General features: G+C 45.5%; 3 protein-coding genes across 18 annotated transcripts in view; all 3 read right to left on the bottom strand.

Annotated features, from left to right (window-relative positions):
* Positions 1-1,867: 1,867 nt before the first annotated feature.
* POMT1 (protein O-mannosyltransferase 1) lies at positions 1,868-10,712 on the bottom strand. 10 transcript variants are annotated; one of them, XM_081967386.1, is made up of 8 exons: positions 7,207-7,400; positions 6,864-6,989; positions 6,550-6,659; positions 5,343-5,680; positions 5,136-5,242; positions 3,963-4,013; positions 3,097-3,243; positions 1,868-3,000 (listed from the first exon to the last, which is right to left on the bottom strand). In XM_081967386.1, the coding sequence occupies exons 4-8, from the start codon at positions 5,675-5,677 to the stop codon at positions 2,903-2,905; spliced, it is 738 nt and encodes a 245-aa protein (XP_081823512.1). In that variant the 5' UTR covers positions 5,678-5,680; positions 6,550-6,659; positions 6,864-6,989; positions 7,207-7,400; the 3' UTR covers positions 1,868-2,902. The 10 variants fall into 10 exon arrangements, with proteins under 10 accessions (XP_081823512.1, XP_081823514.1, XP_081823511.1 ...); XM_081967388.1 differs by lacking the exons at positions 6,864-6,989; positions 7,207-7,400 and adding an exon at positions 10,257-10,712; XM_081967385.1 differs by lacking the exon at positions 6,864-6,989.
* A 708-nt stretch (positions 10,713-11,420) lies between these two features.
* Positions 11,421-53,558, bottom strand: PRRC2B (proline rich coiled-coil 2B). 6 transcript variants are annotated; one of them, XM_081967181.1, is made up of 32 exons: positions 53,275-53,558; positions 46,447-46,614; positions 45,519-45,696; positions 44,270-44,372; positions 43,887-43,959; positions 43,485-43,628; positions 41,996-42,237; positions 41,164-41,285; positions 39,753-39,895; positions 38,584-38,674; positions 37,514-37,700; positions 36,317-36,629; positions 35,931-36,115; positions 34,549-34,750; positions 33,772-33,985; positions 30,691-32,781; positions 29,836-30,014; positions 29,308-29,453; positions 27,438-27,579; positions 26,368-26,450; positions 24,913-25,101; positions 23,933-24,148; positions 22,895-22,981; positions 22,011-22,115; positions 21,497-21,689; positions 20,561-20,662; positions 19,971-20,094; positions 19,246-19,471; positions 18,727-18,903; positions 17,911-18,002; positions 17,118-17,199; positions 11,421-16,528 (listed from the first exon to the last, which is right to left on the bottom strand). In XM_081967181.1, exons 2-32 carry the CDS (start codon positions 46,559-46,561, stop codon positions 16,391-16,393), a joined length of 6,684 nt encoding a protein of 2,227 aa, XP_081823307.1. In that variant the 5' UTR covers positions 46,562-46,614; positions 53,275-53,558; the 3' UTR covers positions 11,421-16,390. The 6 variants fall into 6 exon arrangements, with proteins under 6 accessions (XP_081823307.1, XP_081823305.1, XP_081823309.1 ...); XM_081967179.1 differs by having other exon boundaries at positions 19,971-20,098; positions 20,565-20,662; positions 22,011-22,166; XM_081967183.1 differs by having other exon boundaries at positions 11,421-12,992; positions 22,011-22,166.
* Positions 53,559-58,549: 4,991 nt separating this feature from the next.
* The window catches only part of PLPP7 (phospholipid phosphatase 7 (inactive)), a 15,278-nt gene continuing 4,348 nt past the window's right edge, over positions 58,550-69,479 (bottom strand). The window contains exons 1-3 of one of the 2 annotated variants that reach the window (XM_081967587.1): positions 67,703-68,737; positions 65,207-65,675; positions 58,550-61,775 (exon numbers count right to left, since the gene is read on the bottom strand). In XM_081967587.1, the coding sequence (XP_081823713.1) occupies positions 61,411-61,775; positions 65,207-65,675; positions 67,703-67,705 (837 nt within the window). In that variant the 5' untranslated portion in view covers positions 67,706-68,737 and the 3' untranslated portion in view covers positions 58,550-61,410. Of the gene's footprint in view, positions 61,776-65,206; positions 65,676-67,702; positions 68,738-69,479 lie in introns of those variants that run through there. The other variant, XM_081967588.1, reaches the window with a different exon arrangement.

Raw genomic sequence — 69,479 nt, forward strand, 5'->3', positions numbered from 1 at the left:
AAATGAACTTCTTCCCCTCTAGACCGCCAGGCCGCTACGTAAAGGTCCCCTCCGTAATGTCTCTTAAAGCAAAAATACGCACTCTGTAATGTGGAAAGAAATTTTTTTAAAGGGCTGCTGTCTATGAAATCGCCTTCCATAACGGCAAACTGTTTTAACGCCCGAATTGAAAAACCAGTGAGGATTTTCGGCGCGAAATTTCTTGCTTAACATTTTGTTCTTAAAAATCGTATTCTTTGCTATTTTAAAAATTAAACTTTTCACACACGGAGGAGAGGAGGAAAACTCCTCCCTCTGACATCGTAAAAATGCGTGCTTTGGAGCCGAAAGGTTTTCTGAGCCCCCCCAAAAAAATACCCTAAGTGGGATTGAACCCTCGACCTTCTGAATACAAAGCTGGTGTCTTCCCCGCCACGTCACCCTGTCGCTCCTTACCGTGACGCCGATAATGGCACTTAAAGCGACAAGGACTCTGTAATGTTGAAATTTAATTTTTTTAAAGGCTGCTGTTCCTTTACTTACATGCGCTAAGTAAACGCTCCGATTCTCCCAGCCGATAAACCTCTTCCGATTCTTTCTACCTTTTTTTCTTTCTTCTTATATTAGCAGAAAGCCTGCGGGTCTTGTAACTCTTCCTCTTTTTAAAACAAAAACCTTTGGGGGGGAGGCCCGAATTTAAAAAACCGTGACGTTTTTCGGAGGGAAATTTCTTCCTTAAAATTTCGTTGTTAAAAATGACACTCTTTGCTTTTTTACAAATAAGGCTTTTTGCACCCGGGGGAGAGGAGCAAAACTCATGACGCTATGGTCTGAAAAATGAGTCATTTGGAAGCCAAAAGTTTTGCACTCCCAAAAAATATTTCCTACGTAGTATCGAACTCGCAACCTTCGGAATGCAAAATGAGAGTCTTCACCACTAGACCGCCAGGGCGCTACTTGATGGCTTCCTCCATAATGTCTCTTAAAGGAACAATCCGCACCCTGTAACTCACTGCGCATGCTTCGCTTCCCTGCTCTGCCTGAAAAATATTTCTTTAAACGACTGCTGTCCCTTCCTTAGCCACGGCACGGCGCTGCTGTCTGTAAAATCGCCTGCCATAGACAAATTACTCTGGAAGGGTCCAAAACGATACGGCTCTTCCGTTGCTTTCTAACTTTTTTTAATTTGTTTTATTATCTGAAACACTGCGGATTTATGTGTAGCGTCTTGTATTTGTTGCTCTTTTTAAAAAATCGAGCTTTGGGCGCTTTGGGCGCCAAATTTTTTTTGCGGACCGAATTGAAAAACCCGTGAGGATTTTCGGGATTAAATTTCGTGCTTAAAATTTCGTTCTTATACATTGTATTCTTTGCTATTTTAAAAATCAAACTTTTCCCGCCCGGAGGAGAGGAGGAAAACTCCTCTCTCTGCGATCGGAAAAAAGGGTGATTTGGAGGCGAAAGGTTTTCGGAGCCCAAAAAAGGATACCCTAGGTAGGATTGAACCCGGGACCTTAGGAATACGAAGCCGGTGTCTTCCCCGCTACGCCACCTTATCTCTCCTTATCGAGAGTTCAATAATAATATCACTTAAAACAAGAACAACGACCCTGTAATGTGGAAAGGTAACATTTTTAAAAACTGCTGTTCCTTCTTTGTCTTGTCTTGGTGAAGTTCCCTTCCTACGCTTAAAAATGGTTGTTACTTCTTGCTGTTATTATAAATCAATGGTTTTGCACCCAGAGGAGGAAAAGACGACCTGGTACCCTGCTTCTGCGTGCCCTCCGACCTTCCCGGGGGCTGCACGTTGGTCCGAAACGCCCGGTCCGCTTCTTCTTCCCTTGACCCCTGTGTCAACGCTCCAATTAATGCACCGTGTAAATCAGAATTCAAAGACAGGTCGAAAGCTTTATTTGATACTTGAAATTGGTATGAGTTGTGAAAACCGGCTCTGAAAGTTCCTGCCGTTTTCAGCTAATGTCGAGTGAAACTTCCCCGCTTTTCCCCCATGGTCAGATCCAAGTGCCGGGTGTCTGCTTGGTTGCTCCGCTCCGCTTTTTTACTCCGCTTTTGACTATAAAAACGCAGCTATGTATTTCCCACCCCTCCCCGCCCGTTCTTCTGCCCTGTAGCCACCCTGAAGCCTGCTAGGTGGTCTCGGCCAGAATCGCTTCAGGGTTGACGCCGAGTGAGTCCGGTGTAGCCTGCCCACTGCCTGGCTTCCCGGCCTTCCCGGGACTCCCTGCTGGTCGGATGGATGCGTCCTACCGTACCTGAAGCTGGTGCTTCTAACCCTCGCAAGCGGGTCGGGTGGAATTTGACAGGTTCTAGCCGTGACCTACCCCTCACCTCCGCCTACATGTATTTTCTCAACTGAGTCACGCGGCACGGTGGATTGCCGTGCCTCCGCTGTTTTCCTTCCCAAGCAGCGTTCCGAAAGGTAAGTATTCTCTAAATTGTGCAAGCGGTTGTTAAACCGATCCCACCCCTGCTCGGCTATTCTTCCATGGGAAGCCCTCGGCTCCGAGAAGGTTATGCGCAAATACAATACAATCCTATACCCGTAGAAGGAGTCTCTGTCCGGCCAGGCCTCTGCGCTCTTTCCACGCCCTTTTTCTCTGTCCTGAGTGAGCAAAAGGGTCTCTTATTTCCCTTGTCCGACTACATTGCTATCCTTTGGAATAAATTTTACATGTGCAAGAAAAACGGGGGTGGGGGGGGAAGCATTTCAAATTGGACAATACGGTTTTCTGGTCAAAAATGGAATAAATCTTTCGTATGAATTCTTTTCTATTTTTCTTGGTCATCCGATCCCAGATGTCGTCTCCGCCGTCCGTTTCTCTCAGGCTTGGTCGGCGTTTGCGGATCAGCTATCCTTCCGACACGGAGCCTGCGACTCGGATTTCGAGAGTGCCGTTTCTCCTTAGGTGAGCGGGCGGAAGGTGTGGTACGTCAGGTAGACGGAAGACGTCCGGGCCGCTACCAAAGCGCTGTGCGTGCTCTTGTAAAGCCTGGATCTGTCTGACAAAGAGACAAGCGTAAAAAAAGGAGGATGAGACTCTACAAATGACAAGGATGGCATCAACAGAGGATTGAAAGGAACGAGATCTTATTTACCAAGTAAAATCAGGACTGCAGCACCCAGGGCGAAGAAATGGGTGAAATGCAACTCGACCAGGATTTGGTATGCCAAGGGGATGCTTAAGCCACCGGCTGTGGCTGGTAGCAGCCGCAAAGCCCAGATGGGCACATTGGAGCTGTATTCTAGGATAGAATCGTGGAAAATCAATACCAACCAAAAATACAGGCGTAGCAATAGCACTTAGCCTTATATGCCGCTCCACGGTGCTTAACAACACTCTCTAACCAGTTTACAGAGTGAGACTTTTGCCCCCAACGATCTGGTCCTCGTTTTACCGAGCTCGGAAGGATGGAAGGCAGAGTCAGCCTTGAGCCTGGTGAGATTCGACCTGCCAAATTGCAGGCAGATGACAGCCAGCAGAAGTAGACTGCAGTACCGCCCTCTGACCGTTTCGCCTTTAGCATTATAAAGGTAAAGATTCCCCTCACGTATATGTGCTGGCTGTTCCCACCTCTAGGGGGCGATGCTTATGTCCGTTCCAAAGCCAAAGAGCCGGCGCTGTCCGAAGACGTCTCTGTGGTCATGTGGCCGGCATGACTCAACACCAAAGGCGCATGGAACCTTCCCACCAAACGTGATTCCTATTTTTCAACTTGCATTTCTTCACGTGCTTTCGAACTGCTAGGTTGGCAGAAGCTGGGAGCAGGGACAAGTCACGGGAGCTCACTCTGTTACGTGGCACTAGGGATTTGAGCCGCCAAACGGCCAACATTTATGATCAACGAGTTCAGCATCTTTGCCGCTGAGCCGCCGGGTCCCTAGCATTATAGTTTCCTTTATTTCCCCCCACGCTCTAGTTTGAAAACAGTTTAGCTGGAGGGTGAATCATAAACCGCTTTACCTGCTCCTATCCTGTTCCGCAGAAAATTTCCATGAAATCCCCCTAAATAACCTGAAAAAGAAAGAGAAAAATAAATTGTCCATGGTCAAAACTTAAATTAAAGATCTGACTGCATCCGTATTTTTTTCCAGCGATACATCGATTCCCGCCCCCTCCCCCTTCTCCATCTAGATACTACACACATATTGTAAACTTTGACAAACGCAGTAATCGGTTCAAATTTGAATTGACATATAGCCCCGATGTTCCACTGCCGTGGATTTTGGGTGGCGCGCAACAAAAATAAAAAAAAATAGAAAATAGATAATACGTAAAACTGCACAAACGCTTCATAATAAAAATGTTTGAACCGAGGGTCCTAAAATATTAGAATACCTTAAACTCCTGCCCGGGAACAAAGCTGGATGCATAAATTATGAAATTCAGGTATTATGACTATCAAAAAAGGGGAAGAGGAAGATATCCCCGAAGGAAACAACGGGAGTTCCATTATATAAAACCCTTAATAAGGGCAGGAATGTCATGGCCTCGGGGCTCAAGTTTTGACTGCCGTATTTTTCGGAGTATAAGATGCACCTTTCTCCCTCAAAAAAGAGGCTGAAAATCTGACAGGGGACAGTACGCAAGATGTGAAGGAGGGACGGGCCGTGGCTCTGCCAGAAGACAGCGGGGAGGAAGCGATATTGAAAAGACTCGGGTCACAAAAATAAGTATATTTCAAACATTATTGCAATTGTTGATATAATTTAATTGTTGGAAGTGACATGAGATGATTGAATATATGGTTGATGCAATGTAAAACAAAATGCTGCCAATGTTGATCTCTTACTTTTTGGTTTTTTCTTCTGTAAAAGTTGAGAGATTTGGGGGGATTTCTACCTTTCGCACGATGTAACTGTCAAAAATTTTTGTATACCTATTTACCCCTTCCCGTAAATGTTTGTAAGAACTAATAAAATTCTTTAAAAAAAAAAAAAAGAGGCTGAAAATACGGGTGTGTCTTATACACACCGAATACAGCGTTTTTGGCCTCCTGAAACCCAGCCCCCTTCGCCAAAATGGCCGGGCGTAGGTTGTAGGTGGCCTAATATTACTCCAATTCCCGACAGTAGAGAGTAGGGAGAAGTGCCTTTGTTTGTTATTGCGGGATGAATTATTTGAAAATTCCCATACCTCCGAGAGCGAAAAGCATGTGGCTGAATGGCGGTCCGCTATCATCTATGAAAAATATCCGCTTCGTGTACAAGGAGAGGAACTGGCCGTAGTAAACTTCATCGAAACTGGAATAATGCAATAAAATAAAATTTTTTAAAAGAGATATATATTTCTCATCAAACCCTTCAAACAATTGGATGTGTCACCCCAACAGATAAAACTCACCGGATTTCAATTCCAAAACAAGAAGCGTTGTAGTTACAGAGAGTTATTGACGTACGACCACAATTGAGTATGTTGCCAAGTGAGAAATTTGCTAAGTGAGCTTTGCCCCCTTTTACGACTCTTCTTGCCACGGCCGTTAAGTGAATCGCTGCAGTTTTTAAATTGGGAACTCGGGTTGTTAACTGAATCTGGTTTTCCCAATGGACTTTGCTTGTCGTAATGTCATAAAAGGGGAATATGTGATCACGGGAGCCACTGCGACCGTCATAAATTTGAGTCAGCGCCCAATCCTCTGGATTTTGATCACGACCGGGTCGGAGTGCTGCAACGGTCATTTACTGTGAAAAATGGTGATAATTGAATTACTGCTGTTGTTACATTAGTAACGTGGTTTATTAAGTGATTTTCATTTAACCTCTGAGATTCACTTACCATCTGTGCCAAGCGAGGTCACAAAAGGAGGCAAAACTGACTTTTAGCAACTGGCACCTAAAGTTTTGGGCTGAATTAGGGCTGTAAGTAGCAAACTATCTTTTGTAACAGAAGAACGATGTAGCACGAAGCCAAATTTAGTGGTTTACTTCTATTCGTCCGTTCAGCCACGATTCCGTCTGAGCTCCATTGTCCGCCGTGACAACTCGATTAATGTTAATCTCAATTTATTTTCAAGGGCTTTTTCACATGCCAAAAGGTGGAGTGAATAATAAATACTTTTATGTGTTTAGATTAAAAGCTTTTAAAAACGCAACGGTGAGGTTTTCCGCAGACGGTCTTTATAAACAGACGGAAAGAAAAGTTTTGTTTTAATTCCCGGAAAAGCCATTGTTGATACCGACATTTTTAGTCTACTAAATGTATGGCATCCACATATATTGGAACATGGTTTGTTTTTTACTCCAGACTTTTTTTTTTCTTACATAAAATTATAGGCATACCTTCACATAGTTATTCTTCTTTTTTACATTCATCGTTCTTATGCATTTGACGTTCTGTTTACAGGATTAAAACATACTGTTTGGGTTGCTTTGTTTACCATCCCTCGCCTGTTTTAAAACCACCTTATTTTTGCCTTTCTTTTCTCCCTCTCTTCCTTCTCTACTTCCTCCCTTCCTCCTCTCCTTTACATTCCTTCTTCTCTTACCACTCCCCTGCTTCTCCCTTCCTACCCTTTCTCCTTCTCTCTCTCTTACTTCCATCTTGCTCTCACCTCTATCTTCCTTCCTTTCCTCCTCTCCTCTCCTCCTCTCTTCCTTTCTTTTTCGGTTGTTGTAGGTATCTCTTCCAGCTGTTAATTGTTATTTTCTTGGGGTGGCATTTCTGCAAAGACAAAAATAACTTGGTATCGTTCATGGTGCCCTTTCCTTCTCAAATCTATCCTGATAATGCCCCGCCCCCCGCTTTGTATCTTACTTTTGAATGTATACTTATATGCTATTATTTTCTTTTCTACTCCCCCCCCCTCTTCTGCCCCTTTTCTACTTAATGCCGTATCGTCTAGGTTCCAGGAATATGTTTACTTACAATACAGCTCTTCCAACTCTGTTATTCTATCTCTTCTGTTCTATCTAGCTGACTGAACGACCAACCACAATATGAAGCATCAGCGTTCGCAAAATACCCATCAATCCTTATATCGTGCGACAATGCCTGTTAAAACACCACAAACCAGCATTGGAGCGTGCAAAGTAGCAAACTCTCTCCAGCAATTAATTCTCTCTGCGTCCATCTTTTGCACCAACCCGTTCTTCTTTTACGCTCCGGCTGGCTATGCACGCCTGGTAAAAATATTTGTGTATAAATCTTATCGATATTAATACCCGGGGGTTTGCTTTCACTGTCTGCCCGATTATTTCCAGAAACTTACCCGATCCCTTCTGCTTCTGGCTCGCCTGCTTGGTTCAACTGCCTTAATTTCTCACCGTCCTTCTCCCCCTTTTCAAGGAATGCGCTCGCTTTCGTGCCTGTGTCCAGGCGGCGGAGATGGGACATACCAATGATATGGGGGGGGGGTGAAAAAGGAGGCGAACATGTAGTCCGCTTTACTCCTCTACCGTGCAGAAGGCAGGAAGACAGGACCGGAGGTGACATCACGGACCCGGACAGTTGCCATAGGAACAAGAAACCATAGAGCAGCCCATGGGCTCTCGCTCACCCCACCCCGTCTAACCATTTGCAACCGGGTCGGATACCAGATAAACTACAGGCCCCAGAATTCCTGGTTTTACACATCTGCCTCTGCAAATCTATTTCCATTACCCAATTACTGCCGTTATTTACAGCGGAGCAAATGATTCTCTCAATAATGTCGCTTAAAAAAACTATCGCGACCCTGTAATGTGGAAAATAAAATGTTTAAGTCCGGACACGGACAGTTGCCATAGGAACAAGAAACCATAGAGCAGCCCATGGGCTCTCGCTCACCCTACCCCGTCTAACAATCTGCAACCGGGTCGGTTTCCAGGGAAACTACAGGCCCCAGAATTCCTAGTTTTACACATCTCCCACTGCAAATCTATTTCCATTACCCAATTTCTGCCGTTTTTTACAGCGGAGCAAATGATTCTCTCAATAATGTCGCTTAAAGAAACTATCGCGACCCTGTAATGTGGAAAATAAATTTTTAAGGGCTGCTGTTCCTTCATTCGCCACGGCACGGCGCTGTGCTCTTTGAACTCAGTGCGCATGCTTCGCTTCCCTGCTCTGCCTGAAAATATTTTTTTTAAAGGGTGCTGTTCATTCATTCGCCACGGGACGGCGCTGTGCTCTATAAAGTGAGTGCGCATGCTTCGCTTCCCTGCTCTGGCTGAAAAATATTTTTTTAAAGGGTGCTGTTCATTCATTCGCCACGGGACGGCGCTGTGCTCTAGAAACTCAGTGCGCATGCTTCGCTTCCCTGCTCTGCCTGAAAATATTTTTTTTAAAGGGTGCTGTTCATTCATTCGCCACGGGACGGCGCTGTGCTCTATAAAGTGAGTGCGCATGCTTCCCTTCCCTGCTCTGGCTGAAAAATATTTTTTTTAAAGGCTGCTGTTCATTCATTCGCCACGGGACGGCGCTGTGCTCTAGAAACTCAGTGCGCATGCTTCCCTTCCCTGCTCTGGCTGAAAAATATTTTTTTTAAAGGGTGCTGTTCATTCATTCGCCACGGGACGGCGCTGTGCTCTATAAAGTGAGCGCGCATGCTTCGCTTCCCTGCTCTGGCTGAAAAATATTTTTTTTAAAGGCTGCTGTTCATTCATTCGCCACGGGACGGCGCTGTGCTCTATAAAGTGAGTGCGCATGCTTCCCTTCCCTGCTCTGGCTGAAAAATATTTTTTTTAAAGGGTGCTGTTCATTCATTCGCCACGGGACGGCGCTGTGCTCTATAAAGTGAGTGCGCATGCTTCGCTTCCCTGCTCTGGCTGAAAAATATTTTTTTTAAAGGGTGCTGTTCATTCATTCGCCACGGCACGGCGCTGTGCTCTAGAAACTCAGTGCGCATGCTTCGCTTCCCTGCTCTGGCTGAAAAATATTTTTTTTAAAGGCTGCTGTTCATTCATTCGCCACGGGACGGCGCTGTGCTCTCTAAAGTGAGCGCGCATGCTTCGCTTCCCTGCTCTGGCTGAAAAATATTTTTTTTAAAGGCTGCTGTTCATTCATTCGCCACGGGACGGCGCTGTGCTCTATAAAGTGAGTGCGCATGCTTCCCTTCCCTGCTCTGGCTGAAAAATATTTTTTTTAAAGGGTGCTGTTCATTCATTCGCCACGGGACGGCGCTGTGCTCTAGAAACTCAGTGCGCATGCTTCGCTTCCCTGCTCTGGCTGAAAAATTTTTTTTTTAAAGGCTGCTGTTCATTCATTCGCCACGGGACGGCGCTGTGCTCTATAAAGTGAGTGCGCATGCTTCGCTTCCCTGCTCTGGCTGAAAAATATTTTTTTTAAAGGCTGCTGTTCATTCATTCGCCACGGGACGGCGCTGTGCTCTATAAAGTGAGTGCGCATGCTTCCCTTCCCTGCTCTGGCTGAAAAATATTTTTTTTAAAGGGTGCTGTTCATTCATTCGCCACGGGACGGCGCTGTGCTCTATAAAGTGAGTGCGCATGCTTCGCTTCCCTGCTCTGGCTGAAAAATATTTTTTTTAAAGGGTGCTGTTCATTCATTCGCCACGGCACGGCGCTGTGCTCTAGAAACTCAGTGCGCATGCTTCGCTTCCCTGCTCTGGCTGAAAAATATTTTTTTTAAAGGCTGCTGTTCATTCATTCGCCACGGGACGGCGCTGTGCTCTCTAAAGTGAGCGCGCATGCTTCGCTTCCCTGCTCTGGCTGAAAAATATTTTTTTTAAAGGGTGCTGTTCATTCATTCGCCACGGGACGGCGCTGTGCTCTATAAAGTGAGTGCGCATGCTTCCCTTCCCTGCTCTGGCTGAAAAATATTTTTTTTTAAGGGTGCTGTTCATTCATTCGCCACGGGACGGCGCTGTGCTCTATAAAGTGAGCGCGCATGCTTCGCTTCCCTGCTCTGGCTGAAAAATATTTTTTTTAAAGGCTGCTGTTCATTCATTCGCCACGGGACGGCGCTGTGCTCTATAAAGTGAGCGCGCATGCTTCGCTTCCCTGCTCTGGCTGAAAAATATTTTTTTTAAAGGCTGCTGTTCATTCATTCGCCACGGGACGGCGCTGTGCTCTATAAAGTGAGTGCGCATGCTTCCCTTCCCTGCTCTGGCTGAAAAATATTTTTTTTAAACGGCTGCTGTTCCATAGCAAACTCTCTCCAGCAATTAATTCTCTCTGCGTCCATCTTTTGCACCAACCCGTTCTTCTTTTACACTCCGGCTGGCTATGCACGCCTGGTAAAAATATTTGTGTATAAATCTTATCGATATTAATACCCGGGGGTTTGCTTTCACTGTCTGCCCGATTATTTCGAGAAACTTACCCGATCCCTTCTGCTTCTGGCTCGCCTGCTTGGTTCAACCGCCTTAATTTCTCACCGCCCTTCTCCCCCTTTTCCAGGAATGCGCTCGCTTTCGTGCCTGTGTTCAGGCGGCGGAGATGGGACATACCAATGATAAAGGGGGGTGATAAAGGACGCGAACATGTAGTCCGCTCTACTCCTCTACCGTGCAGAAGGCAGGAAGACAGGACCGGAGGTGACATCACGGACCCGGACGGTTGCCATAGGAACAAGAAACCATAGAGCAGCCCATGGGCTCTCGCTCACCCCACCCCGTCTAACCATTTGCAACCGGGTCGGTTTCCAGGGAAACTACAGGCCCCAGAATTCCTGGTTTTACACATCTCCCACTGCAAATCTATTTCCATTACCCAATTTCTGCCGTTATTTAAAGCGGAGCAAATGACCGCCTAATAAAGTGGGCCTCCTTAAATTTATTTTAAAATTATTTTTCTATTCTGGAAGTATCACATTCGCCATAGTGAAATCTGGCTTTGCACTATGCTGATTGCATTCCTTGCAATGATGTATGGCAACGGGATAAACAGAATGCAAATTGTTGAATTTAAGAGGGGCAGTTGAATAGATGTCCCAAAGGTGCTTTTTCAGGAGGCAACTGGACTTTGTTTTTCTTTGGAAGACGTTTCACTTCTCATTTGAGAAGCTTCATTCAGTTCTGACTGGATGGTGGGGAATGGAAGGATCTATATTACTTGCAGACAGCTTGGTCATTGGCATCCTTTTTAGAGGGTAGTTGAAGCCCTTGGAGTTTTGTCTGTGTCCTCAGGGTCACCTGAGTGATGCTCCTGTTTCCTGTAGTCTGCAATTTTTCCCCTCTGGAAATCCATTCCTGCTCCCACACCATTCAAAAGTGTTTGTCCCAAAATATATAGCTAAAAGTCTGTAGAGATTCTCAGTCATTCAGGTCATGGTTGTCCCAAAAGTGCTTTTTCAGGAGACAAAAACAATAAAAGTCCACTTTCTTGGATTACTGAGAATCTCTACAGACTTTTAGCTACACAACACGATCTTATGTGTGTGTTTTTTCCGCAACAAAAATGGCGTTTTGCACCTACATCTCTTCAAACTGCATTCTTCACTCCCGCCTCTGCAAAACTGGACAATCAAGCACGACACGAAATGGTCTCTCTTTTCTTTATTTCTTTATTTTTTTTTAAATTTAAATAAGGATAATCTTTCGTATGGAAAGAGCTAATACAATCACATATTTGAAAGGAGAAACAATACAAACGGGGCAAAAAAATAAACCAAAAAAAAAAAAACCCAAAAAAGAAAAACAACCCCATAAAAGGGCAAACGAGAACTGTCTTTTTAACAGGTTCGGCAGTTCTCCGAAATATTTTAAAATGTTTTTGTGTGTCTACAATTGTATTTCACCGTTTGCCCTTTGAAAAATACCTGCTCTACATGAGAAGACAAAACACAGAAGCACACCCCCCCAACAAAACAAAAGAACAAAAAAAAAAGTTTTACTGTACAGGTTTGCAAGATTAAAACATGAACAGGTACGATACCATCTTTAAAATAAAATTTAAAAAGATGTGATTTATACAGGACGAGAGAAGAAAATTTTGCTATGAACACCATCTTATTCAGCTTCTTTTGATCATCCTTGACGGACTTTAAGCAGTTCAGCCTTGTGTCGATGACCAAGTGTTGTATTAGCGCTTACGAAAACCCACAATTTTCAGTCCAACATTTCTGCCGAAAAATGCTCATAAAAAGCCACAGGACAAATTAAAGCCAAGCGCTTTGAATCAGCTAGCGATTGGAGGAAGGCTAATTAAAATTAAATCTGCCTGCCATATTTTGATTGTGACATGGAAAGAGTATTTCTGCATCACACTGAAGGCTAAAGGACACAAAGGAAGGGGGGAGGGGGAGGAATTAAAATAGCATGCAAAGATCTTGTGGCTAACAATAAACTTTTAAGCTGATGGGTCTTTTCCATCTAAAATTCTCTGAAAAAAATAAGAGGAGCCAGGAATATGGAGGGACTTTTTGCAGAAGGCAAGGAAAAAGCCCTATGTTAACTATGACCTATAAATATGTCTCAGTTTATTTTTAAAACTTTACTCTCCCCCTTTTTCTCTCTTTCACACTTCAGTTTAAAGAACAATTTTCAGAGTTTTTACAGGGGGAAGAAAAATAATTAAGCCAGCCTCGAAATGCAAGAGAGGAAGTGGTGAGATGCAGAATTAAAATTCTATTTACAGACATATGTAGACAGACATATGTAGCAGAACGAAAACACAACTTCAGCTGAAAACTGGTGCTTTAAAAAAAATTATGATCAAAAGAAGCGATTATTAGTTTGTTTCTGGTTTATAAACGGACTGTTCTTTCGTTCTGATTTCCCCCTCCCCCCCCCCCGAATATCATTTTGCAGAGCTGAAATTTGACAGGAGCAATCTTGGGATGCGATCCAATCTCAATATCCAACCTTTGGTGTTTATGCAGGAGAAAATTGCTTGTGCAAAATTGTTTCCCTCTTTTTCTTACCGGCATGTCGGTTGGACGCCAAAATCACAGTGGCTGCATCCTGAAATAAGGTAGGGAAAACATTTTGCTTGCCGCTTAGGGTTCACACGTGTTCCTTCCCCAAAACGCACCCAAAATTGTTGTTGAATTTGTGAAGGAAACAGTGATGGGTTTACTTTTCTTTCAAGAACGTCACAATATTGTGAGCCAACGAGTCTGGGGTTCCAGCAGACAAAAATAAAGCAAGAAGATTGAGCCAAAATTTAAACGCCTACAATTAAAAAGCTTTAGAATCGAAAGTGACTTTTGATAAAATAGAAAAAAATCTACACACTCTTTTTCAGCCTGACCTGCGTAGAATAAATCCAGACATTATATAAATAGATCAGAAAAGTATTTAATTCTTGTCACCTACATCAAATACGTATAAATAAATTCTAGTGTTTTAAATTTTTGCTGGAGTGGAAGAAAACAGCTGAAAGGCAGATAGAAGGAATCTCTTGATAATGTCTATGCTAAGAGTTTATGATGCTCTTTTACATCTAACAATCAATCTAGCTGCCTCGCAACTTGAAAGACCAACAGCCAAAAAATTTGGCCAGACAAAATATATATATATAAAAATAACAACTCACCCGGGGCACAAAGCAGTTACACCATTAAAAGAACAGGATTGCAATTTGCTAAATCTTTGCATAGAGGGAGGGAAAAATTAAAAGGAAAAGCAAAGCAATTATGCCACAATCGCAATTTGTTTAATTTTTGCACGGAGCTTGGCCGGGACAAATCCAAATGTTTTTCGAGGCGTTTTGTGTGAGAAATTCTGCACCTTTCAATATTTTTCAAGCAGAAGCATAGAAGGAAGCAAAAAAGAAAAAGGAAAAAGAAAGAGAGGGTTGGGAATTACAGGGAGTAAAACCAGGGTTCAAAATGCACGGAAATTTTGGCAGACTTCCAAAGGCAAATATCGAAAAATTACTAAACTCCAAATGACTACAAGCAGTAGAGTTCTGTCCCACCCCAAATTTCAATCACATTTTTTTAATTTAAAAAATGTCCCCTCTCCCCAGCAATGCTCTTTATTTTATTGAAGGTAAAGGTTCCCCTCGCTCATAAGTGCTAGTTGTTACCGACTCTAGGGGGCGCTGCTCATCTCTGTTTCAAAGCTGAAAAGCCAGAGCTGTCTGAAGACATCTGAGTGGTCATGTGGCTGGCATGACTAGGCGCCGAAGGTGCACGGTACGCTCTTACCTTCCCACCAAAGGTGGTTCTTTTTTTTTTCTACTTGCGTTTTTTACGTGCTTTCGAAATGCTAGTTGGCAGAAGCTGGGACAAGTTCACGAGAGCTCACTCTGTTACGTGGCGCTAGGGATTTGAACCGCCGACATTTCGGCTTGACAAGCTCAGTGTCTCAGCCACTGAGACACCGTGTCCCTCTATTTTATTGAAAAGCCCGATTTTTAAACCCCTGGAGATGGTTGGGAAGGGATCTCAAACGCACACTGACAATGCCAACTTTACTGAAAAAGCTCTCGCCGAATTACAAATACTAAAAAGGCCATTTTGACGGCTACCGGAATTCGAAATTCAAAAACACCTCTTTTGGACAGCAAGCCAGTCCAAACCTGTCTGCTTCTGAATTTTTGCCTTGTGTTCTTTTCTTTTCTTCCAGAATGTGGTGTTTGGAATTGCCAAAACATCTTAGCTAAAGCAGCAGGCTACATTTTTTTTTTTAAAAAAAAAAGGAAGAATTGCTCGGACTCCCAGCCACTTGCGATGGTTGTGGCCAAACCTGTCTAGCCAGGACAACATTTGGAAGATTACCGATGACTTCCTGCATTTTTTCTACCTCTTAAAAACAAACAAACACCCATATGCAAAACTCCCCTACTCATCTATGTTTCAAACAACGATCATGCAACAAGGTGTTTTGTAATTTTTCAATATTGGGTTTGGAAGGGGAGAGAAGAAAAATTGTCAAAAATAAAAATAAAAACCCTGCATGTTATAGTTGTTTATTTTTTTAAATTTTTTTAAATGATCTTTGCAGGGGTTTTTTTTTAAAAAAGCCTCTATTTTTACCTGTCCTGGTTTGTTTACCAATAGATACTTTTTGCTCTTTTTCTGCAGACGCGGACTGCTGGATGTGAGATAGGATGGAAGGGGTGAAAGAGAGCTTAGAAAGAAAAAAAAAAAGAATTAGCTAAAGCAAAGGAAGGAACACAGAGTAAGGATGAACAGAGGAGGGTACAGGGGAGAGCGAAAGGAAAACCACTATCAAGTAAGAGTATGCCTGGAAGTCAAATGTTTTTCAACCTCAGCAACGTTAAAATGTGTGGATTTCAACTCCCAGAATTTAAGCTGGAAAATGGAAGAGAAGTACTCTGGGAGTTGAAGTCCACACATCTCTTCCAGATTGAAAAATGACTTCTCCAGAAAAGCAGCTGATTTAGTTGAACACTGGAGAAGCTTACGTTCCCATGCTCCTTGTCTAAAAAATGTCACGAAAATAAATTGCATACAAAATAGCCGTGAACACATGGTTTGGGGAGGGTGGGGAAAATTAGGGAAGATCTCAAAATGACTTCCACATGTTGGAGATTTGGGAACAGGGCAATAGGGAAATAGCATTTTCTGTCTTGGTTGATTTATAAAGCTTTAGTGCAAAAGGAGGAGGAGGAGGGAGAATGTATGGTTGAAAAGGACCTTCAGGTACAGAGCGGAGGTCCAAGCTGGATGGAATGCCATGGTAGATCACCAACTTGCATGGAGGAATTACCTAGCAGAGGAGGAAGTCCATCTAAACACATGATTGGGGATTTGGCAAATGTTTCCTTTCCAGGTGAGTCAATCAGAAGGAGGAAGAAGTTGCTTCCGATTGACTCGGGGGTGGGGGGTGGGGGGGGTGGAATCTAAGGGAACATGGAGAAGTTCAGCTACAAAGTGAAGGATACAGAAGGTCCTGGGGGGCTTGGAGATAAAAACCCTGAAGGGCTTAGAGGATCGAGGAGGAAGTTAGGGAAGGAGAGGGAAAAGGAAGGACAGCAGAGGAGGAGGAGGAGGAGGAGGAGGAGGAAAGGGGAGGAAGGAAGGAGGAAATGAAGAGAATGGAGGAAGGAAAAGAAAGGAAAAAGGAAAGGAAAAAGGAAGAAAACACAGGAGGCGAACAAGAGATAATTTAGGATTTCCACTATGCTACGGGAAAAGCTTAACTCCTTAATGCTTTCTGCTACCTTCAGGTGGAGAAAACAAAAACAAAGAATGGCTGGAGCCACTCCAGAACCCACACATTCAAAAGGAGACTTTGGATGCTGCTGAATTTTGATGGAGCCGTCGTCGTTGTTTTTAAAAAAACAAGCAGACCAAGGACGAAAAGGAAAGGACAGAAAGAAAGAAAAAGAACCCATGGCGCTGCAAGAAAACATCTCGGCTTAAAGCATCTGGGAGCATCGAACCCCCCCCTCCCCGCAGGGAGGCTGCCTAAGGGAAGGAAGTGGGTTGTGAAGCCTCTCTCTCCCTCCATCTCTTCTCTCTCTCTCTCTCTCTCTCTCTCTCGTTCTCTTGAGCAGGAGGACTTGCGGGCAATCTTCGGGGAAGGTGGGGGGGGGCAGAGTTTAGGCCTTGCTCTCCTCCACTTTGACAGCTTGAGGCTTGATGGCGCCTGTACGGACTGGCTTCATCTGACCAGCGGAAGGAGCATCCTGAAGTTTCACGGCTCCCAGTCCTTTGTTCTCATCCACTCGCTGTTTTGCCTGTCAGTCAAAGGAGGAGGAGGAAGGGAGAATAAGAAGGGGAAGGAAAGAAGGAAGAGTAGGGAAGGGAAGGGGAGAGGGAAAGGGGAAAGGAGAGAGAAGAGATGGAAAGGGAAGGGAAGAGAGGAAGGAGACGAGAAGAGAAAGGGAAGGAAAAAGGAACAGGTAAGTAAAGAAAGGAGAACAAAGAGAAGAGAAAGGGAATGAAGGAAAGAAGGGAGAGAGAGAAGGAAAGACACAATCAGAGGAAGATCGTCTTGAGTTTTCTTCTCCTCTTCCCCCTCTTCCCAGAACTGAGTTGCCATTCCTCTATTTCCCTTTCCATTCCTTCCTTGTCCAAGGGAGTCCCTTCCTTCCCTGAGGCCGTCTCCACAATCCTTCGTAGAGTTTCAGAGTGCGCTGAGGGGTTGACAGAGAAGGACAGATTAAGTCCTGGACCCTGCAACACCCAGGAGGTTCTCGTGTCCCAGAATCTCCCAGGAGGCCTTCTCCTTCTCCTCTGTGGGGAAAGTCAGCTTTGATGTTGCAAGCTCGGTTCTTGAGAAGGGAGCTGGTGTAACCGCCACTTAGGACCCATGTCCAACTTTACCTGTTGAATGTAATGCCTTTGTACAGAGCTCATGCCGACGGCCGATCCAGAGGACTTCCCATTCGGGCTGGCAGAACTGGGCCTGGGAAAAGGGGAAGGATATGGTGGTGGAAGATAAGAAACAACGCAACATAAACCATCATTCACCCCTTTATGGATTACTGCTTTGTCATGGCAAAGGGGCTTGCGTAGCTCAACGAAGCTATGAACTATCCTGCGAGTCTCTTGGACTGCAAGGCCATCCAAGCGGTCAGTCCTAGAGGAGATCAACCCTGACTGTTCTTTCAGGAGACCAGATCCTGAAGAGGAAACTCAAAGACTTTGGCCACCTAATGAGAAGGAAGAAGGACTCCCTGGAGAAGAGCCCAATGCTGGGAACGATGGAGGGCAAGAGAAGAAGAAGGGTACGGCAGAGAAGGAGGTGTGTCATAAATCACATTCTCTAATCTGGCTCTGGTAATCTGAAATAAAGCCTTGAGAAAGATGTGCATGGAATGTGCTTCTGAATGTGGCTGCCGAGTTGCTCCATCGGTTCTTCCCCCTCCTGTCCATGGCAACTCGAGAGCAGACCATGAATGCTTTACGAGTTGACAGTAATCAGTGCTACTGATGTTGCTGTAGCACTGATGATGTTACCTAGTTGGGTCATGAAATTTCTGCAAGAAAACCAACAGGCTCAGAGAGCGCCAAGGACCCCAGAGAGGAAATAGCCAGCTGGGGAGAGGGGGGGCATTGGGCCAACCAGGAAACCCGCCATCTTCATTCCCAGTCAAATAAATCCAACATTTTTCACCTGTAAGTATGAGAAGATGGAATGGGTCCCCCAGGCACAATGTTCTGTTTAGTGTCTGTAAAGGAGAATCCTTTGATTTCCATGTGAGGAGGCTAGAAGACAAAAATGAGGGGAGGGACTTTAATCTGTATCCCAGAAATTGTATTGAATATACTGTTGGCTATATTTACTAAGTTCATTCTAGTCTACTAGTAAATCCTTTTTACTACTTGTGGATAACTAATTAAATGAAATGTTTACTATATAAAATTAAACTTGAGGATATGTATTATTAATAGTAAAACAAAATAATAGATGGAAATATGTTAAATTGGATTAACTTTGAGAGGCAAAATGATATTGTTTATATATTAAGAAAAAAATTAAATTAAGCGGGAGAATATGGAATAAAAATAAGATGACTGAAATGTAAAATGGAAATATGATGTAAAATGTAATATGCATAATAGAAGATGTAAAGGGGGAGGGGCGAACCGGGACAATACTTTGTTCATAAAATAAGTTAAAATATGTAACAAACATATATAAAAAATTTTGTTTGAAATAAAAAATGAGGGAAGAAAAAAACCAGCTAGTACAGATCTTCTCCGTGAGCAGGGGGTTGGACTAAATGACCCCCAAGGTCCCTTTCAACTCTGTTACTGTTCAGCTAAATTATTTGACCTTGCAGAAAAGGGAAAGTTAGAGACATTTGGGGTTTTTTTTTTATGTGTGTGGTTCAAAATCTTTTTTAAAAAAATAAGTTTTTTAAAGGTGTCCACTCACATAGAAGTGCCCCCACCCCCACCCCACCCACAAGGAAGAGTCACTACTTACCTCCCTGTTTGGAACCAGGGCAGAGGGTTGGGAGTTGGGCGAGAGGATCCTGCGTGGGGCACCAACAGGCAGGTTCTGGGCTTGGGGCAGGTGCATGGACTGGGAGAGCAAGAGAGGTTGCTGGCCAGATCCGTAACGGGCCATCGGAAGCTGGGAGCCCGGAATGGACATCGTCAACTGTGGGTAGATAAGCAAGGAGGAGACACTTGAAGGATAGCAATTGGGGGGGTTTTCTATAATTTAAAAAAAAGAAAAACTGAATAGGAAAGACAGTCAAAATGAAGGGGTTGGGTGGGTGTCAACCTACTGTCCAAAAAAGGAATTCTGGGAGTTGAAGCCCACCCATCTTAAAGCAGGCTGCCTGGGGAATTCTGGGAGTTGAAGTCCACAATCTCAAATTTGCTGAGGCTGAGTAGTACTGTAGTAGTTGCTACAACTATGCAACTCCAAACCTTGCCCAACCACTGCTTAAATTGAAACTCTGAGGAAAACAGCCATAGCCAAGGGGCCCATCCAGACCTGCTGAAGCTGTGAGTCCATCATTTGGGATGCCTGGTTGATCTGGCCCTCGTAAACTAGAGCTTGGCTGCCATTGACAGGCTGGTAAGGGGAGCCCGACTGGGTCTTCACCATCTCCAATGGCTGCATCCCTGGGAAGGCGGAGTAGGGCGCCTTCAAAGCTGTGCCTCCCGTCAAGACCATCGTGCTGGCCTGGGACAAGCTGGGGTGCATGTACACCTGAGACCTTGAGGAGAGGAAAGCATCGTGTCAACGGTTGAAGAGCAGCAGGAGACGAGGAGGAGGAGGAGGAGGAGATGATGATAGAGGAGGAAGAGGAGGATAAAGATGATGATAGAGGAAGAAGACAAGAGGAGGAGGAGGAGGAAGAAGAAAAAGATGATGATGATGATGATGATGATGATGATAGAGGAGGAAGAGGAGGATAAAGATGATGATAGAGGAAGACGATGATAGAGGAAGAAGACAAGAGGAGGAGGAGGAGGAAGAAGAAGAAAAAGAAGAAGAAGACGACGACGGAAGAAGAAGATGATCATGATAGAGGAAGAAGAAGAACAACAACAAGGCTTTTCTTATATTTTAAAATTGCTTTTTCAAATGTATTGCTACATTTGAAAAAGAGGTGGAGGAGGAGGAGGAGGAGAAGAAGAAGACTGGAGGAGAACGGGAATGGTGACTTCATTGGTGATGCTAGGCCACTTGATAAGGACTCATCATCCTGTTACCTGAAGGGAGGGATGGAACTATAGATCTCCTGGGACTGTGAGACGGGGAGCCCGCCCCTCAATCCAAGCTGAGCCTGGGCTTGCAATGAAGTGTGGAGGGAGAGTGGAATCTGCTGAGTGGCAGCTGCCTAAAAGGAGGAAAGAACAAAAAACACCGAGGATGGAATCAAAATAGGAAGGTCCCATCATCAAGGCCATCTTTAGATCGAAGGACTTTGACCCAGAATCCTCAGCTGCGTCTACATGAGTTGAGGAATTATGGGCACTGAAGTCCATGTATATACAGAAGAGGCCTTTCAACTCCCAAAATTATCAGCTGTGGCCATCCGGGTTGAGGGATTCTGGGTGCTGAAGTCCACATTTGGAGAGCATCAAAAGGCCACAGGCTTAAAGGGCCCTTTCCCCGCAAACTTCGATCTACGTTTCCCACACCTCCTAGAATTCAAGATTCCTTTGAATTTTTAGGTCAATATATTGCAGTAAAGTTGAAACTTTTCTCAAAACAGAACCCAAAGTTGACTGGTACAGTTCTTTACACAGGACATATTATCTCTCTCTCACACACACCCACACCCACACAAAACAGTGACTCGCCTGTTGGTAGCCTTGTTGTTGAGGTATTGTCGGGGGAACAAGTCGCGGCTGGCTAGCAAACACATGTCCGTCTAAATACAGGGGTGTGATGTGGTTACCTAGAATGGGTGGGGAAAGAAGTGAGAAGTTAGACAAATGTCCCTCTTGGTCTTCCTTCCACTTAGAGATGTGACACCCCCCCCCCCAAGGCAGCAGAACCAGGAGTCTCTCAGCCGTAGAATCTCTTCAAACACCCTTTGACTGATTGCACAGTCAGGGGTTCAGTAGGATCCATTGGAAACATCATCGAGACTGCAACAGGAAGCTTTCAATGTAGCTTGGATGACCCACTTCTGTTACGCTAGGGGGAAATCGACATGGGAGAGAGCCCAAAGGCACTATTCTAGGGTGCGTAGCCTTCAGCTGGAGAGTGGGGGTGGGCGGCCAGGGCAAGAAGCTCAGAACAGGCCCTCCCTAGTTTCTCAGACAATAAAGGTGAAGGTGGGAATTATATTTACCGACTTGCAAAATTCTTGTTGGAATTCATTGTTGGAATATATTTCTATGCAACAACTAGAGTAGCATTCATCCAGTAGATGGCAGTATTTACAAGTTTGGATCTAGGGTACATACTGTATGCTCTTTTGTTCTAAGTAGAGTTTCCTGCTTCCTGTAACAGTTAATTAGTTGAGCAGTAAACCACATGGTGATTCTATGGTGATATCTCTAAACAGAATTTCTAATAATTCTGTTAATGTAGCTTACAATAAAGAAGAAGTAAAGTAGCAGCAATGAGGCACAAAGAGAAGCAGAAGTTATCAATGAAAGACTAACTGGACAAGCCATAAGCCAGGACTGATTCATTTTTGATTTCTAGGCAGAGCAACAGTTTGCAGGGTATGTCTTGAGTTCTTCCCAGTTCTCCACGAGTCTTAAAAAAAAGGACGACACACCTGGAATTGAAGCAGATGGTGCCACAGAGGCCACAGGCATCGGGGGGACAGAAACACCACCAAAGGTGCTGTAGCTGACCCCACTGGAAGCCCCAATGCTGGATGTAGGCTGAATGCCAGAGCTGACGCCTCCGGGAGAGCTCTGTTCGGGAAGGCTGGGAGAGTTTTCCCATGCCTTTCGTGCTGACTCCATCTGCAAGAGGACAGGGGGACAGGAATTAGCACCGTAGCATCCAAATGATGGGTCAAGAAAGTCAGAAAGGACATATATTTAACTCTGCAACAGACATTTTTTTTCTCAATCGTGATCGTAAGCTGAGGACTGCCTTTATCTGGTTACCCTGAGGATGACAAATGAATGTTTTTAATTTTATTTATTTATTTGCAGCTCATAATTTCTTAACTACACATCTTCCTCAGAGAGGGAGGTTGACAGTAGCCCATACATTGGCAGTGATACCTGTCCGTCAAAGATGTGCCTTTTTGTGAATTACCCATCCGCCAAAAAACTTACTTTAAGGGTGAGATCTGCTGTAGGGTAAGATATGTTTAAGCTGATGCAACGGGGAAGTTGGTGATCTCTTCGAATAACAGGGAGGGGGGACTGGGTTAATCCAGACTGTTGAAACATAGATGGGATACAGTTAAACCTTGCTGGGTTTGCAGAGTTCTGTAAAATTTGTGGAAAGAAAAAGAACCTCGGTTAACCGACAGCACAGCATTTTGGTGGAAACCTAACATACAGTCAAGCAAAGGACTGAACAAAGCATTAAGAGTGAGCGGTAAAGGAGCAGGCTGGGAGATCATTTTGTAAAAGGGATTGTGGAGCAGGACACACATCGACACAGACACAAGCACGAAGAAATCACATTTTAAGCTGTGTGTAATTTTCCCCAAACGACAGGGAAGATCTCCGCCTGATTTACAAAAGAAGGAGGAAGCAGAGAAAAGGGGAGAAGAATAAAACAAGAGCAGATGAAGAATAAAATAAGAGCAAGTGCGAAGGGGGAAATAACGAAGGGGAGAAGCAAATGACGAAGGAGGGGAAAGAGAGGAAAAGGAAAGAAGAAAAAAGTTGGAGGAAGGAGGAGAAAGTTGACAAGGAAAATACAGGAGGGGAAGCTGAAGAAAGAAGGGGGAGAGAAGAGGAAAACGGAAAGGAGAAAAAAAATGAAAAAAGGAAGGAGATGATGGGGAAGAAAAAGGGAGGGGGAGAGAGAGGAAGAGGCGTAGTGGAAGATGGTAAAGGAAAAGGAAGCAGTAGAAGATGATGGAAGAGAAAAGAAAAGAAGGAAGAGAGGAAAATGAAAGAAGAGAAGGAAAAGAAGAAGGAAAAGGAGGAAGAGGAGAAGACGAAGAGTGAAGAGAAGCAGAAAACCAACCACAAAATAGTCTTACGTTGCTGGCTAGCACGTTCTGTAATTTTGCCACCGGGTTGGCCGGGGTGCCAGGAGACGAGCCAGGGGGCAGACTGAAGTCCGAATCCTGCAAGAAATTGGTCTCTTTTATCAATCCATCCTCCACATTGCAACTGGGTTTACTGGAAAGCAATCATGGTTAACCCTCCCAGAGCAGGAGGCCGGCAACCTTAAACACCCAAAGAGCCATTTGGATCCGTTTCCCACAGAAAAGCCACGAAACCTGGGTGGGTGTGGCCAACTCGACGTCACTGACTCCCACCCAGTCAAATGACCCCTAGCCACACCAACCCAGCCGGTCATTAGGGCAGAGAACCGGTCGTTAAAAAACACGGCAACGTCCACAAACACTTTTGACATCTCTGTCTCTCTCTCTTTCTCTCTCTCCATCCCTCCGTCTCTCTCTCTCTCTCTCTCCTCCTCTCTCTGTATCTCTCTTTCCCTCTCTATCTTCCCCCTCTCTGTATCTGTATCTCTCTTCCTCTCTCCTCACCTCTCTGTCCCCTCTCTCTATCTCTGTGTATATATTTCCCCCTCTCTATCTCCCCCCTCTCTCTATCTCCCCCCTCTTTATCTCTCTATCTATCTCTCTATCTCTCTATCTCTCTCTCCCTCCCTCCCTCCCTCCCTCCCTCCCTCCCTCCCTCCCTCTCTCTCTCTCTCTCTCTCTCTCGGCGAAAGGCAGGACCAGCCAGTGGTGGGATCACCCGACAGGGAGCCACAGAGGGCCCAAAGAGCCGCATGTGGCTCTGGAGCTGCAAGTTGCAGACCCCTGTCCTAGAGGGAGAGCTGTGTGGAGCAAGTGTACCTTTGATTTATTGCTCCTCTACGCGGCCACTTATTTCTTAGAGAGGGAAGAAGAATTGGGGAAGGGGCTGGACCCCCAATGAAACCACGAAGAATGGAACTGTCCCCTTCAATTCGTGGCCCCAGGCTTTTCTTTGCGGAAGAAGGGGGGGGGAAGAAACGGAGAGAGATGCCCAAGGAAAGGAAGAAGGAAAGCACAAACCGTCCTCACTTTAGGGTTCACTCCGAATTCGATGGGTGGGACGGGGAGAACCGAATCCACGTGAATCTCCACTCCATTGGAGGGGGCAATGTTGCCCTCCAGGCGCTCGGTCCCCTCCGAGCCTTTTCGGTTTTTCAAGGAGCGCTCATTGCCAATGGGGCCCGGTTTGTGGTCCTTGGTTGGGGTCAGGGTTTGCTCCGGATCCTGGGCAAGAAGACAGAGAGGCTGAGATGGAGGGAGGGAGGGAAAAGAGGAGGAGGAAGAGAGAAGGGAAATGAGGGAAAACAAGGAAGAGAGTGGGAGAAAGAGAAAAAGGAAGGGAGGAAAAAGAGTGAAAAAAAATTGAAAAGGGGAAGAGACGGATGGGAAAAGAAAGCAAAGGAAGATAAAGGGGGAGGGAAGGAGAAAAGAAGGGAAGAGAAGCAGGGATAGGGGAAGAGCGGGAGGGAGGGAGGGAAAAAGAAGAAAGGGAAGAGAGGCAGGAATAAAGAGGGAGGAAGGGAGAGAGGAGAAAATAAGGGAAGGAAAGAGAAAAGCAGGGAAGAAAAGCAGGGATAAAGGAGGGAGGGAGGCAGGGCAATAAGGAGAAAAGGGAAGAGAAGCAGGGATAAAGGGGGGAGGGGGGGAAGGGGGGAATGAGAAAAGAAGAAAGGGAAGAGAGGCAGGAATAAAAGGAAATAAAGGATAAAGGAATGTATTTTTTTTTTTTTGCTTCATTGTTAAGACAGACAATAGGCCAAAAACAGGATCCTGGATGAAAAGGCTACCTCTGCTTCCATACTCACTTAACCATTTTAAAAAAAAATGCTTTTAGGATGCTCAAAGAACAGACCAGCTTTTAAATCATTGGAGGAGTCAGATAAAGCTTACCAATATTCCACCCACCAAGTAGTCTTAACTGGGGGGGGGCTGCGAGGGGAACCCAAGGCCGAAGCCTTCCGTTTCCTCCCTCCATCAATGAGAGCCACAGGACTAGAAACACGATTTACCTTTTTATCCAACTGCTTCGAAGCTGGCTCTTTCGGCCCGTCTCCCTTGGCCTCGCCCAGCCCGCCTCCACTCAGCTCCTCCGGTTTGAGGGTGCCGTATGGAGAACTGCGCTGGGAAGAGCTGGCCGATGATTCCCGTGACTCCGCACTCAGATCGATGCCGCTGTCTCCCTGGCTGCCTTTGAACCCCTGCGAGAAAGAGGGAGGCCGGGGGAGTTAGAGCAACATTAAGTTAAAGGTAAAAGTTCCCCTCGCACAAATGCGCCAGTCGTTCCTGACTCGGGGGGGGGGGTGAGGTGCTCATCTCCGTTTCAAAGCTGAAGAGCCAGCGCTGTCCAAAGACGTCTCCGTGGTCATGTGGCCGGCATGACTCTCCCGGAGGCATCGGCTCTGTCGCTGTTCCCTTCCCACCAAAGACGGTTCCTATTTTTCTACTTGCATTTTTAACCTGCTTTCCAACTGCTAGGTTGGCAGAAGCTGGGACAAGGAACGGGAGCTCACTCCTTTACGCGGCGCTAGGGATTCGAACTGCCGACCTTTCTGATCGATAAGCTCAGCTACTGAGCCACGACATACCATCAAGTTACATTTGCCTTAATCGGATAAATTTAACGTGCAACAAATTTTAAATTGTTTAAGGTTAAAATATTTAAATTGGAATTTAAAACAGCAATAGCACAGCCCTCTCTCAGCGGTTTACAGAGTCAGACTAACTGCCCCTATCAATAATCTGGCCTCTCATTTTACCCACCTGGGAAGGTGAGAATTGAATTGCCAAATTGCAGGCAGTCGGCAGTCAACAGAAGCAGCCTGCAGTACTGCCCTCTAACCACTGCGCCACCATGGCTCTTAAAATAACTCTTTCCCATCGAATTCAATTCTACAGGTTGCCCTCAACTTACAACAGTTTGTTTAGTGACCGTTCAAAGTTACAATGGCACTGAAAGAAGCAACCATGACCTTTTTCATACTTATGACCGCTGCAATATCCCGTAGTCAGGTGATCAAAACCTGGATGCTCGGCAACTGATTCATGTTTATGACGGCCGCAGTGTCCCGGGATCACGTAACCCTGCCCATTTGTGACCACAAAGTCAATGGGGGAGAAAGCAGATTCGTTTAATGACTGTGTGACTAACTTAACAACTTTCTCTCAAAACTCTGGCGGGAAAGGTCATAAAATGGGACAAAGCTCACTGAATGACCGTCTTTGCTTATCAACAGGAATTTGGGGCACAATTGTGGTTTTTAAGTCAAGGACTAAGCAAAATCTTAAAACATTGTTCTCCGATTTCTGATTTGGGTTTAAACGTTCAGACGACTTGTGTGAGGCTGCTGCGAAAAAGGTAAAGGCAATTTTTGAGTCAGCGAATTATTAAGCTTCAAAGACTCTGCTCTGATTGGCTGGGATCAGCTTCCTTGGCGTAACAGAATGACCCATCAGGCGCCACTCACCTCCGCAGAGCCGGGCTCGTTAGCGATAAAGGTGCCAATGGTCTTGTTCCAGGAATCCGGGCCGGACGACTGAACGGAGAGAGCTGTCAGGAAAAGGAGAGAGATAAAATCACCCTTTAAAAAAAAAAAAAAGTTTTCATTTTATTTCCCCATAACCACTCCTTACATCATTAATATTACAGTGTCATGTGGGTACAAACTTTGTCTCATCTATTTTCATCTTACCTTACAATTGCCTTTTAATTCAACTCCTCCCCTATAATTCTGCATTCTTTTCAAAATTATTCAATTTTATGTTTCTTTTTGTCTATATTGGTTTTTCTATCCAGTGATAAAAACTTCCCCATATCTTATAATTCTTCCTTCTCTTTAAGTGCCAATGTTAATCTGTTCATTTCTGCACAGTGTATTTTTTTAAAAAAAATTATAATCTTCCCCTTTCCCTGGGAGGGGGAAGATCACTCTGATTGTCACCTTTTCTGTGGACATAGTGGCATACGTTAGAAAATGAAATTCTGATGCCCGCTCTCAAAATACACACACGTGCATATATACCCATATACATATATGTACACAAATATACATACATATGCGCTCGCTTTCGCTACACACACACACACACACACAGCTCCCTGAACTTGGTTGTTTTCTTTCTTGTTTCATGACCCCACTAGGCAACATCATCAATGCTAGGAAGGAGCGGTGTGTGTGTGTGGAGTGGAAGGAGAGGAGAAGAAGAAAACTGTGGGGTCCTTCTTGCTGTCTGAGCTTGGGTGTTTCCTTGCAGACGTTTCCTGACCCAACTAGGCAACACCATCAATGCTAGGCGGAAGCAGTATGTGTGGAGGGGAAGAGAAGGAGGAGGCAAGGAAGAGGAGGAGGGAGAGCAGGAGGAGGAAAAGGAAACAGAGAAAGAGGAGGAGGAGGAGGAGGACGACGACAATTGTGGGGCCCTTGTTGCTCTCTGAACTTGGCGGTTTTCTTGCAGACGTTTCACAACCCAAAGATCTGATGGTTTGCACAGCGGCACGCGAGGTCAAACGGCCGGAAGAATCCCGACTTGGATCTACCTGCGCTGTTGGTCTCCCATATCTCTGTCCCCAAGGTGTTTCGAGGCACTGAGACGTCCCCTTGTTCCAGGCACAGGCTGTTCTGTTTCTTGGCAAAGCGAGGAGGGATGCGGGACTGCAGGACGCGGCCTTTAGCCGGAGCCTATAAAACAAGGAAGGACGGGGGGGTGGATGGGGGGGAATGCCGGAGTTAAGGATTCCTCCAACACTGCGGATCCTCTTCGTTCGGAGGAACCTTGCCCTAAATCCTACTGCTTCAGAGGCTGATTTAGGGGATGGTCTCCTTCTGACTTCATCTGATGCCCTTTGGGATGGAGGGTCCTGAGGGCCTAGAGGGCTCCCCAAACCCTGTAACCTTAACTGTACCCCAAAACGCTGACTCTTGATGCAATTGCATTTTTGTTGTGGCCCGCGAGTGGCCAGCAAAGCTGGCAGCAGAGCTGGACAGTGGGGAGGATCCTGGGCCAGTCCTGGAGGCTGGGTAAGGCTCAGACGAGAAGGAGAGAGGAGCCTGTTCCCAGGGTGTGCATGCGCAGAGTGGCCGGATGAAGGGAAGAGCTAAAGAACAGGGGTCGACTTGGGAGGAAGGCCACAGGTGGATGATGAATGCCTCCCCCCCCCCCCCCCAGCAAAGGAAACATAGAAGGAGCGAATGGCAGGAAACAGTTCGTTCCATCGGTCGTTTCAAGAGTGGAAAGTTCTGTTTGTGACTATGAGAGACTCTGGGCCAAGGGTTGCCTTGCCCTGCGGTTGGAAACTAGTTATCTGGCAGCTCTCCAAGCGAGATAAGGTTCGTGTGGATAAACGTCCCTCTCAAAGACTGTTTCACTAAGCCTTGCGGACTGGGAAGGAAAGGAATTCACAGTCGTGTAAATAAAAGGGGGGGGGGGGGTTTGCAGAGACCAAGACTTCATGCTTTCTAAGGAAGCCTGGGTCAGAACAATTTTGGAAAGTGCTCCTCTCTCGGGGGACAAACAGGGCCAGGCTCAGAAGGACACACAAAACAGTGTCAATTTTTTTATGCTGATGTGTGTAACACTGGCAAAGATTTCCTCCCTGGCAATTTAATTTAGTATTTTAAGGAGGCAATTATTGGAATAGACGGGGCAAAAGGAATCCCGGAGACCTCCACATAAGAGAGAGAAAAGAAAACCGAACTGTTGAACCCCTCCCCCCTCCCACCACCCTTCAAATGACTCTTACAGGTAGTCCTTGACTTAAGACTATGATCGAGCCCAAAATTTCTGTTTGCTAAGAGAGACAGTTCTTAAGTGAATTTTGCTCCATTTTACACGCTTTCTTGCCACAGTTAAGTGAATAACTGCAGTCGTTAAGTGAATAACACGGTTGTGAAATGTGAAACCCTAACCCTATTTGATTTTGTCTGTCAGAAAGTTCGCAAAAGGGGTTCACGTGATTCCGGCAACCGTCTTAAATATGAGTCAGTTGACAAGTGTCCGGGTTTTGATTGCGAGATCACGAGCATGCTGCCACAGTCGTAAGTGTGAAAAACACACAAATCTCCCCCCCCCCCACTGTGGTTGTAACTTTGAACAGTCGCTAAACCAATGGTCGGCACCCCGTGGCTCTGGGGCAGCATACGGCTCTTTCATCCCTCTGCTGCAGCTCCCTGTGGCCGGTCGGCTACGCAATTGGTAGGACTTTTGGTTAGGACAAGGTAGAGGAAAAAGGATGCTGCGCTAGGAGGAGACCCCTGTGGTGGGGGAACCGGATTTCCGGTCGGCTTCAGAATTGAACGGGGGGCTTCCGATTAGGACCTTTGTGGCCCCCTTTTGAGTGTTTGCCAACACCTGCACTAAACGAATGGCTTTAAATCAAGGACAACCTGTGTGTTTCTCATTTCCCTCACCTGTGTGGCTTGCTCTTTCTTCCTACGTTCCTCTTCCAGAAGCCGTCTCTGTTTCTTCGTGAGCACCTCAATGAACCCTTCGCTGTTCATCGGCCCCACTTCCGCCTCTGGCCCGGGCCCTGACCCACGGCTGTCCATCACACCATCTGCGCAACGGCACACAAGCATTTGGGCAAAGGCTTAGTTTTTAACTCAAGTTTGAAACCTCTGGCTGGAAAGTGAATGTTTAAGGCCGTGGGGACTTGGCCTTGAGGAGACGGTTTGATCTCTAGTGACTTATAAGGCACTGAGAAAGCAGGAGGATGTGACTTCTAGTCCTGACTTAGGCATGAGAGCCAGCTGTGAAAACAGGAGGGGGAAGGTGTGCCGGCTATGTCCGTACCTTGTTTATATAAATAATAAAGGCAGGATACAAATCAACAAAACGGTAAGGGGAAAAATTATAACAATATTAACAATGGACTAACAAAACATTGAGCACTTGAAGTTTCTTTCTGGTTTTCCTCTGGCGCCCTCGAAGGGACTTACTTCTGTAGCTGATCTCGAACGGATTGAGGTTCTCGCCCATCTCGTTGACCGCAGACTTAAGCTCCTTTTCTTGCCTTTTCTCCAGGTTTTCGACACCGTTCAGGTTGGAGTGGGACCCGTAAGCGGAATGGTTTTGTCCAGGATTGCCGTTATCAGGATTGCTGTTTTCCTCTGGAGATCTGCAAGGGAAACAGGGATTTCTGACTCAATGCCAAATGATTTCACGGGTGGGCTTCCTGTAGCACATGGGGAAGAGGGTCCTGGCAGGAATAGGCCAGACATATTGCCTACTCCAAAGTGGCAGAAGCATTTTTCTTAAAAGTTCAGAACTGCAAAGTAATACAGGGAGTCCTCAAGTTATGACTGTCATGGAGCCGGGGCAGTAAGGATTGTAAGTCGTGACAACTGCCAATTGGCAAATCGGGGAAGTGCTTCTCAATTTATAAGATGTATGGACTTCAACTCCCAGAATCCCCTAATCAAGACTATGCCGTCTAGAGAATTCTGGGAGTTGAAGTCCACACAATCTCAAAGGTTGGGTTATGAGCCACGGGGGCACAGTGGTTAGAGTGCAGTACTGCAGGCTAATAGTGCTATCGCTATTACGAGGTCCACTCTATTTCCAAATATTGTCTCTCTTTTCTTAAGGAGGAACCAGTGCTTCTCCACCTTAATAACTCCGATATGTGTGGACTTCAACTCCTAGAATTCCCCCAACGGACCATGCTGGCCAGGGAATTCCGGGAGCTGAAGTCCGCAGGATCTCAAGATTTAGCTTAGGAGAGGGGAGGGGGGGGGGGTCATTCTGTATCCAAATACTGTCTCTCTTTTCTTAAGAAGGTGGAAGATTATTACCTTTTGCTCCTCAATTGCAGCACATTCTGCTGGTTTTCGTAGTAGGACGCTGGTCGGTTCCCACCAGCTCGGACGGCTTTCTCCCCAAATCCTACGGGATCGGATTTACGGCTCTGCCGATCTACCACAGGCCTCTGACTGGAGAAGCTCCTCTTGGCTAGGTCTCTCTTCTCCCCCAAGGTGCTCCCGGGCACACCACCATCCAACAGCACCTCATTCTCCGTGTTCCCGCTGACACCGCCCCTCCTCTCCCGCCTCTCGCTGAAGTCGCTGCTTTCCGAGGCCGTCTCCCACTCTTCGTTGCCGTGATCCGAAGTATTCTGATAGGAGAGTTCTGGAGACCTTCTGTTTGAGGAACCGTTATAATCTGTCGTGACCAAGTTGGCTCTTCGGGGCCACTGGCAAGCCGCCTGATCAGCCCCACCCTCTTCGGGGGTCCACTGACTCACAGATTCACGTTCCTGCCTCAAGCGCCTGAATCGGGGCGGTTTGTCTTGACGAGGGGGCCGCCGTCGACGGAACGGCCGGTTCTCGGCGTTTTCGGGGTCGCCTCCGTAGTCCTCTTCAAACGCCCGTCGGCTAAACGAGTCTGAAGCCTTGTAAGACTCTTGGCTGTAATCCCTTTCCGATGGACGCCGGATGCCAAAGGCATCCAGAGGGGCGTTGTGCCCGTATTCTTGCCAAGTGTTTCCACCGCTTCGGCTCTGCCATTGGGAAGATTCCTTAGAAACGAATCCTCGTCGCCCGTAAGTTGAGTTGCTCAACCGTGGGGGTAAGGATCGCCCGAAAGCTCGTGGGGCCCTCAACTTGGCGTCCTGATCGTCTGAGTAGATCTTATTAGATCTCCAGGAGTCATGGAAATCCCCTTTCTTGAGGTCGTCCTCTTCCCTTTCCACCAGGGAACCCTCGTTATTATTCTCAGAGGCCTTTTGACGACGTCGCTTCGGCAGCTCCTCGTACTCGGAGCCTTCACTGTGAGTCTCGCTCGCGATCCGGCGCCTGGGCTTTCCCCGTGGGAACTCTTCACCCTGATTGAAGTCTCTCAAGGCTCGCCCTCGGCTGCTTCTCGGGGGACCTCCGACGTTGCTGCTGCTGTTGTAACCGCCTCGGAGATTCCCGCCGCCACTACCGGCAACAGCCGCGCCGCCACATCCCACCGTGTTGCTCCGGCCTCGGAAGGTGAATTCTCGGAAGCCGCGTCCACGGCCCCGTCCTTGCCCCCGTCCACCAAAGGCCTGTTCCTCATCAATGAAGATCCAGTTGTTTCTTTTAGTCGGAGGAAGCTCAGCAAACTCCCTTGACGGATTCTTGCCCTCCAAGTCCTTGGTGACCGTCTCCTTTTCTTTGCTGTCCTTCTTGTTGTCTTCGTGACGTCTTTCGTTGTCCAGGATGGGGGTTTGCGGGGAGCATCTCTCGTCCAATGAGCGGTAGTGTGTGGAGTGGACAACCCCTCCGGAATTGATCTCCTCAGACGCCTTCGGCAGGGGACCCTTTTCTTTAGAGGGATGGGATGTCTCTTCGCCCTCCACCTTCACCTTCTCTAGTTCTTTTTCCTTCTCCTCCACTTTAAGAGCTTTCAGGACTGGCTTCTTAATCGGACCGGATCGACGGGTTCTGCTCGTCGGCTCTTGCTGCTGTGGTGCTTGACCGCTGCCATTTCGATTCTCGGGAGTCGTCCATCCAGTTCCAGGGTTGGCTTGCTTGCTAGTAGATCCTTCCTTTTTCCACATCTCGGAGCCAAACAAGGAGTCCTCCTGGAAGACCTCTTCTTTCGTGGAAGGCTCTTCTTCCAAGGGTTTTGAAAAATGGCTGATGTCCCAACCATTGTACTCGGACTTCTTTTCATCTGGAATGGAACCGGGCTCTAAAGGAGAATTCAACAGGCTACGATCACAAGGGTCGGAAAGGTCAGAGCCGCACTCGGGGGGCTGAAAGATGCGTTCTTGGGGTGTCCTTTCTGCGGGACTGATGCACCGGTCGAAATTCCCCTGGGGTTTCTTCTCGAAGGAACTTAAGTACTCTTCTCCGACTTCTTTGAAGAAGTCATGTTGGGTGCTTAGCTCTGAAGGTGCCGAGTAAGAATTCTCAACCCTGCAAAAAGGACCCCCAAAAAGAAGGAATTACATGTACATGGGACATTACATGTAAGGAGCAAGAAAATGGTAATTTTGCATGGATACCCAACCGTACAACTAGCACTCTGCCAAGGGGTTGCTATGGACTAAGAAGCGGGAGAAATTACAGGCAGTCCTTGACTTACAGCAAAGTTACAACAGCACCGAAAAAAAGAACATGACCATTGTTCATACTTGCAACCCTGGCAGCATCCCCAGGGTCAGGTGATCAAAATTCTGATGCTTGGCACAACTGACTCAGATTTATGACCAACCTCTGTGTGTGTGTGTGTGTTGTGAACCTTCTAACAAAAAAATTCATGGGGAAGGCAGATTCACTTAACAACCATGGCAACAAAGGTTGTAAAACGGGGCAAAACTCATTTACGAACTGTCTTGCTTAGCAAAAGAAATTTTGGGCTCAATTAAGGCAGTAAGTGACAACCACCTGTATTAAAGAGGTAAGATGGTTCGTATCATCTCTGCTGAATGGCAGATAAATATAAATGAAATCAATTTTAATTGTTTTGCCAGACTCTCAGCAGCTTTGATTTGCAAGGAAGGCCAACGTGGCATAACCTTCCTAAGATTTGTAGGTAAGACAAAGCAATGCCTTATTTTCTATCTTCAGCACACTGAAGCAACTCAAGACTGACTCCAAACCACCTCCCTCTAAAAAAAAAACCCAAGGAGTCAGATTGATGGCAGCCCCATTACAGGTAGACTTTGTTTAGCGAATGCCTTGTTTGGCGACCATACGCAGTAATACAGGGATGAAAAAGTAACTTCAGGTACAATCCTTGTTTTTCTGACCTTCGCAGGTCTTTAAAACAAATGAAAGCTGAAGTAAGATAATAAGCAAGGTGGTTTCACTTAGCAACCGCTTCATTTAATGACCACGCTGTTAATCTCCCAACATGATCATTAAATGAGGACTTAAACTACATCTAGGTCATCCTATAGTTACCTGGTATATAATCCTTCCTCTGTCTCACTCTCTGTTTGCTTTGGCTGGGAAACAAAACATTTTTTGCTCGGCAAGGGGACAAAACTTTCCGGACCCCAGATGGGGGTGGCTTCCCCTTTTCTCTCCTGCAGCCCCACAGATTGACAGCTCTGCTCCTCCGATGGGCAGCTGCCCCCGTTCATGGAATCTGGTTGCATGGCAGGCTTCATAATCCCTAGCAGAGTTAGAAAGAGAGAAAATATAAGTCAGATCACACTCAATGTGGCAGCTTTGGTCACCACGATGTAAAAAATATGTGGAGACTCTGGAAAGAGTGCCGAGAAGAGCAACAAAGATGATTAGGGGTCTGGAGCCTAAAACATGAGGAATGGTTGCTGGAATAGGGTATGTCTAGTTTAATGAACAGAAGGACCAGGGGAGGCATGACAGTGGTCTTCCAGTATCTCAGGGACTGCCCCAAAGAAGAGGGAGTCAAGCTATTCTCCAAAGCAGGAGAAGACGCAATGGGTTGAAACTCATCAAGGAGAGAAGCAACTGAGAACTAAGGAGAAATTTCCTGACAATGAGGAAAATTAATCAATGGAACAACTTGCCTCTAGAAGTTGTGAATGGATATGAATGGATGAATAAATAGATAAGCCTTATTGAAAGAGAAAAAAGAAAAGAATAGATGAACAAAAAAATAGGAAAAAATAAAAGAAAAATATAAGGAATGAACAGGAAACTTACAGGCATCACACAATTATTATTATTTTATATATTTCATATATGTTTTACCTGATTGATGAAGGGATGAAGGGTAGAAATCCACAGGTGGGCGTCCCGGGGTGACTCGAGGGTCCATGTAAGAAGGCATCATTAACCACCGTGGATCGAACCCCAACATCTGTGGGTGGGCCGGGTAGAACGTCCGCTGAGGGTGGGAAGAAGGGGGATAGACTTGGGAGGGTGGCCAGTTTTGCATTTTGTACAGCTGGTCCTGGAAGGAAATATGGAAAAGTAATGAACATGCTATCAGTAGGTCGCGGCACAGAAAACTCCTACATCGAAAAGGAAAACAAATTTACAAAAGGAAGGGGAAAAAAAAAAGACATGGAAAAAAAGCATACTTAAAAAAAGGAAAGTTTTCCCTTGGACACATGTGCTAGTCATTCCCGACTCTAGGGGGCGGTGATCATCTCCGTTCCAAGACCAAAGTAAACCAGCGCTCTTTCTGGTCCCTGAGGTCTGAAAGGTTGGGGAGCCCTGTCCCAAAGCCCACCGAGGGCGTATAGGACAAGAAGCAAAATGGCTGGGAACGAATCAAGGAGAGAAGCAACCTGGAGAACTAAGGAGGAATTTCCCGATAGTGAGAGAAAAATCAATCAGTGGAACAGAACTTGGCCTCCAGAAGTTGTAGGTGCTCCATTACTGGAGGCTTTCAAGAAGAGGCTGGACAACCTTTTAACTGAGATAGCATATGGGGTCTCCTGCTTGAGCAGGGGGTTTGTATTCTGGAAGGCCTCTGAAATCCCTTCCAGCCCTGTGATTGAATTATCTCCGTCTAAATCTAAATCAATACATGCAAAACAATTGCTACAGTGCTGAAAAGTTGCAATCTTTGGCTCGATCCAGGCCAGTTCACCTCAAGAAAGAACACGCTCCATATTTGGGCCCCAAACTTCAAGCCGTGTCAGGCCTGCAACCGTCGTTTCTTTTGGATCTCTGGCCTGCCACACTTTCTCTTCATTCCACTAGCCATTTTCTATGGTGGGAAAATCGGGGGAGGGGGGGATTGTACGGAGTGAGATGCTATGTAGCCATAACAAAATTCTTTCTGGAAAGCCAAGGTCATCCTTTGTCTTTGCACCTTGGCATTTGACTGGAACTCGATGGGTGATAGCTGTCAGTGTGGCAATGGAAGGTTGGACCATGGGATGGGCTTGTGGGTGTGGGGGCAGGATCTTGAACTTTCAACTAGGTGGGGAAAACCAGGAAGCTTTCAGATTCAGGTTTCCCCAGATGTGCCTACATGGCTCTCTTAATAAATTGGAACTTTATACTTTGGCCTGAACTTTGATTTAATTTTGGATGCTATTTGGAACCTTGACAACCCGCTTTGCAAACAAAAAAACCAAATGAATGAGAAAAATGGTACTAAACCATTTTCTTTCTCTTACTTGCTGCTTTCTCTGGAACCGCGGGGGAAGGAGCTTGGGGAGTTTGCCGAATTCCTGCATGGGGGAGACACTTTCGCGCAGCTCCTCCTCGCTGCTACTCCGGAGTGCCGCAGTGGTGGCAGCCGCTGGTGTCTCCTCATCCACGTAACCAGAAGGGGGCTCCTGGGCATGAGACTCAGGGACGGCTGAGGGGGAAGAAAAGGAGGAGGCAAAAATTGAAAGCTATCTAAAGCAAGGGAGCTACAGGTCAGCCTGACCAGATTAAGCCAAGCAGGAAACACAATGGATAAAAGGTATGTTTGCTTTAAGCTTGCAAGTGGTGACACTTGTATTAGTGGGCGGGTCATATCTGAAAGTCTGATATGTGCAAATCTGCACACCCTTACCTCTCCGAGCTATGTGGCTGTTGTCCGAGACGGCGCTCTTCTCCAAGGTCGAGGATCGGGGTTCATCACTCTCGACGTGTTTGGGACCATCTCCCGTTTTCTGCGCGAGCTTGCATTTCTGATCCAGCTCCTTCAGTTTTGCAGCGCAGGCCGCCAGGCGCTCTTCACGAGCTCTGCGTTCTTCCTCTTCCCGTCGCCGCCTCGCCCGCTCGACGGCTTCCGACATTTCCGAGTAGACGAACTTCTGTCTCAGGGGCGGTTTCTCTTCTTTTTCTTCTGAACACTGTTGCCGCAGACATGACAGTGGGGGTTTCTGGCCAAGAATGGAGAAACAAGACATGAGAGAAGGGCGCGGAAATCCACATGGCCTCCTCGTCATAGGAGTTAGAAGGGTGACAGAGAGAAGCAACGGATTTTTCTTTGCATACAAAGTCAAACTGGGCCAATTTACTGATTGCAGATTTTCCCTGCAACCGTTTCAAGTTACAATGGCATTGAATCAAGCGATTTACGATCAATTAATCAATCAATAAATAGGAGCTGGTTGCCAAGCATCTGAATTTTGATTGTGGGGATTGTGGGGATGCTGCAACAGTCTTAAGTATGAGGAACGGTCCCAAGTCACATTTGATTTGTAACTTGGAATGGTCACTGAACAATATGATGTAATAAGTCAAGGACTACTTTTACCTGGGTGGTTTTTAAACTTCTGGTGGTCAACAGGTGTGTATATGTAGAGAATTGTGTGAGTGTGGGTGAAAGTAAGGTAAATGTTTCCCTTGCACAGAGGTGCTAGTCGTTCTTGACTCTAGGGGGCAGTGCTCATCCCCGTTTCAAAGCCGAAGAGTCAGCGCTGTCCGGAGATGTCTCCGTGGTCATGTGGCCGGCATGACTCAACACCAAAGGTGCACTGAGCGCTGTTCCCTTCCCACCAAAGGTGGTCTCTCTTTTTCTACCTGCATTTTTTATGTGCTTTGAAACTTCTAGGTTGGCAGAAGCTGCGACAAGTAACAGGAGTTCACTCCGTTACGCGGCGCTAGGGATTCGATCCACCGAACTGCCGACCTTCCTGATCGACAAGAATAGCGTCTTAGTCACTTTTTTTTTTTTTCTCTTCAAGTTACTCGCCAAAGAAGAGATAGTTGCATCCATTCACAAGCTGTGAATTCTGCAGTTTTGGGGCCCAGTTCGAAATACCTGATATTCTGGCAGAGGACTCCAACCGTTGAGCTTTCTGGAGCCTGGCAGACTTTCTGACACTTTGCGGATGGAGCAAGAGAGGCTGGCTGAGTCGTTCCAGCTCTTGGGGTCCTCTGTGGGGTAACGGACATCGGTGTTTTCGGCCGAGCTCAGCAAAGGCGGCCTTCGGCTATCCCAGCCGTTCCTGCCAATAGAGGTATGGAGGCCTTTTTAGTTGTGTACTTATATCCTGCCTTTATAAATAATTGAAGGTGTCAAGCGTACCTAAGACTTCCTCCTCCCATTTTCCCTACAACAACCCTGTGAGATAGGTTGGGCTGAGAGGGAGGCCTCCGAGTGGAGCTGGCAGCAGATTCGGACAGTGAGGAGGTTGGGGAGGATCCTGGAGTATGGGGAAGGCTCGGATGAGGGCTCTGTGTTGGAGGCAGAGATTGGGCCAGGGCCGTCTGACAGTTATCAGCTGCCTTCAGAGTCAGACCTCAGTGGGGCAGAGGAACAACTGGAGCCTGTTCCCAGTGTGTACATGTGCAGAGTTGCCAGAGGAAGGGAACAGCTAGAGAACAAGGGTCAACTTTGGAGTAAGGCCACAGGTGGACGATGAATGACCCCTCCCAGAGGAAATAAAAGATTAGCAAAAGGGGAGTGGAGTTTGCAGGAGGCCATGAGTCCATTATTGCCAAGTATTGCAGCGTCTGAAAGATATTGGCCTGGCCACTCTCCAAGCCTGATAAAGGTTGGTAATTGTGAACTATCTTGAAAAACTGTGGGAGAGTAAAGACTTGGTTGGAGAGGAATTCACTGTCAATTAAATAAAAGGAATTTATCGGGACCATGACTCGGTTTTCTGCTGCTAGGAAGCCTAGGCCAGAAAAGGGAGGGACTGGTTCAAAGTCACCCAGATAAGGCGGGATTAGAACTCTCCATCTACTGGTGATTGGCACAAAGTCACAGAGCTGGCTTTTAACGCCTAAGGCGGGACTAGAACTCACGGTGGTGATTGGGACAAACTCACCCAGACTTTTTTTTCTACACAATAACCCACTGCGCATTCATCTCTTTCCATTTACCATTTCTGTCTCCCGTCTTTGAGGGTGTCTTCCTCCTCCTCATCCTCACTGAACTTCAGTTTTTCGGAATAATCCACTTCATCGTGAATTCCTAGAAAAAGCAAGGAATCGAATGAGGAGAAACGAAACCAACGGCCGCTGCTATTTCAGTGTGAACCTACCCACCAAGCAGGGAATCCATTTGTTGGACTCTTTTGCAGAAAAACTGAAAGCAAAAGTGATTTGTTCCTAAGTCTAGTCCAGCCTAGCCTAGTGTTAAACCTAAAATTATTCCAAAGCCATTTGTTTCCAAGCTCAGCCTAACTAATCCTAATGCTGTTGTTGCCTGTCCAGCAGCCTAATCAGAGGAGGAGGAGGAGGCATGAGAGTGAAGGCCAGCATCAAGGCAACCTCAGAGGGGGAAGAGGGAATGGAGCTGGCAGAGAGAGGCACTGATGGAGCCTGGGCCCATCTGTCAGCCCTCAGATGGAGAGCCAACAGCCCTCAAGTCTGCAGGTGGCTGATGAGGAGAAGGAGGAGGAGGAGGAACAGCCGAGTCTGACGCGCAGAAGGCGGAGGAGAGGAGAGTGGTGGAAATCTATGGGCCGGTACTTGGGACGGAAGAGACACCGCTGCTAGCAAAGCCCCACCCTAACTCTGGAGATAAAAGGCAGGGGGTGGAGATGAAAAGGTGTGGCAGACAACAATTCATCTCCCTGCCGGAAAGACTTGTTAGCCTCCGAGGGAAACTTTTTGCCAGGGCCGCTGGCGCTTCTAATAAAGCAATCTTTGAGTTCACTTCAGAGGGTTGGTCGTGTTTGGGGAACTGGGTCAGAACACCTAATCCTGAATGTACGACTAACCCTAACCCAGAGGTGAACCGGTATTGCCGACGATGAGCTGTGACGCGCGATTTATATTAGCTAGAAAGCAGGATTTCACCCACCCACCCAGATGTCATCATGTCCGTTTTTAATGCTCTGGGCATGCGCACACGCTCACGCATTCACATTGCTACCGAACAGGTAGCAAAGGTAAATTTATTTCGCTCCTGCCCTAACCCCTATAGCAGCAAACCACAATTCGTTATGCAGCCTAAAAAAGGGAGTTTCCTTAAACCAGGAAGTCCAAACCAAGGTGTGAAAGAGTCTATAGGACAAGACCCTATACAAGACCATTGAGAGGCTCACCTGCCCAGCCATCCTCTGTATCGTTGTCCAGTTCATCCAGACCTTTCAGGTTCTCTGCGTTGATGATGGTCGGTCTGGGGACTCGCTCTCCCGGTGGTCGGACCAGGCGAACTGGGCGTGGGGGCCCAAGTCGCTTGTCTTTTCTGCAATGGAGATAGTGGGGGGAAAGTTTTTGGTGGAGAAAGAAGGAGTGTAAAACCCATGTTGGTTGGGACCACAAGCAGCAGAGGCCAAGATAAGACCGGACTGATGTTATTCATTGCATCTTCAACAAAGATCTCAAGATCTTTGGAGATCAAAGGCCAAGCCAGGGGACAGATGGGTTGATCTCTACCTGGGAATTCACAGATTGCAAACTCATCTCAACAGAAACATTAGCAAATTATGGGATGATAGAAGTGGGAGGACAAACTGGCCCCAGCGGTTCCTTTAAGATGTGTGGATTTCAACCTTCAATCAGCAAGAGGACTGGGGAATTCTGGAACTGAAGTCTTAAAAGTTGTGAAGCACAACTTTAGATTTGGCAAAATCCGGACTGTTGGATTGCACCAGGTTGCAGCGATGAACACGAGTTCATTGAATATGGAAAAGCAAGGAAACTGAATGTAGATTAGCTTGTTTTATTGTGTTCTCCCCGTAGCAAAGTGAGTGTACTTTGTAAAGTGAGCCTTGCTCCATTTTATGAGCTTTCTTGCCACGGTTGTTAAGTAATTCACTGCAGTTAAATTAGCAGCACAGCTGTCTGGCTCCCCCAATGACTCTGCTTATAAGGAGGTCGCAAAAGGTGATTTACACGACCTCGGGATTTACATGAGCCAATGGGGATGTTGCAACGGTCGTAAGTGTGAAAGACGGTCCTAAGTCACTTTTTTTCCAGTGGCATTGTAACTTTGAACGGTCACTAAACAAACTTGTAAATCAAGAACTACCTGTACTTTTTTTCTGCAGTTTTTGTGGCCTTGTTATTGTTCCCGCTTGCTACATTCACTAACACAGGGATCAGCAACCTGAGCTCTGTAGCCGCGTGTGGGCTCTTTCATTCCTCTGCTGCGGCTCCCTGTCGCCGGTTGGCATCACAGTTGATAGGGCTTTTGGTTACGACAAGGTAGAGGAAAAAGGATGCCACACTAGAAGGAGTTGCTGTGGCGGGGGAACCGGACTCCCGGTCGGCTTCAGAATTGAACGGGGGGCTTCCGGTTAGGACCTTTGTGGCTCTTTGGGTGTTTAAGGTTGCTGACCCCTGCACTAACATAACTCACAACGGCAAAAACACGCAAAGCATTCACGTTGAGTGTTTGCAACACTCAAAGACTTGTTGCAAAAAGTTGTTAGGAGCAATGTTTGCAGACAGACACAACAGAAATCAGAGCAGCCGGATTGATAACCATCTCCCACCACGATATGGACTTACCCGTCTTGGTCGGCTGGCTGATGTTGCCGAAAGGGGACACGGGGCTCGAGACAGAAGGAGGGGAGAGGAAAAGATGCCCGTTCAGGTAGGCTTGGGGTCTCGGCTGGCGGATTTGAACACATCTGAGGTACAGCAGATATAAAAGCTAAGTATTAGAAAATGGTTAAGCCCTCCGTCTTCTTTCTTTCTTTCTTTCTTTCTTTCTTCTTTCTTTCTTCTTTCTTTCTTGGGACGATGGCATACAATATGTTAAATCTTACAGATTTTTGATTTTTTTTTAAAAAAAGAGTATTTTTGTTAAATAAAGATGAGAAAGTTGAATAACTATTTGGAAACCTGCTGTGTAAGGGGAAGAGAATATATTGGATTTTGTTGACATACAAGTACTCATAACTTACAACAGTTAGTTTAGTGCAATGGCACTCAAAAAAGGGATTTAATCGTCCACCTGTGGGCTTAACTCCAAAGTCGACCCCTGTTGTTTAGCTCTTCCTTTCGTCTGGCCACTCTGTGCATGCGCACACTGGGAACAGGCTCCAGCTGTTATTCTGCCTGACTGATGTCCGACTCCGAAGGCAGCTGATAACTGGCATACGGCCCTGCCCCAATCTCTGCCTCTGACACAGAGCCCTCATCAGAGCCTTCTACAGACTCCAGGACTATCCCAGGTTCTTCCCCAACCTCCTCACTGTACGAATCTGCTGCCACATCAGCTGGCCACTGGTGGGCCACAACAGCAAGTCGAGGGCTACCTGTATTTAGAAAGCCCACAAGCGGCTTACGGTCTCTTGTAATGCAGTAGGTAAAATTTGGAAGGCGTTGAAGTACTTACGAAGGCAGGAAGCATGTCGTGGTATGTGGGTGGCTGGTACGTGTTTGCCATAAACTGTGATGCTCCTTTGCGAGCAGGCAGAGACGGGCGGAGAGAAAGGTCCTTGGGATCAGCCCCATTGGCTGAGGTCGGAACATCCTCGCCTGCGCTGGAGCTCTTGGTACCCAGCTCGATTGGGAAGGGGGACAAAGAGGTGGCCGAGGTACTGTTTCTACCACCACCTTCCCTCCAACTTGTGACATCTGGGAGAAATAAAGCAAGAAAAAGAGAAAGAAAGAAGAAAAAGAGAAAGAAGGGAAAGAAAGAAAAAGAGAAGGAGAAAGAAAGAAAAAGAGAAAAAAGAATGAGAAGGGAAAGAAAAAGAGAAAGAAAGGAAAAATAATTGGCAATGTTAGGATTTGGTGTGTAGGATTTTCAAACATCTTTCAAAGTTTAAGGACTGTTGGGCTCTCCAAATTCTAAATATTTCTATCTACTTACTTGTTCTTCATTGCCTGGTTCTGGCTTTTATGAGAGAGGGAAGGGGAAGGAGAAGATAAGTTAGGATGAAAAGGAGGAGGAAGGGGAAAATATATAAAGAGGAGGAGGAGGTGGTGGAGGAGGAGATAAAGGAGGAGAAAAAATGGAAAGGAGTAAAGAGAAGGAAGGAGAAAGAAAGAAAGAAAGAAAGAAAGAAAGAAAGAAAGAAAGAAAGAAAGAAAGAAAAGAAAGAAGGGAGAAAGAAGGAAGGAAGGGGAAAAAAAGTGAGGGGAAGGAAGGAAAGGAAGGGAAAATGAATGAAGGAAAAAGAGGGAGGGAGAGTGGAAGGAAGGAAGAAGAGAGAGGAGGGGAGAAGTGAAAGAGGAAAAAGAAGGGAAGACGAAACGAAGGGAAAAGGAAGGAAGGAAGGAAGGAAAAAGAGGGAGGGAGGGCAAAGGCAATTTTTTTTAAAAAAAAAAAAAGACCTAACATTGAAAACTGGCATATGCCAAACATTCCTAAACAAACCCACATGGGAGCTAAAGATAGAAAAGAATGTTGGTTTGGATCAGCTTTGGTTTAATGGACTTCTATGTGGGCTTTTTTCTTCTCCTTTCCACCGGCCTAGAAAGAGCATTGAGACAAGGACATCCCGTGAAAGTAAAAAGGAGCAGCAGGTTAAAAATTAAAGATACTTTCTCCCCCCCCCTTTTTTTGGGGGGGGTCCCCCAGAAAGAAATGTTTGACGGATGGAGAAGAGAATAAGTGGAATGCAGTCAGCTGAAGTACCGTGTTTTGCCCTACAAAATAAGTGAATGGCCTTATTTTCGGGGAGGTCTTATTATTTTTGAGGTACAGGAGGCAGCGAGCGTGGTCACCTCATGGCTGCTGCTGTGTTGCAATATTTTCGGGGAGGGCTTATTTGAGCGCCACCCACCCCATTCTATACAAACGTCATTTTCCTGGTGGTGAAAGGTATCTCGAGGTTGTCCCCTGGGAAAGAAGGTGAGGGGGCATCCCAGGTACGTACTCTGGGGGCGGAGGCTTGGTCCGGGCCCATACGACGGATCTAAGGTGCCCTTTTCTTTGCCAGACCTGTCCTGCTCGCCAGCTGCTTTCAACGTTGGAAAATCCTCGGGAGAGAAGGATAACAGTCGGCTTGAGCCCCTTGAACCTGGGGAGGAGAGAGCATTTGAACGATATTAGGAAAAAAGAAAAAGAAAAAACACCTATGAAATAGATACATTTTAGACTAGCTGTATACCTATGCTCTGCTATGAAACTATGTGATTGGGGTTTGATAAATCAACGCTTGGGCTTAAAATGTGATGTATATACATAAACACACACACACACACACACACACACACACAAACAAAATAAAAATAAAACCTGCCTAAGCACAAACCGTCCACAAACGGGGGATACTTACCACCTTCTAGTCTGGCTGGCTTTCCATTCAGCTGCGCCCATGATTTTATACCACCGAGTGCTGAATTTGTATTCTGCAGAAGAATTTTTTTTTTTAAAAAAAGAGAAAAGTTTACAGGCAGTCCTCGACTTACGACCTCAAAATTTCCATTGAAAAGCAGTTGTCCCATTTTACAACCTTTCTTGTTCAGCGAATCCCTACAGTTCCCCAGTGAGCTACGTGAACCTAGCTCTTCCCCCGTTGACTTTCCTTGTGGTCTCCAAAGGAGATCACATGAACCCAGGAAGCTGCAACTTTCCTAAGTACATGTCAATTGCCAAGCGTCCTTTTGAATTCGAATGCCTGTCCTTTTGAGTTTGACCACCCATCTTCATACTACTCACCTCCTGGCTGATTGACAGGTTCCGTTTCTGTAAATTGGAGACAGATTTCTGCAAATCCTGCTGCGGCAGCGACTCCCGCGGCTGTGCGGCTGTGCAACTGGAACTGACACAAAAGGAAGGAGAAAGTGACTGAACCGTCCGAGTCCCTGTGAGTTTTACAGATCGGCGGAGGGTTTTTTGTTTTTTGTTTGTAGATCTCGGTTGATTTCAAAAAGATTTTTGGTAAAAGTTGGATTTATTCCCACAATAGACGAATGGCTGTAAAAGTTGATGGGAGTCAACAGAGACGGCTATAAATTGACTGCTTTGATTAAGGAAACAAATACAATTAATTTTGTTTCCACTTGGAAACCACTTCTGGACTTTATGCTTGTGGAAAATATAAGACTAAACTATTAGGATGGTTTTTACTTGCTGGGATGAAGGAAGTAGTTACTTTGTTTCCCTTTCTTTTTTTTTCTTTTATACACCTTTTATATACTTTTGGTATTGCATTTCTATTCTCCTTGCATATGCATTTTTTTAAACTTGGAATACTTAATAAAACTAAGTGGAAAAAAAAAATGGGGGAAAGATCCTGTGGTCATCACCCACCACAATAACATTCAGCTCCTGTCATCCCTGAAGTGTCTCATCCCGACCTAGGCTTCTCAAGAGCATGAAGCAAACTCCTTGTCCCGACAAAAAAACCTTTTCCTTAATGGACTGTGAATTCTGCTCCTTCACACCCAGCAAAGTCTTTCAAGGGAGGATTTACGGTCACAGACCTTCTCTGGCTTGGAGAGCTGCCAGGCCCATATCTGCAATACTTGGCAAGGAGTCTCGGAGAGCCAGGAACCAATAAAGCGAAGTAATGGTCTCCTGCAAACTCCACTCCCCTTTCGCTCCTCTTTTATTCCCTATTGGAGGGGCCATTCATTGTCCACCTGTGGCCTTACTCCCAAGTCGACCCCTGTTCTTCAGCTCTTCCCTTTGTCTGGCCACTCTGGGCATGCGCCCACTGGGAACAGGCTCCCTCAGTTCCTCTGCCTCACAGATGTCTGACTCTGAAGGCAGCTGGTAACTGTCAGACGGCCCGGGCCCCCTCTCTGCCTCCGACACAGAGCCCTCATCCGAGCCTTCCCCAGACTCCAGGACTGGCCCAGGTTCCTCCCCAACCTCCTCACTGTCCGAAACTGCTGCAAGCTCTGCTGACCGGCCACAACAGGCTGGTCCTTCCAAAGAAGGAAGGTGAAAATGCCCGGCTCACCTCTTTTGCTCTGGGGGGTCCTGCTTGTTTGCCCATCCTGTTCCGTCCTTCGGCACGATTATGATGTTGGGGTCGTTTCCTTTATGCTCTGATTTCAAACTTGGCAAGTTGGCAGGAGGGGGCATGCGCCGTGCGGAAGCAACTTTCCCGAGACTCTGTAAGCCATGTCTAGGAATAACTAGCAAGAGAAAGAGAGGGAATAATCCACCCAGACCCATTATCCTCAGCATGAATTGCAACAAGCAACTGCTATCTAGAGCCATAAACGGACATCAAAGTGTCCCAGTTACGCCGTTTTCAGTTGCAGGTACTCCTCAACTGATGGCCGTTTGTTTCGTGGCCGTTCGGCACTAAAAAAAAAAATGACTTGAAATTGTTTTTCACTTTTCAGACACTTGGCAACTAACTCATATTTATGACGGCTGCAGCACCCCGGGTTGTGCGTGTCGCATGATCCCCCTTTGCGACCTTCTGACAAGCCAAGTCAACAAGGAAGGCAAATTCACTATCTAATTTTAAGAGCTGAGGTGATTCACTTAGCGACCGTGGCAAGAAAGGTTGCAAAATGGGGCAAAGCTCACTTAACAGATGCCCCACTTAGCCACAGCAATTTGGGGATGATCGATTGTGGTCGTAAGTCGAGGACTACCTGCATTGGTAAGTAAAGAAATATGTCCACCTCACAAACGCACAAACGTTTCGTCCCAAGCACAACCCAATCAGATCCCTTGCACCCAAAAGCACAGGGGAAAGGGGGCGCGGGGGGGGGGGAGAAATGTGGGATCACCTGGTGGTACCCCATCCATCTCATAACCAGCTTCCCTTCCAAACCCAGACGGGCAGGTGCAAATATTATCGAAATGAGCCTGATTTAAACGCACACACATGCACATCGTCCTTGTTGCCACTCCTTCCCAACAGGGCTCACCTGTACTTCTACCTGTTTCTACTGACTTCCCTTTATATTTATCAAACAGGCTGAGCGTGGTGTACTTGGTTTTCCCATCCTTTCCCTTGGTTATTTGCCCCGAACGATCGGACATCGCGATGAAAGGTCATCGAGTAAGGAAATTTATCTGCACCGCTCCTGATCTGCCTGCAGGGAAGACAGAAAGCAAAAAAGGTGACAAAAATTAAAGCATGGCCTAATAAACATTAAAGAGGAGCCAGCAGTGTGAAATTCCCCAACTCTGGCCCATGTTGTCTGATCTGAAAAGGCCCCTGGGAAAAAAATATTTTTGAAACCATGAGCCAGAGTCCTATCAATGCAGAGAGACACGGGGGATGCAAAGATAAGGGATAGCTTTGGCCATTTATGGTTGTGCTGAAAACGTTCTTGTTGAATTTAGCCACTTTCTAAGTTTGTGCAACGTGTATTTTTTTTTTTTTTAGCTATCAACTGAGCTACTTCTCTTGGCACAACAATTCCTTGGGGAAAAAAATAAAAAACAGACCAACTTTAGAACTAACCACAACAACAGGATAACTGAGTTGGAAAGGACCTTGGAGGACTCCGATTCCAACCCCCTGACCCATCAGGAAAGGAGGAGGAGGAAGAAGAAATAATAATGGAAGAAGATCGGAATGAGAGGGAGGGAGGGAAGGAAGGTGAGACAGAAGAAAGGGTGGGAGGGAGGGAGTAAAGGAAGGAAGGAGAGGGAGGGATGGAGGAAAAATAAGGAAGGGAAGGAAGGAAGAATATGAGAGGAGGGAGGGAGGGAGGGAGGGAAGGTTGGAAGGAAGGATTTGGGAGGGGGAGGGGGGAGGGAGGGAGTGTTCTTTTAATTTTACAAACAACACAAATTTTCACCTCAGCCAACAGCCTCCAAAAACAATTTCCCCATTTCAGCTATGGTAGAATTTCTGCCTCCAAAACACTCCATCATAACATCTGGATAAAGGTACGACAGCTCTTCTGCCTGACCACCTGCAGACAACAACTGTACACACCAACTATGCACACTCCAGGTGGTTTAAAACAAACCCTTAAAACTACAACTTTTTTTTTTAATTATCTATTTTCATAGGGCCGTGCACAATTTTTCAAATTGATTTGTTTCCAAGCCCAAAAGCAGCTTTCTCGTTGGGCGTGCAAAATCATTCAATTTCATTCAGGAAATGTTTTGAGCCCCAAACGGAAATGTTTTGTTTTGCTATTTCAAACACACACACACACACACACAGACAGACAGACAGACAGTTTGGTGGGGCTAAAAATCTAAATGCTGGGGAAGCAAAGTATGAAGGAAAACCCTGAAATGGAGCAATTGGGATTCAGTTTACCGTTTCTGATAGTTAAGGTTCAATTTCAAGCTTCTTTAACTTCCTAAAATGGGAAGGATGAGCAGAGGCACAAGAGAAATTTCCTCCTTTGGCATGTTTATCCTTCCAATCGATTGTAGCTGGGTTTTATTGGCCACCAAAAGATACAAACCATTATGACCAACAAATTTCCTGGCTCGGTAGGAAATGAATCCCCAAAAACTGAGTTGTAGGAAGGCAACTAATATAGAAAAGATATAGATCAGAAAGGTCAGCAGCACGGCGGTTCGAATCCCTTGTGCCGCGTAACGGAGTGAGCTCCCATGACTTGTCCCAGCTTCTGCCAACCTAGCAGTTCAAAAGCGTGTAAAAATGTAAATAGAAAAATAGGGACCACCTTTGGTGGGAAGGGAACAGTGTTCTGTGCGCCTTCGGCGTTCAGTCATGCCGTCCACAAGACCTTGTGGACATCTTCGGACAGTGCTGGCTCTTCGGCTTTAAAACCGAGATGAGCACCGCCCCCTAGAATCGGGAACAGCACAGATGTGCAAAGGGGAACCCTGACAAGCAAAATCAATGTGTCAGGATTCTAAATAATAGATCCATAGCAAGCAAAACTCCGAGACAGGTAGATCCCTCAAAGAACAGTTTTATTGCAAATATCATATTGGCACATATCTGGCGAAAACCGACTCTGTAGCTGTATAGCTCCCGCTCCCTTAAGGAAGTTCAAAACATTCTTAGAGATCCTTCTCATTCCATCCCGGGCACCCTTTTTTGAAATATTACCATCTGGCAGGACAATAAAAACAAGGACAGATAGGCTGAAAAGCAGCTTCCATCCCAGAGCAGAAACTATATTGAATTATAGAGTATAAAACGTAAAGGTTCCCCTCGCACAAATGTGCTAGACCTTCCCAACTCTAGGGGGCGGTGCTCATCTCCGTTTCAAAGCCAAGAGCCAGAACTGTCCAAAGACGTCTCTGTGGTCATGTGTCCGGCATGATGGCATCAATGCCAAAGGCGCACGGAGCGCTGCTCCCTTCCCACCAAAGGTGGTTCCTATTTTTCTACCTGCATTTTCCACATGCTTTGAAACTGCCAGGTTGGCAGAAGCTGGGACAAGCCACGGGAGCTCCCTCCGTTACGTGGCGCTAGGGATTCGAATCACCAACCTTTCTGATCGGCAAGCTCAGCTAGCCACTGAGCCACTGCGTCCCTATTGTATAGTGTACTATTAATGCAATATTAGGGGTTTACAATTTAATTGTATAGAATGTGGATGTGTGTTTTTGTTTTATTTGTATAGTTTCCTTATGTATGATGTACACTGAAGATGGCATTTAATTTCATTGTACGAGGTGCAATGACAATAAAATAAGTTAAATTAAAATAAACTAAATTGACTAACTAACTAACTCTAAAGGTCTCCACAGTTATCACTTAGTTAAAAGAGAAAGTTTTCCCACAACCCCAAATAATCAGTAACACGGTCCAATCTTGTCGTCTCGTGACCTCCTCCCTCCCTCCACGGTCCACGTGTGAGAATGTCCTTGGTTCTCAAGAGAAAGTACTTTGTTTTGGCTACACAAACCCCTCTATCTCTAATCCCCCCCTCCCTTTCCCTCAACTCCAGTGTGGCAACATGGAAGCTCCAATATGGAGGTCAGCTTCAGGGTTGACACAAGGAGGAAATCTGATTCACTTAGCAACCATGTTACTAACGTAACTACTGCAGTGATTCACTGAACCACTGTGGCAAGAAAGATCGTAAAATGGGACAAAACTTGCTTAACATCTGTCTCGCTGTCATATGATCGCCATTTGCAACTTTCCCAGCAGGCTTCCAAAAAGCAAAGTCAATTGGGGGGGTAACTGGATTCGCTTAACAACCAAAGCAAAATTTGGCACGGTTTACTTACCAAGTGCCATGCTTCACATGGAAACTTTGGTGTTCTGACCTAGGGCCTCCCCAAAAAACACAAAACAGATTCCTAGTTTCAACAAAACCCCTTTTATTAAACAAATGTGAATTCCTCTCTTTCACCTTCAGCAGAGGCCAGGCAAACAATCTTTCAAAGGAATACTTATGACCAGAGACCTTATCTACCTTGGAAGGGGCCATGTAAATATTTTCCCAATGAGGTGCAATGCAAGGAAAGACTGGGCACAGAGTCTCTGAGATTCACGGACAGATCTTCACACCCCTGAAAACGAATCTAACAAATGATCGAACAAATTGTTAATTGCAAAAGCCCACTCCCCGTTCGCTCCTCTTTTATGACCTATGGGAGGGGCCAGTCACCTGCCACCCATGGCTTTACTCTCCAAAGTCTGCCCTGATTTCTGAGCTGTTCTTTTCTTCTGGCAGCTCTGTGCATGCGCACACTGGGAACGGGCTCCCATTGTTCTTCTGCCTCACGGCTGCCTAGCTCTGTAGGCAGCTGATCATGGCCAGACTGACCGTCATGGCATCCCCATGGTCACATGATCAAACTTCAGCCTCTTGGCAACTGACTCACATTTATGACGGTGGCAGTGTCCCTGGGGTCACGTGAGCCCCTTTTGCGACCTTCTGACAAGAGAAGTCAATGGTGGAAGCTGGATTCACTTAACAACCATATGACTAACTTGACAACTGCGGGGATTCACTTAACCACTGTGGCAAGAAAGGTTGTAAAATGGGGCAAAACTCATTTAACTGTCTTGCTTAGCGATATTTTTTGGGTTCAGTCGTAAATCAAAGATTCCCTGTGAAGATTTTTCCAAATACATTTTTCTGGGAGGATTGATGGAAATATTTCACTGTTCTTGATTTCCTTAAACCTGGACTCTCATGGTGGTCTCCCATCCTAGCCACAAATGATAAGCACCTCTACTTCTTCCTAAGAAGCCAATTTTATGGCAATTGAATTTTATGTGCAATTTTATCGCACATTTTATGGCAAATCTAATTACAGTTTTAAATTACTTTCCCCCCACAATGGACCAGCATCGATGTCGGTTTTTCCATCCTGGAATCCCACAGCAATCTCTAATATTTGTCATGACAGAGAAAAACTAAGTAGATATTCAGACAAACCTACCAGAAAATCTACATTACTTGTGAAATAATACTTGACAAATTCCAGCCTCTTGATGTGAGGCAGCAGAAGTATAATTATCTGCTTCTTTTCATCAACATGTTAAAAGCATACATCCAGAAACCGATTTTTAAAAGTAGTTTATTTAATTTGGGGTTATAGGGCTGGGAAAACAAAGACAATGGTGCACAGCCTGATTTTTAGAAACCCACAAGATACCAAAATAATCTCACTTAGCTTAGTCAACCAAAGGGGGTGGGGGGGTGGGGGAGGACAACCAGTGTCTGGTTTGAGAAATCGAAATGGGAAATAATGAAAAATCAAAAGGCAAGCTAAATAAGAAACTGCATGCTAAAACTTTAAAAAAAAAATCAGGAGACAACACAAAATTAGAAACTGTAAGCTGGAGAAATCAGCAGGACAGAGGGGAGAAAAAAAACCTTGTAGAAGGGCCAGATAATTTAAAAACACGGTGCAAAAATGTACACACAAACACACATACGCACACACCCTCCCACCAGATTTCTGGCCTCTCAAGAGATTGCTACAAATATGAAACCATAAACTTTGGGGAACCACAAAGGATCAACCATGTTGCAACAGGGGAGAGCCCCACTTAGCAAATATAAACATAAATCTGTGTTGCTACAATGCTGAGCTCTGTGTTGCTTCTTTCAGATGACAAATAAACAAAGAAAAAGCAGCAAAAAAAAAAAAAACCTGGTCTGTATTTGCCACACAACTCTCCCTGCAGGGACAAGCTGTGCCTGGTTTTTTTTTTTTTTTTTTTTTTAAATGTACTAGAAGATCCACGAACCCTGTATGGGGGAGAAGACAGGATCTAAGGCATAATAACAACAACAACAACAATAACAATAATAAATATCCCACAAACCCCATCACAACATTGCATGCAGTTTTGCTCAACTTCCTCTGTGTGTCACCAGTTTTGGATTCCTGCTGGGACACACACAAACACAAACACACAAACACACACACCTTTACAAAAGTAATAAGACACAAGCCATGTTCCTAAATCCAGGTAAAAGGAGATGCTTAAAGCAGGTAATAAAACAAAGCCATCCAACAGGATCCCAGAGAGTGGTGTGCACCGAAACACGCTTTCATGTTTATCACCCACAATGCCCAATACACTTGCGGCATGTCTCCAAACCACCACCACCCCTTTTCCATCAACATTGTTCCCCACGCCCTCCCCCCCAAAACGCAAACTAAAACCCCACAGGAATGCCAATTTGGGCAGCGCTCCCCCAATAATAAGAATCGTTTTTTTTTTTTTAAAAAAAAGGAAACATATTTTTTCTCTAGCGCATGAAAATAGAAAAAGAGATGGAAGCCATCGCTCGCTCTGCTGGGAAAAGCCAGGTGTGTCGTAGGGGAAAATGGAGAGACAGAGACAGAGAGAGAGAGAGAGGGAGAGAGAGGGAGAGAGAGAGAGATGCCTGTGGTATTTTTGAGGATGCTTTTTTGGCCAAAAGAGAAGCAAGAGAACCAGGATGGCATTGCTTGATGTCTAGCAAGGCAGCGCAGTGTGCAGTTTTGGTAGCCTCTGGTACCCTGGGTGGCATGGATGATCTGGGGAGGGGGTCAGCATCACCCCAAGGCCTCGCTGGCTAGGCGACACCAGCAACCAAAACAATGGAAAAAGCTAACCCTGGTTGGAAGAAAGCAACAGCCGCACAAAATGGCAACGGCAACACAATCACACACACGCACGCACACACACACCAGGGGGAACTCAGTTCGGCTCAGATCCAGGAAGGGAGGAAGAGCAAAAAGAAAAAAGAGAGAGGAGAGGGAAATAAAATGGCATTAAGCCAGGACTAAACGTGTTGTTGTTGTTTTGTCAAAAATCGGGTTGTTTGCATAAAAATAAATAAGAGGGAAGGGGCTGAGGGTAGATGGGAGGGAGAGGCAGCCAGGAGAAAAATATTTTTTTTAAAAAAAGAGGGTGGGGGGGGGGTATTCCAGACAGGTCTTACCAGCCCAGGGCGACCTCGGAAGCTCCCCCTCCCCAGATTTAAAGAGGGAGGATCTGTTGCAAAAAAAAAAACGCACTCAAAATAAGAATTTGAAAGCCGGGGTGGGGGCGTCCCCTCCCATGCAACGTCCTTGCAACCATTGCAAAAAAACAACAAACCCCCCCCCCGAAATGCACCGATCCCCTTTGCAAAGCACCCGCGATTTTTTGCAATTGGGGGGTGGGGGGGGCAAAAAAGCAAGAGGCGAGGATGCTTTGCTTTGCATTGCGCTGGGAGGGAGGCAGGCAGGGAGGGAGGGAGGCAGGCCAGCGGGCCAGGCCGGGCCTGCTGCGTCTCCATCTTACGACCGGCCGCCTCTCCGTCCCTCGGCAGAGCCCCCCATGGCCGCGGACGCCCCCCGATGCCCACCTGTGGTGCTTGCGGGGAGCCCGGGGCGCCTGGGGAGCCGGGGGTCGGGCGAACGGGACGCCTGAAGGCGGCGGATGGCGGCGGATTGCGCGGCGGCAGCGGAGCTCGGCGCGGCTTCTGCTGCTGCTGCTGCCTCTCGGCGTCTCCTCGACTGGCCCTCCGCCTCTCGCCGCCGCCTCCCTTCCTCCGCCTCCGCCTCCTCAGCAAGGCCTACCAGTCCCCGGGCTGGAGTGAGCAGCTCAGCCCGACGCGGACGGGCTGGTGTAAGAGGACAGCGGCACCTGTAGGGCCCGCCGGGGAAAGCAAGGGAGAAGGTGGGGAGGGAAGGAAAGGAAGCCGGGGAGGGGGGGGGGGCAGAGAAGAGAAGGGTGGAAAGGAGAGCCGAATAGGAGGAAGGAGAAGAAGAGAAGGAAGGTAAGGAAGGAAGGAAAGAAAGAAGATAAGGAAAAAAGATGAAAATAAGAAAAAAAGGAAGGGAGAAAAGAGAAGGGAAGAAAGGAGGGAGGGAAATGAGGAAGGAAAGTCAGGAAGGGAAAAGGAAGGAAGGGAGGAAAGAAAAATAAGGAAAAAGATGAAAATGAGAAAGAAGGGGGAAAAGAAGGGAGGAAAAAGTAAGGAAAGGAGGAAAGGAAAAGAAAGGGAGAGAAATGAGGAAGGGGGGAGGAGGGGAAGGGAAAGAAGTAAATAAAAAGGAAAAATAGAAGGGAGGGAAGAAAGGAAAGAAAGAAGGAAAGAAAGAAAATGAGAAAAGAATGGAAGGATGGTGAGAAAGAAAAAAGAAGGAAAGAAAGTTAGGTGAGGAAGGGAAAAGGAAAGAAGGAAGACCAAGAAAAAAGAGGAAGGAAAATGAGAAAGGAAGACAAGAAAGGGAGAATGAAAGGAAAAATGTAGAAAGATTGGAAGGAAAATGAGAAATGGGAGGAAGGAAAGTCAGGAAGGAAGGAAAGGAAATAAAAAAGGAAAGGAAGAAAAGAAGGGAGGGAAAATACAGAAGATACAGATCCTTAGAATGAAGGAGCGATAATTCCTCTCCTGAAACTCAGATTGTGAAATTGACCAACCGTAATGGAACTGACTAGAATGGGCAAAATGAATTTTTGATTACAGAATTGCTTGATTTATAAACCTAATGATTCCAGCTTTCTGCATTCAAACTGGGTGTTAGCCAACAAACTATGGTTAATCCTATCCTGGATTTCCTTTTCTACAATTAAACATAGTCCTTCATGCAAGAATCCTTCATCATGACACTCGGAATCAGTTTAGATTACGCACCTTCTCCCACCTCCGTTACTATGAATGCCATATTCTCCAGAGATCTATACATCTCCAAGGCAACCCTTCAAACTCGGGAGAACAAATAATACTTAATACCTTCTTCAAACTTGTAGAAGAGTGAACAAGAGGAGATGCGCGCCAGGAAACATTTTTTTAAAAAATGTGTATTGTATATGGTGTGTGTGTGTAGATATGCGTGTATATGTTGTACATTGCCCAGAAGATTCTTGCTTTGCAAGATAAGCAGCTATTTAATGTTGATAAATAATAAATATTTTAACGTTAAGGCATTTGAGTAATATTTAAATAGTGTGTATATTACATATTTTAACAATATTGAATTTGAATATTATTTAAATAATAACTATGCTACATACTTAAATAATAAGAATTTAAAAAATATTTAAATAGTGTGCATATAATACATACCTTTGAAGGGTGGCTCATTGGCTAAGACACTGAGCTTGTCAATCAGAAAAGGTCTGCAGCTCGGTGGTTCGAATTCCTAGCACTACGTAACGGAGTGAGCTCCCGTTCCTTGTCCCAGCTTCTGCCAACCTAGCAGTTCAAAAGCACGTAAAAAATGCATGTAGAAAAATAGGAACCACCTTGGGTGGGAAGGTAACAGCGTTCCCTGGGCCTTCGGCATTTGGTCATGCCAGCCACATGACCACGGAGACGTCTTCGGACAGCGCTGGCTCTTCGGCTTTAAAATGGAGATGAGCACCGCCCCCTAGAATCGGGAAGGTGTAGCACAGATGTGCGAGGGGAACCTTTACCTTTAATACATACCTTAACAATACACAGTTTAAATGTTAAGTCTGTAATGCGCTCTTTAATAATATGCAATTTAAATATATAAAGAGTGCATATGTACAACATACTTCAACAATCCATAAATAATATTGAGTGTGTACATCATTCTTTCACCGTCTATTTCAATTAATATGTGTATTCATTTAAAACTAGGATAATCGGATATGTCCACAAGATGGAGTCCTTGGAAAGCTGAAGAGACAATATTAAGGCCAAATGTCCAAGGAAATAATTGTCCAAGGGCTGGATTTAGGATGCAAAGTTTATATGAAAGAATCATAGGATAATAGGTTTGGAAGGGACCTTGAAGGTCTTCTAGTCCAACTCCCTGCTCAAGAAGGACATTGCTATGCCATCTTGGACAAAGTTTTGTCCAATCTCTTCTTCAAAACCTCCCGTGATGGACCACCCACAATGTCTGGAGGCAAGCTGTACCCAAGGATCTGGGTTTTTTTCCCCCCTTCATTCTCAAAGAAATACGTCCATGGGAAGGGAGAGGAATTATTCAAGTCAGAAGTTGCAATGGTATAGAATACAGAATAACGGAGTTGGAAGGGACCTTGGAGGTCTTCTAGTCCAACCCCCTGCTTAGACAGGACACCCTACACCACATCCTCAATAAGCTTTGTTGCTTCTTGTCCTGCCTTCAGGGGCTTTGGAAAATAGGTCGACCCCTTCTAAACTTCCAGTGTTGGATCATTCACAACTTTGGAGTTGTGGAGCATTTTATACTCCGAAAAATACAAAATACGGTATATATATATATATATATTTCCTGCCTAGGCAGGGGGTTGGACTAGAAGACCTCCAAGGTCCCTTCCAACTCTACTATTGTATTGTATTATATATATATAGAATAACAGAATTGGAAGGGACCTTGTTGGTCAAGAAGCAGAGGCTATTCCATATTCCTCTTTGTATCTTTCTCTCTGTGGAAAGTTTCTTGGTTGTCTCTGGCGAGCAACTTCCCTTCACCATAATTTATCAGACGCTTCCAAAATACAATTCAAGTTTTATGCTGATTCAGGCAGAGAATTTTCCTTGCTCAGCTGGATGAAAACATCTCCCCTTTGCCAACTGTTTCCTGCTTAATCGGGAGCTGAAGAAAACCACCATCTCAGGCCGCTTCGCCCAACGCATTTTTTTTCGGCCAGCTTGGCATCCATGCTGGCCGAAAGGACACCGGTCAAGGAGGTCGACAGCACTGCAGAAGGATCTGGCACCTCGGTTTCTGCTGCTTGCAGTTTCTATCTGGTCCTCCATATGTTAGTCCTCGACTTATGATCGCAACCAAACCACAGATGCCCATTGCTAAGCGAGACAGTTGTTGAGTGAGCTTTGCCCCCATTTTACAACCTGTCTTGCCACAGTTGTTAAGAGAATCACTGCAGTTGCTCAGTTAGTCACACTGAAGGTCGTTAAGTGAATCCGGCTTCCCCCTTGTCGGAAGGTCGTGAAAAGGGATCACCTCACCCCGAGATGCTACAACCATCGTAAATATGAGTCAGTTGCCAAGCGACCAAGGGGATGCGGCAATGGTCGCAAACCAGTCATAGGTCACCTTTCTTCACTGCCGTTTCTTCCTGCCTCCTATTTTAGTAAAACCCCAAAGGCTTCAAAAACTATTTGGTGTGATGCTGCACTGAAACAATATGTTTCCCTGGAGATGAATAACACTGAGCCTGAGCTACATGGGAATCGTTTTATCGACAGTTAGAGAATAGGTATAAGAATTAGAAGTAAAAGGAGGTGTGTAAAATACAGAAAATATACCGATATATTAATATAATTAACAGACTTAAATAAATAATGAAGAGGATTGTTGTAGCATTAGATATTTAAGGCATTGGTATTAAGCTAAGAATAGATATAAATAATGAATATGATTGTAAATGTTAATTGCTCAAGCAAAATATTTGTATCCAGACAACACACTGTTTAACAGAAGATGGACCATTTATATTAAAATAAAATAAAAACTTTAAGAATAACACACCTGAGCTTTGCAAAGGCAGCTTCGTGGTTCCTTTGGAGCCCGTCCAGCTAAAACTAAAAGGCATCTGACAGTTTTTTTTTTGGTTTTTTGTTTTTTTGCAAAGTGCTGCAATTGCTTTCTCTGGTGCCTGAATTTTCTTGCAGGGGTTCCTTTGAGAGGAAGATCGAGGCCTTTTCCCCGGGTCTTTGAATGGAATGCTGGTTGTTTTAAATCGAATTGTGCAGGGGATGTTGTCATCGTTGCTGGATAGGAAGAAGCATGAAGTGCTAATTAAAGCATTAAAACCCAACCATGCGCAAGCTCATTAAATGAGAATGCATTAGAAAGAAGTAAAGAACGGTGTCGATTAGATTTTGATTTCGGCCGGGAGCCTTTTGCCGAAGCAACATGGAATCCTGCAGTCTGAATTCCCAGCTTGAACTGGTCAGCCGCTGTCCAAGGTGCTGCTTCCTTGGACATTGAGTTGCCCTTGCCTTGTTTTCCAAAAACTAGGATTAAATTCTTGCTTAGGGCTCACGGTTGGGAAACTTCTCAAATGGCAATGGACTAAAATTCCCATATTTGGGGGGAGTTCTATTTCATTGACGATAATGTTAATGTGACGATGATGATGATGTTATCCATTCAGTCGTCTCCAACGTTTAGCAATTCTTCGGGCCTTGTCTCTCCATATGTTCTGCTCTTACAGTACACTATGTCTTTCAGTTGTTCTATGGTCTAGCTGGTGTCAGATTTGATGGTGTCAGATAACAGAAGATAACAGAACAACAGAGTTGGGAGGACCTTGTCCAACCAGTGTTGGAATCATGGAAGGGATTTTGGAAAGTCTTCTAGTTCAAACTTAAGGAGACTTTATACCATTCCGGACAAACAGTTCTCCATTTTTTTTTTCCTTCAAAGCCTCCAATGATGGAGCACCCACAACTATAGGAGGCAAGTTTATCCATTAATCATTCTCACCGACAGGAAATATTTCCTTAATTCAAAGTTGGATCTATCTTTATCAAGCTTCCACCTCTTGCTTCTTACCCTGCCCTCAATTGCTTGAGATTCCAGCTTTTCCAAATTTTGGAACCGTAATCTTCCTATTGTTAGCCAACATGTTTGGCTAATGACAACTTAGTGTGTTTCAGCATTTAATGCTCAAAATCAAAACTCAAATCAAAACTCAAGTCAAATCTCAAATCAAATCAAAATGTCAACTCAACTCAAAGTTTTATTAAGATCATAAACCAGCATAACCAGTTCACATTTAATGTGGAGAGCTTAGGGCCCTCCCAGTTAATTGGCTGGAGGGCTGGGCAGAGGCGATACAACCCCCAAGGCAATTCAATTACATTACATTACCTTCATTCAATTTGCTCAGGATATCCCCCCCCCCCCCAACTACCAAAACCAGCAACTACAGAAAATTCTGATGCTCTTAGATGGATCTTTGAAACTCATCAGCTCTGAGGATAAAAGAATTATAACAGAGAGTTATCCTTCCATCTGCAATGGTTGCTACGGAAACAAAATGCTTCCCTTTTGGAGGCAGAGTTGTGTGGACCCACTGATGTTTTTTTGGGGGGGGAGGTTTGCCTCTCTGGGAGGCTTCAATTTTGGGAAAAGCACTACCAGGTCAGATCAGTTGCTAATGGTCACCTCCAAAGCATTCATCTTTCTCCATCTAAGATCTTTGATTGGATATCAGAAAGAACGAACAAGACCAAACTTATCAGACCTTTGATTACAAGTTAAATTCCAGCCCCACCAAGTGATAAAGGCTCCCAAAGATCATGAGATCCCTCAGCTTCTAGATCAACAACAACTGAATGGAAAACTGCTGTTGACCTTCTAGCACTGCACCATAGAGAGTATTCTAACTTATGCACCTGTGTATGATTTGCCAGTTGCACAGGGGCAGATAGGAGAGCGCTCCAGGTGGTCAACGTCATTGCCCAGGGGATCATGGGTTGCCCTCTCCCCTCTTTGCCAGAGCTTGATAGCTCCTGCTGCCTTAAGGAAGTTCAAAACGTTCTCAAAGATACATCCCATCCTGGGCACCCCCCTTTTTTTTTAACTATTACCATCTGGCATACGGTACAGGACAATAAAAACAAGGCCAAATAGGGTGAAAAACAGATCCTCTCCCAGGGCAGTAACCATATTGAATTCTACGGTATAGTGCAATATTGCATTTTCAATTTCAATTATATAGAATGTAAAGGGTGTATGTTTGTGTTTTTATTTTTATAATTGCAATGTACACTGAAGACGGCATTTAATTTCATGGTACCATGTGCAATGACAATAAACTAAACTAAATCATCCAATGTAGCTCTATTTACCTCTAAGTTGTCCTTTCATTGGTCTACTTGACTTTCTTAAAAAATCAAGTCAATGTTTTGTTCACCCCAATTTTAGCCTCACACTTTCTCCGTGAAGGTTGGGGGTAGTTGGCTTCCCCTGTAGCACTGAACTATTGTTTTAATAAGAAAATTGGAGAGGCCACATTTGGATACATTTTGTCCTGCATGAACTAGAAAAATATTCATTTAACTTAAATGAATCCTACATCAAGGCTCCTTCTCAACCAATGTTACCACATAAACCACAGCTTATTCATTTGACTCATTCCCTGATGGTAAAGTCGAGCTTACAATTTCACCCCCTTCAAAACTTAACTTGGCTTCGATTGTGCCACCTCAGCCCTTGGTATTCTGGTTCATGGCTTACCATGAACCTGACCACCAATGATGCAACAAACCACATTTAAGCACAACGTGGGAGATCAACTTTGTACTCTGAGCTCATGACTTCTCTCTAAGTCAACGTTCTTCAACTTTGCCAATGACCAGGAAGATGATCTTCATCTCCCAGAGTTCCTCAGCCTTTACTGAGAATTCTGGGAGCTGAAGTCCACCTGGAAGTTGCCAGAATTGGGAAGCATTGATGTAAATCATACGTTAGTGGCTTTGATTTCTGCCCAATAGGTGAATCCAGACACTTTCTTTCGCAAATCAAGGTTTACATTGGAGGATCCACTGTGTGTGAACTTGGCTACTGACTTGTAAACTTGACAGCTAATGATGCTTTGAACCAGAATATGATTTCCACCTTACCCCGGCTCGCTTAATGGCTCCTGAATTTTACTTGGCTAAGAAATTGGCAATAAAACAAGGAAAATGTCTAAGTGGTACAGAATGCTCTTGTGTCATTGTAAATAATTTATAAGGCATGGTGTAAGTTTTTCCCCATGGTACATTGTCCAAATGCATTAATTTCAACTTCCAGAATTCACCACCTGGAAGCTGAAACCCACCTTTATGGGGCCTCCTTGAGTTCCCAGAATTCTCTGTGTTGACCAGATGCTGGTGGCGAATTCTGGGAGCTGAAGTCAACCCTTGTTGAAGATGTCCTTCCTCTCCCACAATTATCTCATTCTGATTAGCACTTCACCTCCTACAATTCTTAGCAAGGGACCATACTGACTAGGGAATTCTGGAAACTGATTTTCATGCATCTGGATGATGTCCAAGTTGGGAAAGTAGGCAGAGAAGCTGGGATGTCCAAGAACGAGAGTCTCAACACAACTGGTGGGCACCTCAACTTGGGGAAGGAAACTCATCCTGTATTCCTCAATCTCCGTTAAATTCTATGGTTGTCTCTAGATTAAAAAGCAAGGGCTATGAGATGCCTCAACAGCCAGATAGCAAGAGAAAGCAATGTTATCCTTGATCCTGGGATTTGCTTTTGGTTTGGAATCATGGGGTGGGGAGGGGGGAAGCAGCCAAATATCAATCAATCAATCAAAAATCAATCTCAACGATTCCCAGATGAGGTTGCTATGTGAGACTGAACCGTCTCTTCAGCTTCGCGAGGTTCTATCCATCTCTTAGAAGAACAAACTTCTATGAAGAGCTTGGAAGAACTTCTAGAAGAACTCTTAGAAGAACAAACTTCATGGTTCTTTTGCAAAACATGTCCCTTTGGGAGATGTCCCTTGCCTTCTACATGTCATCAAACAGAAAATGAAAGGAAGCTGATGAGCACATCACTCCAATTCACCACATAGAAATCAACATCTGGCACGTGTTGGAGGACATCCAGAGAATCTCCACCATTCGGAACTGGATGTAACCAAAGAAAAACCCAGAGAGGACGTCAGTGACATGGTGGCGTCCCACCATGATTCGGGAGAGTCCCACTAAGGAAGCCCAAATGATAAGAAGAATACGGAGAGGGACTGCTAGAACAAGGTGGTTGAGGAAGAACTTGGACACCATAGCAGCCCGGCTGGCATGACCAGCAGGGAAGGCGTAGACATCCATCGTCAGGTAGTCCAAAATGCCCGGGCTGACATCATAAGGACCTTTACGCTTTGCCATTTTCTGTAACCCGGCCACAATGATGATGTCCATGAGCAGAGCTAGAGGATGGAAGAGAAAGGAAGGAAGGAAGGAAGGAAGGAAGGAAGGAAGGAAGGAAGGAAGGAAGGAAGGAAGGAAGGGGATGGAAGGAGAGAAACGGGGCATGAACACAATGTTAATAATTATATACAATTTAATAAATATAAATTTCTTAATTCCAGAAATGCAACATGTGTTTGTCCTACTACAATGTGGAGATTGGCTCCAAGTCACCCAGCCAGTGTTCACATCTAAGACATAACTAGAATTCAACTCTCCTGGTGATTGGCCCAAAGTCTCCCAGCCGTCTTTCATGCCTAAGGCGGGACTAGAACTCACAATTTCTAGTTTCTAGTCTGGTGCCTTAAACACAAGACCATATTGCCACCCCCCACCCCCACCCCAAAGATAGACTAAAATTTTGGGATTCAGGGAGACAAAGAGATAGAAGAAGAAATCTGATTTAGGAACACTCTCTCCAGAAAACATTATTCTGGGTAAATCAAAGTGAAGACATCAACCTGTCTTATCCAAAACTGGAGTTGTGAATTACGCCACAAGCTGGCCAGGGATTCTCCCTTCCTCCTACGTGTCATGTCCTTGGGAGGGGGGGGGGGGATACACAGTTTCTATCTCTGAACTAGATACTTCAGTGTGGCTTCTGCCCAGATTTCAGGAACATTCATCCAGACAAGCATGTGCCAAGAAAAGGTCAGGTTGCAAATAAGTTGGTTTCCCGCAGAGCGTTCTCAGCTCAAATCCAATTTGGAAATTACTGGGACCCCAAAATAGCCTCCTTGGGATTCACGGTATGGTTCCCTTTGCATCATATTTGAGAGAGAACACCTCCCAAACCTAACTCTTGAGAAATTCACAAATTTGTTTGTTTGCTTCTTTATTTATTACTACTTTATAACCCAGTGTTGCCCAGGTATTTATTTATAGGGGGAAATGTCCAGACCAAACGTAATTTCTAATATTGGATTTTCCCCCTTACCAGAGGGAGCCCCCTTGTGGAGTACTGTCAAGCTGTTATCATGGCCACTCCACTGCGCCGTACAATAGAAGCCATTTTAAGTCACAACAGGCTGTATCTTAATAGAACACACACCCGAGGTGTTTTAGGGATGCCTTACCCCCACAGTATTTGTTTCCATAGAATAAGTCATCTGTGTACCTAGTTGAAATTGCTTGAGGCGTTCCAGAGTTATGCCGGAACATATACACAAACACTGGGTTATTGGCTATCGGCTACTCATTGGTAAATGTGGACGTGCTGTTTCAGTAATCGGCCCAGTTCGTTTAGTAGTTTCAGCAAGTTTTGTTGTCTCCCATCTTAAGTCTTGCCAAATCGTTCCATCTTTCTGCAGAGATAATTTTGTGGCAGTTATCATATATATATATGTGGGTTTTTTTTCCTCTTCTTTTTCTCAGAAGGCTGTTATAAATACAAACGGGACCGAAGCAGAATTCTTTGCAAAACAGGAAACGCTCCGCTCGTTTAAAGCAAGATGTATACCGCATCACACATCTGGTTGGGGAAATTCTCGACTTAAACATTGTGCGCAGTTAGAAAGGCTTCATTCGCACCATGTAAAAACTGTTGCAACCTCTAACCTTCACGAATCTCTCTCTTATCTTTTTTTTTTTTTTTTTAAGATAGGAAGGGTGAGTCAAAGGCCTTCTTACACATTGCTCAAAAACAGACACACACACACACACACCCTCCGTATATATATCTGCTTCATTGCTGGAGCAGGCTGCGTCCTGAAATATTCATAGGCGTGGTTGCCTGGCTAGGGAAGAATATTTATTTTTTCAGCAACCTGACCTCCAATCTTGCAACAAAAATCCCTATCCACGTCTTCCGAGGCCTTGGATTGTCTTCGGGAAGCATCCTGAATAGGCTTGGCTTTTTCTCCCCCCTCTTCCTGACCGTGTGTCGGTTTCGATTAGAGAGGCAACTCACCTGAACAGATTTCTTTCTCTCCCCCCTTGCTGTTTTCAAAACCCTTCCCTCACAAAATATCATGCATTTCTTCATCCTCGGGGCCGCAAAGGAGAAAATATGGAGACTTGGAAGATAATGGAGAGGCAGTTTGGCCTAGGGGTTAAGGCACCAGGCTAGAAACCAGGAGACGGTGAGTTCTAGTCCTATGCTCAGCATGAAAAACAGCTGGGAGACTTTGGGCCAATCACCAGGGGACCTGTTTTTGTTTGGAGATAAATTTCTTTAAGAAATAAATTTCGTGGTATCCTGCCCCTGAAAAAAGAGGCTCGACAGACTTATCCCAATCAAAAACCAACTTTTCCTTAAACAAAATGAATTTTCAGCACCCTGTGGCTGTGAACTGTGGGGCCGTGAAACCAAGAGGTTTACCTCAGTCCTTGACAGCCGGTCCTACTTGCTAATGAGACCCTATGCTGAATTTATTTGGGAGTCACAGGATTGTGAGAGATGAACATGAGTTAGTTCCAGAAACATCAAATTGTGTTCTCTGAGAATTCGCTGAATTCTAGCAGGATTGAACTACAATGTGATTTTTTTTTTTGCTTGCTTCTAGCTTTACCAGGGATTTCTGCCACTAGAGTATTCTCAAGGTTTCAGTTTGATTAGTACTGTACCCACTTCACAGAAGTATGGATTGAGTTTGAAAATAACAATGCAGTTAAGATGAGGAAGATAAAGGGGTAAGGAAATAGGAAAGCAGGGAGGACAACAAGACTTATTGGAATCTCATTGTACAGGATTTAAATGTGTAAGAGAAATAGGAAAACGAGATGATCGAACCTTATTTCATACTGTTAGTCATGCAGGCTAAATAGGAAAACCACAAGATTATGGAATTTCATCCTATATCCGTGATGACAAACCTGTGGCACGCAGAGCACTCTCTTTGGGCACCCGTGCCGTCATCAGCAGCTCTTCATACGAACCAGCCAGCTGGCCTTCACAGCCTGAAAACGGCCCCCCAAAATGGCTCTTTTCTTGGGGGGGCGTTTTTTGCCCAAAATGGCCTAAAAATGGCCCCAAAACAGGCCAGAAACTGCCTGAGAAACAGCCACAAAATGGCCTAAACTGGCTTGAAAACGGCTCAAAATCAACGCCAAAACAAGCCAGCTGGTCTTTGGGTTCCCAGTACTCCAGTGCGGGCACATGGACGCATGCTGTGGTTTGGGCACTTGGTGCCGAAAAGGTCCGCCCTCACTGCCCTATAGGATTGAGTAGGATAAAACGGGAAAACGGTGAGAATCGCGGAATTCCATCCATGAGGATTAATTGAATAGAATGGAGAAAACAACAAGAATGATGGGATTTCACTGTAAAGGATTAATTGATTGGGACAGATAGGAAAACGGGGAGGATTTCGGAATCCGGGGATGCTCGGAGGAGAGAAGGGGAGGGGGAAGGGAAGGGAAGGTCCAGGAAAGAGAAGCTCCAAGGACTTACCTAAAAGGAGATTGAGGAGAACTTCCTGGCCAGCCAAGGTGCTGCTTTTGACCAAGCAGATGAGGGTGCCTCCGATCCAAGGAATACCGTGCCCGGTGATGCCAATGAGGTTGACCATGGAGCGGGCATTGCCCCAGGCCGAGGAGTTGCTGGCACAGACCCCCAGCCGCTTGGAGAGGGAGATGTCGATGGCCAGCAAGGAACTGTAAGCGATGCCTTTGAAAGTGGGATTCAGCTGCATGCAGTCTTCCTCCGGCAGCTGCTGAGACGACGGGCGCTGCTCCTTGGACCCCTCGCTTTGGGACGGGGCAGGGCCCCCTTGGCTGTTTGACCTCCGGGGCAGACTACGAGACTCCTGGGCACTTTTCAAGGGCTGGTTGAGTGAGAGAAATTCAGTCCGGTTCAAGACATTGTTCCTCTCCCGGGCCCTGGATCGGTTGGAAACGGCGGGCATGGTGGCACGTTGACTCTTAAAGGGGGGGTGGGGGTGGAGGAAAAATTCAGCTGTGGAAGGGAAGGCAGATAGCAGAACAAGCCCCCTCCCCCCGTCCCTCCCTCCCTTGCTTCTCTGCCGCTTAAGCCCGGGGTAGCCTTGGCATCCCCCTCCTCAAGAGTCATGAGGTTGGGAAGCTGCCCTAAACTCTAAATATAGACGCCCTGCTGGAGGGGGAAACCCGGCGATGGCCATAAACATTGGCTCTCCAAGCCCACCAAGCTTGGAAAAAGAGGAGGAGGAGGGGGAGGGAGGGAGGGAGGGAGGGAGGAGGAGGAGTAGGGAATCATTGACAGCTAAATTAGCCACTCTGCCACCTGAGAATGGCCTGGGTATCCAATGGGTAAGGAGTAGAAGGAGGGCGGACAATCAACCCAAAGGTTTGGTTGCTTTTAGGTTGCTGGCTTCCCACTTTTTGGCTGTTTCTTCTCCGGGATAAAGGGGATGATAAAAAAAGGATGCAAATGCTACTCCGCCCCCTTTGCAACTTCCTACACCCCCCTTGGGCTCTAGGGACTGCAGATGCCATTCTCCCTGGCTGACAGGGCTGGGAAAATGGGTTCTGGAGTCCGGGGCGGGGGAGGGGGTGGGGGGTTGGGTTGGACAGCAACTGGCTGGGGTAGGCAGCGAGGGGAATTCTTTTCTGAGATGCCAGCAAGCTGATGAAGGGCCGGAGAAGGGAAGAGAGGGTTTTGCAGCCATTTATTATATTCCCCCCCTTCATTTTGTTGTTGTTGTTGTTGTTGTTGTTGTTGTTGTTGTTGTTGTTTTGGAGTCCTTTCCATTGCAGCTTTTAAATTAAATATGAATGGAAAGGGGAGAGGGTTGATGGGGGGGGGGGGTCTCATCTGCTGGTTTTTGTTGCCAGAAAGCAGTTTTGTCAGTAAAGAAAGGGTGGGAAATGGAGAGAGAAAGAGATGGGGGAAGGAAGGAAGAAAGAAAGGAAGGAAGAAAGGAAAAAGAGAAGAGGGGGAAGAAGGGAGGGAGGAATGAAAGAAGGAAAAGCAGAGGGAAGGAAGGAAGAGGAGGAGGAGGGAGGAATGGAAGAAGGAAAAGAGGAAGGAAGGAAAAGAAGGGAGGGAGGGAAGAAGCAAAAGCGGAAAGAAGGATGGAAGGAAAGAAGGAAAAGAGGAAGGAAGGAAAAGAAGGAAAGGAGGGAGGAAGAAAAAGTGGAAAGAGGGAAGGAAGAAAGGACTCTGCCACACAGCATTATGATTTCAAGGTGCAGTTATGGACTATGTTTACACATCTAATTCACCAGCTGAGAAACTGCATCTGCACAATTTATTCAAATATTGCAAAAGTGTTTAGTTTTCTTTTGTTCTATTTTGAGTTTGCACTGTGAAAACCCAATCGGCTGCATTGGCTTTGTGGTCTGGTGCTTTGCCTCAACCCAGGAAAAGCACTTTTTCAATAGCCAAGTGGACCGCTTGGATGGATACAGCTGAGAATTTTTCCTTTATGGACTTCCTGTTGATTTTTCATCCTGCGCACCAAATGTCCCTACCCTGGATTTTATCCTGACACTCAAGGAGAGTGAGAGAGAAACACAATGCCAGGATGAACCTGTGCTCAAAACTGTTTGGATATTTAAGTTTTGTGGGAAGCCATGAGAGAATAGAATGGAAAATAGAATGGAATAGAAAATAGAATGGAATAGAATATAGAATATAGAATAGAATACAGAATAAAATATAGAATATAGAATAGAATAGAAAATAGACTGGAATAGAATGTAGACTAAAATAGAAAATAGAATAAAATAGAGAATAGAATAGAGAAAAGAATGTAGAATAGAAAATAGACTAGAATAGAATGTAGACTAAAATAGAAAATAGAATAGAATAAAATATAGAATAGAATATAGAACAGAACAACAGCAACAGAGTTGGAAGGGACCTTGGATTTTAATGTTAGAACATTTTTAGGCTTAAGATTTTCATTGCTTCATCCTCCCCTCCCCCCCAAAAAAATTTCAAAGAAGAAATCACACCCACACTAACCATAGGCAGGTGGTCCTCGACTTAACAACCGTCCGTTTGGTGACTGTTCAAGTCCCTTTTTCCCCAGGGCCACTGTAACTTCTCACAATGACTAAATGAATAGTTGAAAGCAGAAGCGATTGATAGTAAAAAAAACAAAAAAATAAAAAAAGGGGAGAAACTGGGAGTTGAACCTGTAGATTTACAGCCTGCTGAACATTTACTCAGAGGCCCAACTACGGCTTCCTGGTTGACATTTCCAAACCATCTCCAAGGGCAGCCCCAGAGAAAGCTTGTGGCAGTAGTCTATCCGAGATATTCCCCTGACAGAAAAACCCAAGAATGAGATTTTAGTGTCCTTTTTTTTTTTGCTTGTGGGGGAAGAAAATTCATTCTGCTACCCTATCATCCATAATAGGAAATTCTGCAATGCTCTGAAACGGGAAGGTGTTTATCAGTGAAGATGTAAGGTGTGCCTCTTCTAGAGTGGTTTGCTCGTCGTCGTTTCTACATAGAGACGGCCGCAAACTGGGTTTGTCTGGCTCTCGCTCTTCTCAGTTCAGATTTCCAAGGTGGCGGAGACAGGCTGTCACGGCTGCGGCCCGGGTCTATTTTGATCCTGCAATCTGATCTCTTGGCCCAAGTCTATTTTAGCACCTTGGAGACTTCCCAGTATACAAAATACCAGGCGGTCGAGAATCCCCCAACCAGTTCCTTTCAGCCCCCTGAAACCAAGTTAGTTGGTAGGAGTTGGAGAACAAAAGGGGTGGGGGTGGGTGGGAAGGGGGGAATGTAAGAAACCAGATGATAATTCTGTACTTTGGATTACAGCTGCAATATCTAGGCTGATGTATTACAAAAACGTAAAATACAATCCTGTGTGTTTGGAAGAGCAAACTGTTTCAAAGGTTGATCATAGAGGCTTAAATCATTTTCGACACAGATCACAGAAAAATGTGAATCTCTCCTATTCCACGTAGACTTTTAGAAAATCTGCAAAATGTCCTTTGGGGAATGTAGGGGGACAATCAAAGATGTGTGATATGTAGCAACAGGATGTATGATATGTAGACATCCTGTTGTGCTGTATTTTTCTTCCTATTTTACAATGATCTTTCTATGTGTTTAGAGTGTACGATGGTTAAAGTCCTATCCAGCTAAGGCAGTCTATGCATTAAAATAGAGATAGATAGATAGATAGATAGATAGATAGATAGATAGATAGATAGATAGATAGATAGATAGATAGATAGATGGCAGGCAGGCAGGCACGCACATACACACACACACGGGAGAATGGGTGGATGAATGGATGTTGGAGATAATGGATGGATGGATAGATAAAGAGAGAGGGATAAAGAGAGAGGAGTAATCCCAACATAGTGACTGCATTCGCACAAGCTAAGTTCCTTTGCTGCATTTGGAAACTAACCAATGAGAGAAGCAACCTAGAACTTAGCAGAATTTTCCTGACAGTGAGAACAATTAACCAGTGGAACTCCTTGGCTCAAGAAGTTGTAGGTTCACCATCAATGGAGGTTTTTAAGAAGAGACCAGACAGCCATTTGCATTAAATGGGATAGGCTCTCAAAATGGAGCAGGGGGTCGGACTAGAAGACCTCCAAGATCCCTTCCAACTCTGCAATTCTGTAATTCTGACTGGAAAGCAAAACTACCTGGCATAAGCCCATCTAGGGTAGGATGGATGCACACCACACCCCATGCTGCATTTGTATGTGCAGAGGGAACATAAGAGTAATAGAGTTGGAAAGAACCTTGGAGGTCTTCTAGTCCAACC

Source organism: Natrix helvetica (genome assembly GCF_964273705.1).
Source record: "Natrix helvetica genome assembly, chromosome: 15".
In the NCBI taxonomy this organism is placed as follows: Eukaryota; Metazoa; Chordata; class Lepidosauria; order Squamata; family Natricidae; genus Natrix; species Natrix helvetica.

Bases quoted from the DNA above. Each gene is read 5' to 3' on its own strand.
- POMT1 (XM_081967389.1), bottom strand. From the start codon at position 5,677: ATGACCGTTGCAGCACTCCGACCCGGTCGTGATCAAAATCCAGAGGAT. The intron at 4,014-5,135 runs GTATGGGAATTT...TTTCTTTTTCAG, and splicing joins CATGCTTTTCGCTCTCGGAG to GTTATTTAGGGGGATTTCAT. The intron at 3,001-3,096 runs GTAAATAAGATC...TCTCTTTGTCAG, and splicing joins TGCAGTCCTGATTTTACTTG to ACAGATCCAGGCTTTACAAG.
- PRRC2B (XM_081967179.1), bottom strand. From the start codon at position 46,561: ATGTCCGATCGTTCGGGGCAAATAACCAAGGGAAAGGATGGGAAAACC. The intron at 44,373-45,518 runs GTGAGCCGGGCA...CTTTTGTGTCAG, and splicing joins GACCCCCCAGAGCAAAAGAG to TTCCAGTTGCACAGCCGCAC. The intron at 36,116-36,316 runs GTAAGGGTGTGC...CTTCCCCCTCAG, and splicing joins CAGCCACATAGCTCGGAGAG to CCGTCCCTGAGTCTCATGCC.